The sequence below is a fragment of the Mauremys reevesii genome, linkage group 15, assembly GCF_016161935.1.
Source record: "Mauremys reevesii isolate NIE-2019 linkage group 15, ASM1616193v1, whole genome shotgun sequence".
Lineage (NCBI taxonomy): Eukaryota > Metazoa > Chordata > Testudines > Geoemydidae > Mauremys > Mauremys reevesii.
The window spans coordinates 7,426,094-7,497,459 of NC_052637.1; the positions used below are offsets into that span (position 1 = coordinate 7,426,094).

Sequence of the window (71,366 nt, forward strand, 5' to 3'; positions counted from 1 at the left end):
CTCTTTAAGAAAGGCACTCAGCCACTCACCACCATTCAGACCTCAGACTCTAGCAGCTCTGAGTCTTCCTGAGCCAGGCTGTCCCCTCTACCCTGCTCTGCAGAGATGGGGTACAGGGGGAGGGAGAGGGGGACACCCTGACATCAGCACCATCCCACCCCTGCTCTGCACAGCCAGCAGAAAGATCCCAGGAGCATCTGCAGGATGGAGCAACCTGTGGGGAGGGGCACCTGAACACATGCTGCCAGCTGTGCTCGCAGTGGAATCTCTCCTTCGCGGCAGCCTAAGCCCGCAGCTTACAGGGAACACAGGCAGGTGTCGTATCATCCAGGCAAATATCAGTCAGCGCTTCCCCCGCATCCTGTTAGCTGTTGGGAATTTCCTCCCTCACTTTCCTTCCCTGGGAGTGTTGGGGTGGGATGTGGAGGCAGAATCCAGTGTCTCCATCTCCCCAACAGTCACTGTGTTGTGTTTTCCCTCTTTGCTATTCCCCTTTCTGTCCTTTCCCCCCAGCACAGGCAGTGACTCCTGTCTGGATTCTCTCTCTCCCAGCAGGTGACAGGACAGTGAGTGAGAACAAGGAGGAGAATCAGCAGCAGGAAGGTCCTGAGAAAGTGGAACCGCATGAGAGGTTTTTGAGCAGAGCTGAAGGGAATTTTTCCCAGTGCTTGGAGCAGGGAAATGCCTGGGGAGATCAACACAGAACAGAGATGCAGCTGGGAAACTATCCCAGGAAGAAACTGGATGAATCTGTTCCATGTGGCGGAGAATGCAAGGATCTCAAGGAAGTCACAGACCAGCAGACAAGTAACAATAAAGAGAAACCCTACAAATGTGTTGACTGTGGGATAAGTTTTAGCAAAAGTTCATCCCTTATTCAACATGGGCGAATCCACACAGGAGAGAGACCCTATAAATGCATCGAGTGTGGGAAAGGTTTTATCGAAAGTTCATCCCTTACTAAACATGAAAGAATCCACAGAGGAAAAAGACCCTATACATGCCTTGAGTGTGGGAAAAGTTTCAGTGTGAAATCAACCCTTCATACACATGAGAAAACCCACACGGGAGAGAAACCCCATAAATGCCTGGACTGTGGGAAAACATTTGGGCAGAACTCATACCTTACTGAACATAGGAGAATCCACACGGGAGAGAGACCATATAAATGCCTTTACTGTGGGAAAACTTTTAGTCAGCGCTCACACATTATTAAGCATCAGAGAATCCACACAGGTGACAAACCCTATAAATGCCTCAATTGTGGGCAACGTTTTGTTGACAGAACGAAACTTAATAATCATCAGAGAATCCACACAGGAGAGAAACCCTATAAATGCTTGGACTGTGGGAAAAGCTTCATTCAGAAGTCTCAACTCATTATACACCAGAGAGTGCACACAGGAGAGAGACCGTATCAATGCCTTGAGTGTGGGAAAAGTTTTAGTCAGAGCTCAAAGCTTATTACACATCAGCGAACCCACACAGGAGAGAGACCTTATAAATGCCTTGAGTGTGGGAAAAGTTTTATTGAAAGTTCTTCTCTTATTCGACATGGGCGAATCCACACAGGAGAAAGAGCCTATAAATGCCCTGAGTGTGAGAAAAAATTTACAGAAAATCGATCCCTCATTAAACATAGGAGAATACACACGGGAGAAAGACCCTATACATGCCGTGAGTGTGGGAAAGGTTTTATTGAAAGTTCATCCCTTACTAAACATGGAAGAATCCACACAGGAGAAAGACCCTATAAATGTCTTGAATGTGGGAAAAGTTTCAGTGTGAAATCAGGCCTTAATATACATCAGAAAACCCACACAGGAGAGAAACCCCATAAATGCTTGGACTGTGGGAAAACTTTCAGTCAGATCTCGTACCTTATTAAACATGGGAGAACCCACACGGGGGAGAGACCCTATAAATGCCTGGACTGTGGGAAAACCTTTAGTCAGCGCTCATACCTTATTAAACATGGGAAAATCCACACAGGAGAAAGACCCTATAAATGCCTTGACTGCGAGAAAGTTTTCAATGAGCGATCAGCCCTTATTAGACATGAGAGAACTCACATGGAAGAGAAACCCCATAAATGCTTGGACTGTGGGAAAAGCTTCAGTCAGACATCACAACTTCTTATACACCAGAGAGTGCACACAGGAGAGAGACCCTTTAAATGCTGTGAGTGTGGGGAAAGTTTTATTCAGAACTCAAAGCTTATTACACATCAGCAAATCCACACAGGAGAGAGACCTTATAAATGCCTTGAGTGTGGGAAAGGTTTTAGTCAGAGTTCAACGCTTATTACACATCAGCGAACCCACACAGGGGAGAGACCCTATGGATGCCTTGAGTGTGGAAAAACTTTTATCGCAAGTTCAGCCCTTACTAAACATAGGAGAACTCACACAGGAGAAAGACCCTATAAATGCCTCGAGTGTGGGAAAAGTTTCAGTGTGAAATCAGCCCTTAATATGCATCAGAAAACCCACACAGGAGAGAAACCCCATACATGCTTGGACTGTGGGAAAAGTTTTAGTCAGCGCTCACACCTTACTAAACATGGGAAAATCCACACGGGAGAGAGACCTTATAAATGCCTTGACTGTGGGGAAAGCTTCAGTAAGAGCTCAGAGCTTACCAAACATGAGAGCATTCACAAGATTGAGAGACCCTAAAAACAGCTTGACTGCAGGAAAAGATTCAGTTTTACTTCACACATCCACACAACAGCGAGACCTTGAATCTGAGGAAAGTTTCATTTGGTGCTCCCGGAGTATCAGGCATTCACAAATCCACATAGGGTAGAAACCTCTGAGATGTCCTCAGTGTGGAAAAGATGCTAAGAGGAACTAACTCCATACTGTACATCAGAAACTCCTATGCACAGCAGAGAAACAGTGCCCTGATAAAGGGTGACCATAGTGAAAAATCCATTCTCTTGTTCCCACACACATCAGGGGCATTTGGCTCCCAGTTATCCAGCTGCCCGTTGGAGGAGTGAAGATAAAGCAGCAGCTGAGCATCTGCTGGTCAGTGACCCTCTGGCTCTGCCTGGTCTAAGCAAACCCCTGGCCGAGGAGGAGAAGCCCCCATCAGCCCCTCCTCCCTGCTGCAGCCCTGGCTGCTGAGCTGATGGGCCACAGGTGGGGGAAGGGAGAGAGAGAAACTCCTCCAGCCGCTCCCTCTGCCTGTCTAAAGCCCCCCCCCTTCCCCTCCCAGCCGGGATCCCCCTGCCATGGAGATGAGGAGAAGGACACTTGGGCCAGGCCCCACCTTCACTCTACACACCTGTCCCCATCCCCCATCTTCCACCAGCCCCTGGGCTGGGCTCCCCACTGACCTGGAGCTGTTCCCTGCAGGGGGAGTGTCCCTGGGGGCTGGTAACTCCTCCCCTCCCCAAATCCCCCAGGGCGCTGGGCTCTGGGGGATCAGCCGTTAAGGGACCAGGGTGGTGGGTTCTGGGGGTCAAATGGTAAGGCACCAGGACACTAGGTTCTGGGGAGGAAACTGGGGATTCAATGGCTGGGGCTGGAGTAGCTGGGAAGCAGGGGGAGCTGGGTGCTGGGCTATCGAGTGTTTGGGGATGATGGGATAAGAGGTGAGGGAGAGCACAGGGGTAGAGAGGTGCTGCCTCATCACTCACCCCCTCTGCCCCTTCTCCCTGCCCCCGCTGCATTCAGACAGCACCATTAGCAGAGACTGATTCCCACAGGGCCTTTTGTTGGAAGCCTGGATTTCCCACCTCTGCTACAGCAGCATCAGCCTCTGAGAGGGAAGCAGCGTTGCCTAGTGGATAGAGCATTGGCCTGGGACTCAGGAGACCTAAGCTCTGTTCCCAATGCTGGCAGTAGCTTGCGGGATGACCTGAGACAAATCTGTGCCTTTCAGAGAGGGAATAAGTGCGGAGTGATAATATCAGCCTCCGAGTGTCTGTTTAGGGCAGAAAAAATGGTTGGGATTAGCTAGTGTATCCTTTGTTCCTCCACCCTTTTTGCTAGCCTAGACTGACCCATAGGATTTTATTCCCACCTCTATTAGCAAAGTGATTGTTAGAGTCACTAAATCCCCCCGTTGGAGTGAGATTGTGTCACTCCCATATATTAAATTAGTTTGACGGAATCTAGCTCGGGTTTACTGAGGGCTTCAAAAGACAAATGATCACTTACCAGAATAGTCCTTTCTGATTTTCTTTTCACATTTCCCTAGCCTTTGTCATGAGTCTGTCTTGTTCTCTGAACTGGGAAAATGTCCAGTATCTATCCGAGAGTCAGAGACTGAAATGGGGAAGGAAGTTACTGCCTGATCCCTGCAGAGATGTGAGATATAATCAGGAGTGGGGAGAGAGTCGGTGGCCAAGGGCTTGAAAGGGCACTGTTTGATCTTGCGAGCCAGAGAGCTGAGGCTGAGAACTGTGAACTCACTGCACAAGTCCCAGAGAGAGAGGAAATGTCCTACGAGTGCTGGGTGAAGTCGTCCTTGAACGCTAAAGAACTGCCAATGATGTCCCAAGAGGATTGATGTGGAGAGTGGTCAGCGACTCCCCATTGCTGAGAGGAGGAGGCCGGGCAAATGCCTCTGTCATGGATTGTTAGCGCTTTTCTACCAGCTTTAACTTGTTCTTCTTTCCCTGGGGCGTGTGTGTGGCTGGAGCACCAGTGTGCTGGGATGGGGCTGAAATGCACCATGTGGGGCTGAGCATTGGCTTGGGGAGGGGAGGCGGAATTTAGCTTTTATTTCTTGCTTTGAAAAGAATAAAGTAGAATTTAGTTTCTCAAACTCCCAGTGTCCCTTGTCTTGAATAATGGGGGTGAGGGGGAATGGTCTTTAATGGACTCCACGGCTGTCTGGCTGTCACCCATTGACGCAGCTGGGGAAAAGGCTGGTATCATTCTGGGGTGTAGTAACGTGAGTGTTGTAGGAGGTCGCTGTCCTGCTCTGCTCGGCCCTGGGGAGGCCTCAGCTGGAGTCCTGTGTCCAGTACTGGGCACCGCACACTGTAGGAAAGATGAGGAGAAATGGGACTGAGTCCTGAGGAGAGCAACAAAAATGGTAAAAGGTTTATAAATCCTGACCTGTGGGGGGAGGTTAAAAAAAGTGGGTCTATTAGTCTTGAGCAAAGCAGGCTCGGGATGGTCTGCAGCCATGCTAAGGGCTGTTATAGAGACTGGGGAGCAGTTGTGCTCCATGGCCACTGAAGGGAGGACGAGAAGTAAAAGTGTTAAGCTGCATCAAGAGAGATTTAGGTTCGATATTAGGAAAACTTTCTAATCATACAGGTATTTGAGCTCTGGAATAGCTTCCAAGGGAGCTTGTAGTGTCCCCACCATCGGAGTTGGGTTTTCTTGTTTGTTTGTTTTGGGTTTTTTAAGCCCCTTGGAGCTGTTATTTCACCATCCCTGAGCTCCACACACTGTAGGTTCCGGCTGTGACATTTTCACAGGGTGCCCAGGACTGTGAATCTCCTTGTTACCCCCCTGCCTCAGTGCGAGGGGGACATGCTGCTGCTGAACGGGGTGTCAGCTCCCTGTCACCTCCAGCCTTTAGCTCCCCACACAAACTCCCCAGGGCTCTGCCAGTCCTTACTTTGCCTTGCAGGTTAACACTAGGTGCAACCTCGTCCTCCAGCTCCTCTGACGTGTCCTTGTGCAGTGTCCAACCCCTCTCCAGTAGACACTCAGAAATTCCCAGGTAAGCCGGCCCCAAAGGGACAATACCAGCTTGTTTGAGTCAGTTGAGGATCAGCGCCAATATAACATCACAGCACTGAGATATATTTGTAGTGAAACAGGAGTTTATTAACTAAGATTTAAGAGAGAGTGAGCGAAGAAATAAGACCAATAGATTGACACATCAAACATCAGGTATAACAGGATTCAGATAGTCTGAGTATAACTGTAACAAGCAAATTCATGGCTAAAGCATTCTCCCAGGGTCACCAGCCACCGTCACTGGGATCCTCCTTTCCATGAATACAAAGTGTGCTCTCCCGTTTGCTTCCTGCAGGATTGCAGGGTGCGGTTCTTGTCCCTCAGTTATAGTCCAGTAAACCGCTGACGTGCCTCTCTCCCATTGTTGGTTCTCCAGTGTGCTCTTTTCTTTTGGTCCTATGTGCCACTGGCTCTCAACCTGTCCCGACCACTGTACCCCATTGTCTTGCACACCCCCAAGTTTCACCTCACTTAAAAACAACTTGGTTACAAAATCAGACATAACAATACAAAAGTGTCACAGCCACTAGTACTGAACAATTGCTGACTTTCCCGTTTTTACCATATAATTTTATAAAATAAATCAACTGGAATATAAATATTGTTCTTACATTTCAGTGTATGGTACATAGAGCAGTATAAACAAGTCATTGTCTATACGAAATTTTAGTTTTTCCTGACTTCACTAGTGCTGCTTATGTAGCCTGTTGTAAAACTGAGTTAATGTACCCCTGGAAGACCTCTGCATACCCCTGGGGGGAGGGGGGGCACTTACCCCAGGTTGAGAACCATTCCTATATGCAAACAGGGCTTCAATTGTGTTCCTTACAATGCTTAATCTACACGTGAACTGTGGGAGAGAGATGACTAGATAGCCCTTGGTCTGGTAAAACGGGTTTCTTAACCCTGCATCTATTCAGACTTTAAAATAGTTTTTGGTATATAAGTGTAGCTGCTTAAAGATCATCTGCCCACACTTGATGAACAGTGTGACACATAGGCATGGGAACCAGAGGTGTGGGGGGTGCTGTAGCACCCCCGGGCTCCCAGCCCCGCACCCAGGGTCCCGGCTGCTGCCTTGCATGCTTAGGGATCTGCTGTTAGCCCCATGCCCAGAGCTTTGCTCCCGCCTCAGCTCTGGGAGGGGGTGTGTGGACAGGGGTAAGAGGGCTGGCTTCCAGCACCTCCACCATTAAAAATGTTCCAGCACCACTGGTGTCCATGAGCCTTTATGAGAGACCTCCCATGGCCTGTTGTGGATAAATACTATGAAAGCCATGCATGAGGCGTAGTGAGTTTGTCAGGCCTGATAGGCGTGGCTGTCATAGAACAATGCACCCTTTCCATTGAAGGGCTCTTAGTGTCATACCCATGGGTGGCGGGTTAAACCCCCCTTCGGTGGTGGGGAATGCATCAACCCAGTGTTCTCTCTAATTTTTCCCACATGTGCAGAATGAATTTTGTTATGTGCACTGATATGAAGGTGATATGTGACACATCACCTTCATATCGGTGCACATAACAAAATTCATGTTGTAGGGATGGGACCAAGAGGCTCAGAGTGTGGGAGGGGGCTACGGGCTGGGGCAGAGGGTTGGGGTTCAGGGTGTGGGGGTGCAGGCTCTGGGGTGGGATCGGGGATGAGAGGTTTGGGGTGCAGGAGGGTACTTGGGCTACGGCGGGGAGTGAGGACTCCCCCTAGTCCTCTCTTCCCACAGCAACACCTGGGCTGGCGGGGAGAGGCACCTCTCCCTGCCTCGGCAGCTCCGGGGCTGAGGCCACGGGATAGGCACCTTTTCCTCATCCATGGGCACCCCTCCCCTGGCCGTGGCAGGTCTGGGGCTGGGTTGGGACCGGAGGAGGAGCACCCCAGCTGCAGCAGGTTCAGGCTGTGGCTGAATTCATACCGCCCCTCCCCTGGCCGTGGCAGGTCCGGGGCTGGGTTGGGGCCAGGGGAGAGACGCCCCTCCCCCGGCCGTGCCAGGTCACGGCTGGGCGGGTTCCCTGAGCACCTGCATGGCACTTAAATGGCTGCTGCATGGCCGTACAGCTTACAAGGAACTTAGCCAACCACTGAGCGGTAGGATACTCTTCTATGAGTTTCTCTCAGTCTCTCTTGTAGAAGCCATTCCACTTCATTTAAATTAATAAATATCAATTGGGTCCGAGACCAAATGCAAATCATTGTATAGCCCAGAATACCCAATGGTCCGGTGCTTAGGGTGTTTTAAAGATGGGGAAAATGAGGAAAGCAACTTGCTCTCCATACACAGCAACACAGTAGCAGAACCAGGACTCAAACCCAGAAGTTCTCACTCCACAAACACGGCTCTCACTGCTAGATAATTCTGTAGACAGCAGGCTGTCCATCACTGCTGGGAGGAGATTTACACACTAGACAGAAAGGGTCAAATTTTCCTCTTATTTACAGCAGTGTAAATCTGAAGTAAATCCAGATCAGAAGTTACCCTCCTTGTTCCAGATTTGCGCTGGTGTAGCTGATAGAAGAATGCAGCCCATAAAACATAGCGGGAGAGCCCTTGTTCTACAGAGACAAACAATCTAAGGATTTGGATTGGTTATAACTCCTAGCCAATGGATGGAGAGAAAAACATACATTGCAGATGGATGGATAAATGACCAGAGAAATCCCAGCTGGACTTAGCCTGCAATCATCTGAGGGTAGCTATTGCATTGCCCTTGTGTTCGTACAGCACCAAACACACTGTCATAAAAATCATACTAAGAACATAAGAATAGCCATACTGGGTCAAACCAAAGATCCATCCAACCCAGTATTGGATCTTCTGACAGTGGCCAGTGCCAGGTGCCCCAGAAGGAAAGAACAGAACAGGTGATCATCCAGTGATCTATCCCCTGTTGCCCATTCCCAGCTTCTGGCAAACAGAGGCTAGGGACACTATCCCTGCCCATCCTGGCTAACAGCCATTGATGGACCTATCCTCCATGAACTTATCTAGTTCCTTTTTGAACCCTGTTATAGTCTTGGCCTGCACAACATCCTCTGGCAAAGAGTTCCACAGGCTGACTGCGTTGTGTGGAAAAATACTTCCTTTCTCCACACCAGTCATGATTTTATAGACCTCTATCATATCCCCCCTTAGTTGTCTCTTATCCAACCAGTTACCAATCCATGAGAGGACCTTCCCTTTTACCCCATGACAGCTTACTTTGCTTAAGAGCCTTTGGTGAGGAACTATTTTTTAAAAAATAAATTAAAAGGAGTGAAACTGCAGTTCCTGTGGGTGACAGGAGAGGGAGTCCGAAACAGGCAATCTAGCACAGCAGATAAGCCCATTTGAAGAGCTGCTCTGAGGCCCTGTGCGGAAGTTTGACACCTATGGAAACTGAGCAGGAATTTATTGAAGCATCAGAAACACACATGAAGAGTATCTGTTTGTTTTATGGCATGCGTGTAAAATATTTCCCTGAATCAAGGTTCCACCAGCAGATCAGTCTGTTATTGCAGACGGAGAGGAGCTGCTGTAGGCAGCCGTGGGGCTGTGCAGTGCTGGGGTTGGCGTCCTAGGCTGGACAAGCCAGGATCTCAAAGCCACCCATACCCTACTTTGGCAACCACAGCAGATGGCTCACCCCATTTGTGATAACTTTGATATCCTTGGCCTGGGATTTCACCCTGTGCTACTGTCTAGTCAGGCATCTCTCCTTTTCTGAACCTCATCTCCTGCACTCTGTCCCTGATTTTGCCCATCTGCTCCCTTCTTCCCCTGTTTCACCCTCCTCTGGACATGTTTTGACCCCCTGCAAAAATTCTGCCCATCCTTCCGACTTTGCCCCTTTGATTGCGGAACATAAGAACGGGCATACTGGGTCAGACCAAAGCTCCATCTAGCCCAGTGTCCTGTCTTCTGACAGTGGCCAGTGCCAGGTGCCCCAGAGGGAATGAACAGAAGAACAGGTGATCATCCAGTGGTCCATCCCCGATTCTCCTGTCACCGCAGGGCCGGCCTTGGGACTGGGGCGGGGGCCCAGGGAAGCTCGCCAAAGAGGGCACTGTACACAGGGTTTGCCTGATTCCCACCTGACCCACTGAGAGCCAGCTGGGCTGGAGGAGGGGGCAGGCAGGCAGGTGGAGCAGCAGCTTATGGGGGAAGAGGGACCTGAGCTGCAGGGGGCAGTTTGAGGAAAAATCAAGCCAGGTGATTCCTCCAGAGCAGAGGTGCCCCTCCCCCGCCCTGCTCCATGTGTGCAGCCCTTGCTGTTCCTGTCCCGTCCCCACCAACTCCCCTCAGTTCCTCCCTGGAGCTGCCCCTGGCCACTTCTGACTGGGAGTATTCTCCTGTCTGCTGTGAGTATGTGTGTGTGTGTGATGTCAGGGTGTCCCCCCCCCATGTACCCAATTTCCACTAAGCTGGGGTGACAGGACAGGGGGAATCTGTCTGTGCTGCTGCTTCTCTGGGTCCAGAGCTGCTGGCAGCTGCTTGTGTCTGAACAAACTTTCAGGCACCTGACCCCGAGTGCTTTCTTAAAGAGACAACGCGCTCACACACTCACTCAGCCACACACACACTCCCTTCAACACAACACACAGTCACATATGGGCTTTGCTGTGAGGCATCAGGAGCTGCTGCTCTCACATGCTCTCCTTATGCAGCCCAGGTGGGGAGAGTGACCTGGATACAGGGACCCCTGCCGTCATTCCCTGCTCCCCCCTCACAGCCCCCTAGGGGTGCACGGGGCAGGGGAGCAGCAGTCCAGTGGGGGAGCGAGTGCCAGCTGCTCCATCCCTGCATCCAGCTCAGTTTCCCCATGTGGGTGCTGGAAGGGGATGCAGAGTTTAGGGGCACAGAAGGGGGCAGGGGTTAGGGTGAAGGGAGTACAGTGCAGGGGTTAGGAACACAGGAAAGGGAAGGTGTTGGGGTGAAGGGGGCACAGTGCAGGGGTTAAGAGTGCAGGAAGGGGAGTGCACGGGTTGGAGAGCAGGGGTTAGGGGCACAGGGGTTGGGATGTAGGAGGGGGCAGGGGTTAGGGTGAAGAGGGCACAGTGCAGGGATTAGGGGTGCAGGAAGTACAAGGGTAGGAGTGAAGGAGGTGTAGGGATTGGGGCACAGGAGGGGAATGCAGGGATTAGGGACAAAGGGGGCATAGTGCAGGGATTAGGGTTGCAGGGATGGCGGGGAGCCCATGGGGACTAGGGGCAATGGGGAAAATGCCAGGCCCACACGGGCCAGGGGCACCAAAATGCAAGTTCACCCAGGCTTCCATTTTCCCTAGGCCAGCCCTGATTGCCCATACCCAATTTCTGGCTAACAGAGGCTAGGGATACCATCCCTGCCCATCCTGGCTAATAGCCATTGATGGACCGTTCCTCCATGAACTTATCCAGTTCTTTTTTGATCCAGCTATAGCCTTGGCCTTCACAACATCCTCTGGCAAGGAGTTCCACAGGTTGGCTGTGCGTTGTGTGAAGAAACACTTCCTTTTATTTGTTTTAAACCTGCTGCTTATTAATTTCATTGGGTGACCCCTAGCTCTTGTGTTATGAGAAGGCATAACTAACACTTCCTTATTTACTGTCTCCACACCCGTCATGACTTTATAGATCTCTATCAGATCCCCCCTTAGTCCTCCCTTTTCCATGCTGAAAAGTCCCGGGTTTATTAACCCCTCCTCACGTGGGAGCTGTGCAGGGCGCTGGCTGGGATGCAAGTGAGGGCAGCGGCTTCAGCGGACGTTACTGAGCATGTTCGGTCCCTGCAGCCAGGGCAGGAAACTGCTGCACTGCAGATACCGATCAGAGGGGAAAAATCTCAGAAATCACATGACCGCCGCACAGCTGTTTTCTGCTCACCCACAACTGCACGTAGCAGCCAGCTCAGCCCAGCCCAGCCTAGCCTCTGCTGCGTCCCGCAACGGGGAGAGGGGACCCCACTGCCCGCCCCAGGCCTGGGCTGGGGGGTGAAGAGCCCCAGGCGCTGCCGCAGGAGCAGAGGTGAGGCGGATGTGGGGGTGGAACTGGTGGGAGGTAGTGGTGCAAGTAAAATTATCCCCCCCGTGCTCGCCCCACCTCACGTTACCTGGGGCCGAGCTGGGGGGAGCTGGGAGCGGTAGGACAGACCGTGCCTGGAAGGGCAGGGGGCGGGTCCGGGGTTTTGCTCCTTTCCCCGCTAGGAGGGGCAGCAGCTGTACCGCTCCCAGTTCTCCCCCACCCCTTCTCCTGAGGGGCGGGTCGGTGTCTCTCCGGTGCGGGCTGGTGCAGCCTGACCGGACCGGCCAATCGCCCTGCTGTGGGGGGCTGGGGGAGGGGTAGAATCAAGGTGTCAGTTTTGGGGACAGAACTGCGGGGAGGGGGTTGATTTGAGGGTTGGGGGCGGGCAGGTTATTTGCTGGGCAGGGGGCCGGGCAGAGGAGGGGGTGGGAGCTTGTGCCCTGGGACAGAAATCACCTTGCTCGGTAAAGGTGTGTGTGGGGGGGCGCAGCTAACTGTGACCCACACACCCCAGGCCTGGCAGGGGGAGTTCAGACATTGACACGTGCTCTGGGGGGCTTATTACACGATCCTTGGTAGACGTGGGGCTGACTCGTTAGTTTTGAGCAGTGCGGGTTACCAATTCTGCACCTTTTATAGAAGCCTCCACTTCTCTATTCCCACCGGCTCAGCGTTTCAGGGAGGGAAACACCTATCTGCTCACAGCAGCCAAAGCATGTTCCTGAGCTTAGGGGAGTGAAACTGTGCAGGGGGAGCCAGGCAGGGCCTCAGGGAACCCTATGGGATGTCTCCAGGCTGAAGCTACTGGTGCCCTCGCTCTGGTGTATTGCGGAGAACCTGTCGCTCCGGAGTGTGGGCGCAATTTCTGCCCATCTGCATCCCCCTGTGGCGGGAGGGAGCCGTTACCTCCGTCCCTTGCCCTCAGCGCAGACCAGCTGTGCAACAGAGAAGCCTCAGGCCAACCAGACAGCTGGCAAATTCTAGGGCAGGGCCAGTGCTGGGTGTGGTACGCTGTCCCATGTAGTGGCACCTACACCACTTAGGCATTAATGAGTGTGCTACAGGGCTGGCTAAGAGCCCTGTGGCTTTTAGCTCATGCGGTGGAGGCTCAGGCATTTAGCTCCAGAGGTCCCAGGTTGGATCTGGCCCACCCACGGCCGGGGTCTGTGGGCGTTACTCCAGCTCCGCTGTTGTTAGAATTGAGAAGCCCTTTCTGTTTAAGTGATGGCGTTTTTTAGCACTTTAAACTCAGCATGTATGCTTGGATTGCGTTGAAATATGATGTGCCGTACGGGGGGCTGGGATAGGGCTGGAGATCCAAAATTGGGGTCATTTGACCAAGATACAGCCTAAGATACAGCCCCTGCTCCCCTGAAAAAATAAGCACTTTTCTTAAGGTTGACTGATTCTACCTACAGATTTCTGCACACACATGGGGATCACATCGTGGCTGTGAGCGGGCTCTAGAGGGTCTCTCTGACAGTCAGCCCCAGCTAGTGTGTGGCACCCATCAGGAAAAGCTATATTAAAAAATGTTACATTCAATAAAGAGTTAATTTCTCCTGATAGGCGGAGCCTAATGACCACACAGCAAATGAATTACTCTGCACACATGCAGAGTACCTATGAGAATTGCTCACCATCTAGTTTTCATACCCCAGGACAGTGGCTCTCAACCTTTTCAGACGACTGTCCCCCTTTCAGGAGGCGGATTTGTCCTGCGTACCCCCAAGTTCCACCTCATTTAAAAATGACTACAAAATCAGCCATAAAAATACAAGTGTCACAGCCACTAGCACTGAAAAAGTGCTTCCTTTCTCATTGTTACCATATAATTATAAAATCAATTGGAATTTAAATCTTGTACTTACATTTCAGCGTATAGTATATCGAACAGTATAAACAAGTTATTGTCTGTTTATTTTAGTTGGCACTGACTTTGCTAGTGCTTTTTATGTAGCCTGTTGTAAAACTAGGCAAATATCTAGATGAGTTTGATGTACCCCCTGGAAGGCCTTTGCATACCCTCAAGGGTATGTGTAACCTCAGTTGAGAACCACTGCCCTAGGTGGCTGAGCAGAACTTAAAAGTGGTTAGTAAATGGAAGTAACACTTGTGTATTATAAATTCAACACCTGCTGTTGGCAGATTTCTGCCAATGAAACCTAGGTGGGTTGTCTGTATAAAAAGGGGCTTTTTTATGGAGTACAGCAGAAGGTGCACATGCTATTTTAGAAAAGAAAAGAAATGACAGATGTGTCTCCTGACCGTTCTGTATATGTAGATGGGCTGTTCTATACGTATCGTGCGCACACGACATTCTGTCTCTTCCGAAGAGTAAAACTCCCCAGCCTGAAAAGCGTTCTTTCCCCTCATTGTTCTGCTTGTTGCCGTGTTGGGGAGCTGGTGGGTATTCCCACTGATTCAGTGTATTGTTTTCCCTGCATTGTGCCTGGTGATCAGTAGCCTTTATTTCAGAAGTTCCAAGACTGTGGGCACACACCCCTAGTGGGGCATGGAGGAAAGTTGGGAGGGGAGGGCATGGCAGGGCCTAGGCCAGCCCCCAGGGGACAGGGAGAGAGCACCACCTAGCCCCACTCTGCTCCCAACTCTGCCCCGGTCCTGTCCTTAGCTACATCCCTAGTTCCTGGTCCCACCCCGCCCCCCAGTCTCGGTGCGGCCCCACCCCATGCCTCAGCCGATGGCTGTGGTCCTGCTCCTGGAGGGTGCAGACAGAGGTAAGGGTGGGGCATGGCCCTCAAAAGTTTGGGGACCTCTGCTTTATTTGGAAGAATGCTGATGTTAGACTTGGGTTGTAGTTCATATGAACAGTAATTGTTCCAACCTGTGTTGTCTTATGCCAAGATCACTCTATAGCTGACTTTATAACTTTATAACTTTATAACTATAAAGTAACTTTATAACTTTATAACTATAAAGTAACCTCATGTTACTTTATAACTTCTCCTTTTGGTTACAGATTGACTCCTGCCTGAGAACAGATACGGGCTGGGCTTCGATCTTTAGACCTTTCAGTAATAAAAATATGTCCATAAATGCCAGATGAGGAACAAGATTATTTTTTTATTGGTTTGCTAAGGGAAGTTTCGTTCTGGGAGTGAGGTGAAAAAAGAGTTGAAAAACAAAAGAGTCAGTAAGGTTTTGAAGAAAAGCAAAAGAGGCTCCTCAAACCTGTTCCCTTCATCTGATGAGGGATATCTGGAAAAGAGCCTGGTGGATAATCAGCTGAACATGAGCTCCCTGGAAAATAAGCCTGCTGCCACCATGGAAACTTACCTTTCGGTAGGACTGTGCGTGCGTCTTCAAGGGCTGAATGACTGTCCTGTTCCTGTTACTTCTCCGCGTTTATTTTCTGAGTGGGTCAGAGCATCAAGAGAGACACTTCTGTTCAGTGGAAATCAAACCAAACCCTTCAATTCAATCCACGAGGAGAAGCGGCTCTAAATAACTAATTACGCAGGCTCATAAACGGAAATATTTGCTTGCAGTGGGAGAGAAGAGATGAGGATTTAAGAGAAGCTGTAAGAACCGATGAGATCATGAAAACGCTGGGAAACATCTGCCTGGGATCCATCAGATAGGTGAGCTTTGGTTACTTCTTAGTTGTTGTTGTTTATTTGTATTGTAGTAGCACTGGGGAACCCCAGTCATGGTCAGGACCTATAGTGCTAGGTGCAGTACTAACACCGAACAAAATGATTTCTTATTCTTTGGGGTTTGGCACCCCCGTTCTCCCTCTGGGGCGTCTGGACCCTGATTGTCATCGTACCATCTATTTTTTTTCTCTTTTTCAATCTCCCCTTTTTCTCTCCCCCACCCCAAAAGAAAACCTCAGTAGAAGTAGTTTGCAAAAAGACAGATGTTCAAGCAGAGTTGAAGTTCTCAGGGGAATAAACAAAGGCATGTATTGATTTATCGTTGTTGTTATATTATTGTGGACTAAGGTTTTCAGGGAGTTGAGGTGTGAAAATTCTAGGGTGTGTGGGGTTCCCCCCCCCCCCCCCCCGGTTGAATAGTGTTGGTAATTGTCTGCCTAGCGTTGGGATAGCTATTTTTAAAATATATTTTATACCTTGCCATTAAACACAAATAAACTTAAATACACACATCCCAGGGATTGTCACTCATAAATGTCTCTTCCTGTGAAGGCAAATCCGTTAGAAATGGCTGCCCCTCACCATGGCTATTGGAGAGACATGACCACTGGATTCTAATGGCTCCACCTTAGAAATTGATGCTTTCTCCTCTTTCATAGTTATTTTGGGGGGTCTGGAGTCCCTTTCCCTTTAGAGGAACTGGTATCTCAAGTCTGGGCAGCTTCTACAGTAGACAGTTTGGGTGGGAAGAGTGACAGTCACAGGCCCGAAGCTCTGTAACTGCTCTGTATGAAGCCAGCCAGGAGTCTGGGTAGTGTGACTCCCCTCGGGGCACGCTGCCCAGGGCAAGGAACCTCTTCGGCTATGGCCTTCCTGGGTCTGACCTCAGAGCATTCAACATTCCTGTTCACACCGTGCACTTCCCTTTGGCGGGTTCACCAGGACCCTGCACACCAACTCCGCAGTCAGCAGCGACTCTCAGCCAGCAAGTAAAACAGAAGGTTTATTAGTCGACAGGAAGACACCATAGAACAGATCTTGCGAGCACAGAAATCAGTGACTTTCAGCAAAGGCCATCTTGGGGGGACCCTAACCTGGATGCCTCAGACTCTTTCCCCCCCCCCATCCCCAACAGCAGACTGCTGTGACCTCCCACATGCCTGTTGCCCTCCTCCTGGTCTTTGTCTCTCTTCCTGGGCAAAGTGTCACCTGGTCACATCCCATTCCTGGTTTTCAGGTTAGGAAGGGCACCGTCCATCGCTTATGTGCAGGCAGCTGGAGCAGCTTCAGCTGCCGCTGAGGGCCTCAGGAAAAGTCACACACCCTTATTCCAACCACCTAGGCATTGGTGTAATACACAGGGAAACTGAGGTGCACACAATGTTCATGCAGAACAGCAAGACTCTCATACAATATAACAAGTTCCCCCACTTTGTCACAGGGAGTTTTGCTGGAACCGTTTACATTTTCTTTTGGCTGGGATAGGTGCTGGCACCTTAGAAAGGTCTGGCATTGGCATGGGCTTCCGTGGAGATTCTGGTTTTGGCTCTAAAGTGGCTTGGGCTATGGTGGGCATACCAGATTCAGGATCAGTTATGCCACTTGTTCTTTTCGTTATTGCTTCTGGCTCAGTTGACTTAAAGATATCAAAATTGCTTGCTGGAATTTCAGGTTGCAAAGACTTTTGGTCTGTCCTGAGAGATTGCCTCCTTACGGGCCTTCACAGCAACTTCGATAGTTCCCTGGGCTTCTTGTAATAAGCGGCACAATTGCGGATGGGTCTACGACATGTCCGGCTTACTTAATTTTTGGTGAACCATTTGTAACTGATTTTCCTTTTTCTTGCTCTCGTTCATTCCTTGTTTCAATCTTTTCAATATTTAATCCCTCATCAGACTTTTCACCAAGAGTGCCTGTGACTGTCTCTTTCCTTGCCTCACGGCTGACTGCTTTTTTTTCTTCTTTTTTTCACATTCCCCTTCCTCCCTTTGGCCCCGAATCTTCTGTGTCTGATTCTTCCTCTATTCCTAACTCTCCAGATTGTTCAATATTTCTTCTGCACTTCCTGTCTGATTTTCCCTCTGTCTGTAAGTCGGGGTGAGATTCTACCTCTGCTTATTGTGGGTTGTTTTTCCCCAGGCCTCACCACACCATAATTACTGGAATATCTGGAATTATATTCACAACATATACAGGTGGCAACTCCATCTTTATACAGGCATCCTCCTTATTTTCTTGGGGGTGTTGGCCCATTCTCACCTTCAGTATTTATTACCTGACGACGGTACATGTCCTCCAGAATGTCACAGGTTTGTTCTAATACCTGTGTTCTGTGAGCCAGGTCCACTCTTCTCACTTCTTGCCCCAAGGAATACTCTTGCCCCATTGCTTTCTCTCTCCAAATGATAATTTCATAACCAGCCTTTTGTAAGTCAGGTCTCTTGCAAGACCATCCCTCTGACAAAGGAGTATGGAATTTGCTTCCCTTGTCTGACAAAGCTGCTCTTTTAATGTTTTACTGGTTTCCTGCTCTTTGGATAAGGCTTGCCTCGCCTCCTCCAGTGCCTCTACTTTTCTCTTAAATCTTCTTCCCCAGATATGACATACCACATATACACAATCCATGGCTAGTCCTGTCACCTCTTGAGTGGTTTTTTTTATATATATATATAAAGAATTCCTTCTCAGAGGGAACACATTTAAATTCCATGGATCTGTGTGTGCCCAAAGAACTCCATTACTTGGTTTTCTCACTACCCCTCCCGCATGGGTTTTAATGTAGTCTCGCACAAAGGCCTCCAAGGGCGTTTGTGGGTCTGTCACAACAAATGCCTGAATGGGTATTTTATTCTGTTCTATGCTTCCCTTAGAAAAATAGTAGAAGGCGTCCCGTCCTTGCTCCTATTAAATATTTCATAGTGATTTCCTCTGCTGAGAAGGGCTGGTGGTACTGTCCTTACTTCTCCTTCAGCCATTTACAGCTGGAATATACTGAGACAGGATCATAGCCACAGGTGGGCCTGAGTGGGCCGCGGCCCACCCATTTAGCATCCAGGCCCACCCGCCCCCCACTCCCCCTCCCAGAATCTACAGCTGGGACTCCCGACCCAGCGTACATCAACCCGGCCATGTCCGCCTCCTGCCCGCTTCAGCACTAGCTCCGTGGGGCGTGTACCTCATGGGGGCAGGTGTGGGGGTAGGCTAGCACTGGAGCCAGAAACTGGGGCAGCAGTGCCTGGCCATCATCAGGAGAGGGACACAGCCCAGAGCTTGAGCTCCATGGGCGCCCCCCCACCCCCCGCCTGTGTGCCCCGGGTGACCAGATGAGAGGAAGAAAATATTGGCACACAGCAGCGGGGGGGGGGGGGTCGCTGGCAGAGAAGGGGGCGGGGGAAAAAAAAGACAAGTGCTGCCGTCAGAGCAAAATATCGGGACCAATTGCGTCCCGACCAAAGATCGGTCGGGACGTGGGACAAACACCTAAATATCGGGACGGTCCTGATTTTACAGGGACATCTGGTCCCCCTATGTGTGCCCCAGGCAGCTTCATCTTTGGGTGCCTGCTGAGCGGTAAGGGGGTTGAGGGAGGTGGGTCCCCCCTTCCCTCCTGCCCCTCCTCCCTAGGGCACCCGATCCCTCCTGCGCCCCAATCCTTCCTTACCCCTGTTCCCCGTCATTCCCCACCCATCCACTTTTCCTGTCCTTGCTACGCCACTGCACCAAGAGGAGTGGCAGTGACCAAGGTACCCCACAGAGTTTTCCTTGATCCGCCGTCGGTGGTGCAGTCCAAAGGAGTCCAAAATTTGGGCGCTTATTAACAAGTTTGAGGAGTTTATTAATGACGCCAAACCACCTGACTCACTCTGCCACGCCTGATAGGGTTTCTAGCCACATGTGAGTGCTGGGACCCTCCCACACAACTCCTATTTCCTTATTTTGGTACTATGCGCAAATTTTCCCTGAGCTCAGTGCTTACCACATCACATAGACAGACAAAACAACATAAAATGAAAGGCAGCATACAAGAAGTGTCCCTTTTTGTCCATTACAACTTTTGATCTATTTTCTCGGACTTCTCTTTCCGTTGGTTTTCTATATTCTTTATGGCCTCACTTGTTGCACACCAATTCTGTAGCCTTTTATTTAATTATACCACCGTGGGTTTGGCTCAGATGGCTACAGTCTCAGGTTCAACAGAGTTATCTCTGTTTGATGTAGAACTCATAGAAGCATGTGAAACCATAGGCAAGTAAGACCTACAATCACAAGTACAAGGTGCACTATCTTTTAGCAGTTGTCAACAAAGTTATGAATGTCACAGCATATACAATTCCTAAATGTATCCATGCACCAGTTATAACTACAGACATACTCACTGTAACATTGCACTCTATGTGATTTTTATGAAAGTATGCTAATGAGTGTGAATATAATGTAACTGGAATATGCTTCATGCAAAAGATTTCTTGTAAGGTATCATTACATAGCTTATAATCTACTGAGTGTGGTCATCCTATTTGTATGCATGTATCATTCCTGTATCTGAAACTAGCAATATGAAATGTAACTCTGAGGGCCTATTGTATTTATGCAAAGTGTGAGCCATTAATGGTCGTTTGGAATCTTGATGGCTCCCATTAGCCAGGACAATTGACTGTAGATGGCTCTGTTTACTTGTAAGTCTTCCAGCACACCTGTGTACTGGCAAGTGGGTAATGAAGTCTTACAGTGACATGTCACCTGAACTGGAATTCATCTTTAACCTGGTGCTTTTCCATTTAGAAGGAGAGGTGGGAACCCAGAGAGGGACAAAGGATTCCTGCCTTGTGCAAAAGCTATATAAGGGGGTGGAACAGAACAAAGGGGGCTGCAGTCATGAGAAATCCTCTAGCTACCACCTGAGCTGGAACAAGGGCTGTACCAGGGGAAAGGATTGTGCCCAGACTAGGAAGGTGTCCAGTCTGTGGTAGAAGTTTATTGAAACATTTCTGAGGGTGAGATTTTTATCTGTATTCAGTTTTCTTACTGTATTAGGCTTAGACTTCCATGTTTAATTTTATTTTGCCTGGTAATTTACTTTGTTCTGTCTGTTATTACTTGGAACCACTTAAATCCTACTTTTTGTGTTTAAAATCACTTTTTACTTATTAATTTAGCTAGAGTATGTATTAATACCTGCAGGGGTGGGGGGGGGGGGTAACAGCTATGCCTATCTCTCTATCAGTGTTATAGAGGGCAAACAGTTTATGAGCTTATCTTGTACAAGATTTATACAGGGTAAAAAGGATTTATTTGGGGTTTGGACCCCATTAGGAGGTGGGCATCTGAGTGTTGGAGACAATGTGGTTCAGACCTGGGTCTGTGTAGCAGGCTAGCGTGTCTGGCTCAAACCAGGCAGGGTACTGAAGTCCCAAGCTGCCAGGGAAAACAGGTTCGGATGTAGTCTTGGCACATCAGGTGGGAGTCCCAAAGGAGGGTTTTGAGATCCAACCCATCACACTCACATCCTCCTAGATGGTGTTACAGTCTGATGGCTCTCTCATGGATTGATCATCAGTACGGGGCTGGTCCCTGCTGGAGTTTTCCCATAGGAAGCTCAATTTTCCTACCCTGGGCACCCTTTTTTTTAGAATGTGATTCTGTCTATACCTACATTCTGCACATGTACATGAGTGTCAACTCTCTTTTCCTTATTGGTCTGTCTCTCCTAGAAACACAAGGGAACCCGAATTCTACAGGATGTGTAGGTTCTCTTTATTCGCATTCGCGCACCACCTGTATTCTGTGGTAAAGACACATGTTGGAGACAGATGTGCTTTTGTAGCATTTTTATAATTAATCTTCCAGTTATTACCACTTGGTACCTCTTTTCCCATAATCTTGGGGCATTGGGTTCATAGATTATTAGGGTTGGAAGGGACCGCGGGAGATCATCTAGTCCAACCCCCTGCTCAAAGCAGGACCAATCCCCAAATCCCTAAATGGCCCCCTCAAGGATTGAACTCTCAACCCTGGGTTTAGCAGGCCAATGCTCAAACCACTGAGCTATCCCCCCACCTTGGTCATTTATTTGTATTAGCATTTCTTATCTCTAAGGCCTAACATAGCTAAGATAAAATCTTGCAGGCCTCATCTTACAGGTTCTTGCATTTCAGTTTGTCTTACTTGTATCTAATACATGATTCCCTCCAAATACTGATCAATCTTATATTTTTATAATCCTACAAATTAACTCTATTTAATGAATATATAATATGATGTCGATTAATCATAGCATCTCACAATAAATGGATAATAAACTAAAATAATTGGCTGCACTGGGCTGCAGGGAGGTGCCTGTCTCTGCTTAACTCCATGACTGGGAACTCCTCTCCTGGAGTCGTGTGTCGTATGTGCCTATATCCGTTCTTCTGAAGAATGCATTAGGTGCCTGCCTCATTCCTCACAAAATGGCCGAAGGAGGAGTCCATTTTATAACTTTTAACCCAGTGGTTTGAGCACTCAGCTGGCCTGACGTAGAGCTCCCTCAACCTCAGCTAGTGAAGCTGTTCCACTTCTGATAAATAAATAGTCATTGGGCCATAGAAAAATGATTCTGTAGCCCAATGATTAGGGCACCTACCTGGGAGGTGGGAAACCAAGTCTGTTCCCCCTGGTCCAGGGACTCTAAACCTAAATCTGGGATTAATGCACCTAAGGACCTTTGTGGATGTGGGCCATAGTGCTTCACTAACTCCTGGTTCTACTGCATGGAGCATTGTTAAGGCTCCTTGCTAAGCAACTGTGGGGAGATGCAGATGATGACAGTACTATAAAAACATCAGGACATTTGAATCAGGATCTCTATATCAGTGTGTCCAATGAGCTGTTTACGTGCTGCACCAGATTTATTTAGTTATAACGTAATCCTTATTATGCACACTCTGTTTATTCTCATTTTGTCTTCATCAAGTTACAATGAAAATGAAATTATCGTCTCTCCACCATGGCTCCACAGCAAGAGTCTCTCTGCCTGGTTTCATCGTTTTCTTCATTAATTTACCGATTCACAACTTGGAGTCAGGTGGGCAATACCATTCATTCATTGTCTTCCCCCCCCCCCCTATTACTTATTCCATTGCTTAGCTGTTAAGGTGCATATAGGGACAAAATTATACAACAACATTACAAGTATCGGAAAAAGATCACTTTAGCCTACTTAATTCTACCACTTGATCAAAGCCTAGGAGAAATCATGTGCCAGATGCCATCCCATTTCCCTTTATGGTTTTCTGATCTTCACTGAAATCACCAGCCTTTTACTGAGGGATGCCTGGAACATTCCCTGATTTTTGTTTTTTGATTTTTTTTTAATTCATCAGCTGCAGCAAAATTATTACCAAAATTAAAACCAAAGTGCACAATTCAAAAAACCAAGAAACAAATAGTTATGTGCTGTTTCATGTCCATACAACATCATCACACAACCTGAAGACACTAACAGGGTTTAAAAAAAAAAGAACTAGATAAGTTCATGGAGGACAGGTCCTTCAATGGCTGTTAGCCAGAGGCTGGGAGTGGGTGGCAGGGCATGGATCACTTGATGATCACCTGTTCTGTTCATTCCCTCTGGGGCACCTGGCATTGGCCACTGTCAGAAGACAGGACACTGGGCTAGATGGACCGTTGGTTTGACCCAGTCTGGCCATTCTTATGTTGTTAAGTCTGCTCTGTTGCCCCTGCACCTGGGATGCTAGTATATGAAATTGAGTGGTAGCTCTGTAATGGTACTTGGGGAAGAATTTGGTGCTGAGTTATTCTGAACACACGAAATAGCAGTGCTTGTCAAAGAAGACTAAGGTGCACTGATTGAAAAGTTCCTCTTGTTTTCTCTCTGGTATGAGAAAATGTGAAATTTTGCTAGAGGAGGATTACATGCTGTGATGTGTCTGTAGCCACCTGCAGAGGGCAGAGAAAATTATATATGTTCAGATTGGATGAGTAATCTAGGGCATACATTTCTAGACAAATGCAATGGCAAATCTTCCGTTCTTCACCTCTTAAAAATATATACATGACTTAAATATTTGAAAAGCTGGTCGTTCTTTCTAGCAGAAATTTTTTAACCTGTACTGCATATTTTCCCTGTAAGTACAGCAGCTGCAAAAACAGAATCAAAATCATTCCAGCACAGAACAATTGGAGGTACAGCGATGAGAGTACCTAGGTCCCCCAATGGAACAAAGAAATTCCATCAGAAGGAAATATTTGCTAAATCAGTCTCTCAGAGCCTCTCTTTGCCCATTTGGAAGATGAGGACAGTACTACTTACCTAGCTGACAATTCATTCATGCTCCTCTGGAGTACAGATACCATCGCCTGGGGCAGGGGGGGAAATCTAAGTAGATGGACACCTGCCTCTTCCGCATCATCTGTTGCTGTCTCATGAGGGCAACTACCAACTAAGTTGAGGAATAGCCGCAGTGCATTCACCACCAGTTCCTGAGGGCCAGCTGAGTTTGCTGAGTCTGCTTGGTGCTGTCAGGTGACTGCAAACCACACTTGGCTCAGATTGCAGAGTCAAAACCAAACTAACAGCATTTTAATATTTTGGTTTCAACCAGGGGTGAAAGTAACTTACAGGACTTACCAGTACGCTGGAGTCCTGAGCAGGGACGGGGCCTCAACCGGAAGGGCTGTGGCCTTGACCAGAAGAGGCGGGGGCTCCAGCTGTAGTAGTGGCGGCTGGAAGCCCTGGGCCCTTTAAATTCCCAAAGGAGCCCAAGGGCTCCTGGCTTGCCACCACTACCCCGGGGCTCTGGCAGCGGTGCTTGGGTGGCCGTTTAAAGGGCCTGAGGCTCCGGCTGCCGCTACCACCCTGGGCTCTTTAAATCACTACCCAAGCCCCACTGACAGCCCTGGGGTAGTGGCAGCGGGGCTCTGGCAGTGATTTAAAGGGCCAGCCGCTGCTACTGCAGCGGAGCCCCCAGCACTTTAAATTGCCAACAGCTTGCTCCTGGCCACCTCCACTACCCGGGGGCTCCAGCAGCGAGGCTCTTGTGGCAATTTAAAGGGCCCATACAGGCTTACTTTCACCTCTGGTTTCAACTCTTGAAACCCAGTGATATAAGTTTTGGGTGGATCCTCCCTCCTATTTTTTGTCTCTGTCTCTGCAGAAAAGGCATTTTACAACTGGTTGAGATTTTAAGGACAGGTCATTGTGGGGGAAATGAAACTAGTAAACCACTTGAGAAAATGAGCACCAATTAGCACCAAGCCCCAAAGAGCTGTGGCCAGTTCCAAGTTGACTATGTACAGCAGAAGCTCAGAGTTGTGAACCCCTGGGGAACGGAGGTTGTTCGTAACTCTGAACAAAACGTTATGGTGGTTCTTTCAAAAGTTTGCAGCTGAACATTGACTTAACACAGCTTTGAAGAAAAATGGTGCTTTTAACCATCTTAATTGAAATGAAACAAGCACAGAAGCAGTTTCCTTACCTTGTCAAATCTTTTTTATAAATTTTCCCCTTGCTTTTGTAGTAGTTTACATTTAACACAGCACTGTACAGTATTTGCCTTTTTCTTTTCTTTGGGGAGGGGAGAAGGGGCGGGGGGGAAGGGGTTCTGCTGCCTGATTGTGTACTTCTGGTTCCAAATGAGGGGTGTGGTTGACAGGTCAGTTTGTAACTCTGGTGTTCATAACTCTGAGGTTCTACGATATGTAAATTTTAGAAAGGATTGAAAATTTAGCTTGAATCAGAAACCAAGTGGCTTCATAATAATAGGAGGCCAGCTCTGATCAAATGTAACCATTTATATGTTTTTTATCGCTCACCTTAAGAACATAAGAATGGCTATAATGGGTCAAACCAAAGGTCCATCTAGCCCAGTATCCTGTCTTCCAACAGCGGCCAAAGCCAAATGCCCCAGAGGGAATGAAGAGAACAGGCAATCACCAACTGATCCATCCCCTGTTGCCCATTCTTAGCTTCTGGCAAACAGAGACTAGGGACACCATCCCTGCCCATCCTGGCTAATAGCCACTGATGGACCTGTCCTCCATGAATTTATCTAGTTCTTTTTTGAACCCTGTTATAGTCTTGGCCTTCACAACATCCTCTGGCAAAGAGTTCCACAGGTTGACTGTGCGTTGTGTGAAGAAACACTTCCTTTTGTTTGTTTTAAGCCTGCTGCATATTATCTTCATTTGATGACCCCTAGTTTTTGTAAAAGCAGCAAAGAATCCTGTTGCACCTTATAGACTAAAAGACGTTTTGCAGCCTGAGCTTTCATGGGAAATACCCACTTCGTCGGATGCTTTTACAGAACCAGACTAACATGGCTACCCCTCTGATACTTGACACCTAGTTTTTGTGTTATGGGAAGGACTGAAGAACACTTCCTTATTTATGTTCTCCACGCTAGTCATGATTTTATAAACTCAATCATATGTCCCCTTAGTTGTCCCTTTTCCAAGCTGAAAAGGCCCAGTCATATTAATCTCTCCTCATACAGAAGCTGTTCCATACCCCTAATCATTGTTATTGACCTTTAATGTACCTTTTCCAATTTCAATATATCTCTTTTTGAGATGGGGCGTCCACATCTGCATGCAGTATTCAAGATGTGGGCGTGTCATGGATTTATATAGAGCAATGTGATAGTCTCAATTTGTTAAAGTTTATTTTCCTTGTGTCGTGGTACTTTTCATAGCCCAGTTCACAGTCATCGGACCGGGTCAACCAGTCATTGCTATTGTGGGTGAGGACATTGTGTTACCCTGTCACTTGTCTCCCCCGATGAGTGCTGAGACCATGGAGGTGAGATGGTTCTGGTCCGATTACTCTTTCCTTGTGCATCGCTATCGTGATGGAAAGGATCAGACTGAATCTCAGATGCCAGAATATAAAGGAAGGACAGAGTTTCTGAAAGACGGCATCAGAAATGGAAGCATTGCTTTGAGATTACATAATATCCGACCCACAGATGAGGGACGATACGTGTGCTATTTTGAATCAACTTCCTTTTATAAAGATGCCCATATGGAACTGAAGGTGGCAGGTCAGTAGCTTGTGCTTGTATTTCCTTTAGCGATAGCATTTGCGTGTTCTTTTTTCTCATTTGGAGCTCAGTACCAAATAAGCTGTAAGCTTTGGACATGTGTGTTTCTAAACTTAAGGTGTTCTTTCTACTCATTTTGGTTCACCTAAGAGAGGAAGAGGTACATCCTCCTGGGTGGCTAGCCATGAGAGAGTTGGTATATCTTGAGACCCCCACGGACAGCAAAGGAGCCTCACACCACAAGGCCCCATTCCTCTAAAGACTTCTCCTGGTCAATCAGCATTGTGTTAGCCTTTCACTTATTCAGCCAGACCCAGTTCTCTCTGTGTCCCAAATGCTGTCAGAAACTGAGGCAGCAGAGAGACAACCGAATAATTATTCAGTGAGAGGTGCAGACGAATATAAAAAGCAAAGTAATGGTGCATCTCAATCAAAATATCTCATATCACAGTGAAGTCCACTGCTTTTACGTACATGCTGAGGGCCTGATCTAAAGCCCTTAGAAATCAACGGGAGGCTTGCCAATGTCTTTCAAGCTGAGTGTAACATCTTCAGTAAGTTTTGGCTCAAGCCTTGAATCAGGCGAGGCAAAAAGTTTAATCATCTAGGTCAGTGGTTCTCGCCCAGGGCTCCCTGCAGGGGCCACGAGCAGGTTTCAGGGGGACCACCAAACAGGGCTGGCATTAGATTTGCTGGGGCCCGGGCAGAAAGCTGAAGTCCCACTGTATGAGTCTGAAGCTAAAGCCTGAGGAACTGAGTGTCGCGGGGCCCTGGGTAATTGCCCTGCTAAAACTGACCCTGGCTTTTATATGCAGAAAAACAGTTGATGTGGCAGAGATGGGCCGTGGAGTTTTTATACTGTGTTTGTAGGGGGGGGAGGCCTCAGAGAGAGAGATTGAGAACCCCGGGCATAGGTTGCTTTCATTAGGAAGGAAGAAAATGATTGAACTACACTGTAGGAATCAGGTTATCCATGAGAAGCAGCAGAGATGAGCCGTGGTCCCTGATCATAAAGGCCACTGAAAGATCTATTGAAATCTGCAGGACGCCTTCTTGAATACGTCATTAAAAGATATATTCAGCTGCAGATACTAACACTTTTTCCATCACCTGTCTCACGCTCTGCTGATACAGATCTTGGGAAATTGTGAAATCGCGGTGTGACGGTAGATGTCTCCTCAGCACTTTCTCAGCAATTTACTTTCTAAAATGGATTTGAAAATGGGCACTGATGGATAAGATTTTGAATATCCTAAGACTCCAATTATGAAGAGAGGTCTAATTTCTTTGTGGAAGAGGGACCAGCATCAGAGATGATGCTTGGGGGTGGGGCATGTGGGGGTCACATCCGCCCCCCCCCTTCATTTGCTACTTGGCTTGTACTGAGCATGCTCACACAGACTGAGCATGCTCACTAACACTGCTGAAGCCGGCTGCCCTCACTCTGCCCTCCCCCTATTGGCAGGCACAGGTCGTCTCTGCCTGGCACCCTACTCTTTCAAAAGAGTGGCCATCAATAAGTGGCCTAATGGCTCCCATTAGTTTGTCACCATCCAAGAGCAGGTGTTTGTTCACTGCTCTCTCAGCACATCCTGAGCATCTGTCAGCAACAGTGGATGAAACTAAGGGGCTGTCTGCATTGCAGCCAGGGGCGTTGATAGTTCCTCATGTAGATATACCCATGCTAACTGTCCTGTAGCTAGCTTGCTAAAACTAGAAGTGAGAATGCCAGGGCCCGGGCTTCAGAGCAGCTTTCACCACCTTGGGAACATACCCGCTGGAGCAGCTGGCAATGAAGCCCATGTTGTGGCATCCTCGCTTTTACTTTTAGCGAGCCCGTTAGTGCTGATCCAGCTACCTGTCCTGTTCTAACCCTGTCCCCCTAAGCCAAACAAGTGCCTTTTTATGGCTAACTTGACTTATGCACTTTATGCCATGTGGCACAGAGGGCCTTCACCGCTGCCTTGCATCTTTGTTGGTTTCTTGCTTCAGTCTGAGCTTCTTCCCAAGTCACTAGATGGCTTTCGATTCTGCTTCTGTTGAGCATTCCCATGCATTTGTTGTGCTGAAGGTTTAAATACTTACTCCTTATGCTGAATATTGATATAAGTTCTAATGTTAGAGACAAGTTGGGCCAGGTAATATCTCTTACTGGACCAACTTCTGTTGGGGAGAGAGCCAAGCTTTCTAGTTTGCACAGAGTTCTTCTTCAGGTCTGGGAACCTAACTCGGAGTGTTCCATCTTGTATTTACCTGGGACACTCTCGGTTAGTTTCCCAGACTTGAAGAAGAGCTCTGTGTAAGCTCAAAAGCTTGTCTCTCTCCACAATGGTAGTTGGTGCAATAAAAGTGTTACCTCGCCCGCCTTGTCTCTCTGATATCCTGCAGCCGACATGGCTACAACACCACAGCAGAATATAAAATTGAAACAGTTTTTTATTCCACTCTCCTCCAGCTCTAGGTGCTGCTCCTCTCCTCTCTGTTGAGGGTTATCAGGATGGAGGGATCCGAGTGGTGTGCCGATCGGCCGGGTGGTACCCAGAGCCTGAGGTTTTCTGGAGAGATCTCACTGGAGGAGATGTACCGTTGCTGTCTGAAAGAAAATTCCAAGAGGTTAATGGCCTGTTTGAAATAGAAGCTTCTATAATCATAACAGAAGCCTCAAACCAGAACATCTCCTGTTCCATTAGGAGCATTCTCCTCAAACAAGAAAAGGAATCAAGAATTTATGTAGCAGGTCAGTTACCGTCCAAGCCACAATGTGGGTAACAATGTTAAAATGTGTCTATACCAATGAAAACTACCTTAGAAACAGCCAGTAAGCATTATCATGTATGCAAATGAATAGTGATTGAATGGTACATAACTATTCAAATAGAGGATGTTGTGAAGGCCAAGACAGGGTTCAAAAAAGAACTAGATAAGTTCATGGAGGACAGGTCCATCAATGATAAGTCAGGATGGACAGGGATGGTGTCCCTAGCCTCTTTGCCAGAAGCTGGGAATGGGTGACAGGGGATGGATCATTTGATGATCACCTGTTCTGTTCATTCCCTCTGGGGCACCTGGCATTGGCCACTGTCGGAAGACAGGACACTGGGCTAGATGGACCTTTTGGTCTGACCCAGTCTGGCCATTCTTATGTTCTTATTGTGCCCAATTCCTTCTCAAGATATTGTCTCCCCACAGCTGAACAGTAGCAGATTTCACGGCCTCACAGGTTTGCTGCCCACTGGAGGAGAGATCACCCAGACTCTGCCTTGGTGATATTCTAAGTGCAGCATGTTTTATTTATGCTACATACATCAGTCCTTGAAATGAGATGGTCACAAACAGCATGCAGGTGAAACCCTCTGCCAGAAATTTCAGCTCAGACACCACGGCCTTGTTTCCTGGGAGCAGCTCTGCCCCAATAATTCACTCTCCTGAGAGAGATTAAGGCAGAGGGCGAACTCTCTGGCTCTTTGCCACAGCTCCCCGCCAAAGAAACTACAGCACAAAGCTAATGACTGAAGGAACGAAATGGACGCTGCCTAGAATCAAGCACATGAGATTATTACACACAGCGCCGGCAGCGTGTCACTTTGCTTATCAGGCTCAGGGACACTGCCAAACAATTGATTACAATGAATTAGATAGATTTTTTTTTTTCTCATGGGTGGAAGGAAGTGATAGGGTGGGTGGTCCCAAGCCCTGCGATAGATCTAGCAGCAAGACAAGATAAGCACAGTAGCCAGTCATCTAAAGATTACATAATGTTTCTGCCCATGGTTTCAGGTTAACAAGTAACATACAATTAGTACACAGGTGTTTTTCTTTAAACAATGTATAAAGTGTATTAATATAAAATATATATATTGTGGCAGAGCTCTGACCTTGCTCCTGTGGGTCCTGCGCTTCTAGGCGGTTTATGCTTAGCCTCAGTGGCTCACTGTGACCCTCCACGTAGCCCTTCTCTCTCTAGGGCCAGGGTTACAGTCTACTGAGCCCTGTTCATCATAGGCCAGCAAGGAGGTTGGTGAGAGAACTCCCACAGTCTCTGTTCAGCCTCCTGTCCTGACAGGGGCCTGACTTCCCCTCCCAGGAGCTGTTCCAGTAGTGGTGGGTTGGGGGGAACCCAGGCCCGCCCTCTACTCCGGGTTCCAGCCCAGGGACCCTAATGGTAGCAGTTGTTGGCAGCCAACCTTTCACTGCCAGAGTTGCTACATTTCCCTGGGCCACTTCCTCACAGCTCTCCTGCTTCTCCCTTCTTCACCCTTACCTTAGGGCTCCTTTAACAATGGTTTGAGGGTGTCTTCAGTAACCAGCCCTTCAGCCACACTTCCTCTCCTCTGGCTCCCTGGCTTCTCTGCCTGACTGGAGTGAGCCCTTTTTATAGTATCAGCAGGGCCTTAATTAGAGTCAGGTGGTCACATTAACTGAATGGCCTCACCTGACTCGTTACAGGTTAATTAGAGTCAGGTGTTCTCATTAGCCTGGAGCAGCCCCTGCTCTGGTCAGTCAGGGAACAGAAAACTGTTAATCCAGTGGCCAGTATATCTGCCTTCAGCTATTCTGCTTTACCCACCTGGCCTGGGTCTATCACAATATGTTGAATTCTGATTTGGGGTCATAGGAATGAAGTAGCTGTTCTGATTGTCCAACAGGTACATACCTGGGGCGTAAAGGAAAAAGACATTGAAAAGTACATGGCAATAGAAATTCTTTCATGTTGCTCATTTGTGTTTCTAAAGGCAGACACTGGTATCTGGGCGGGAGAAGGGAGGAGGTCATAACTCACACTGACATGCTTGAACCTCTTCCATGAACTCAAGGTTGGTGTGTGGGGAGAGCAATGCAACCTCCTCTTGCAGAGGAATATACACTGACCCAGACACAGGGCCCCTTTCATTCCTTTGGTCTGTTTGCAGCTTCAGATAAGAGTGCCAGTTACTGCTCCCCATCTGGTGTTCTGCTGACCATGCATATATTAGTAAAAGATAAGGTTGTCTCTTGTTTGTTCTGCTTCTCTTAGCTAATATTGTTCACTATTTTCTGGGCCTCTTGGCCAAACTCTGGACTTTGGCCTGTAAAAAGAGCTGATGTAGCCTGTATCATGTTTTTACATAAACAGCACATGGATTTTGGCCCTTCAATGACATTAAAGCATGTCTTGAAAGACTGAACAGGGTGTCAATCCAAGGAGAAGAACTTGTAAGACTATATTAATGGTGCATTCAGGTGCCTTCAGGTTTAATCCATGCAAACAGCCTACACAGATTGTGTGGTGTGGATTCACTAAGAGTGGATATGTGTCTGGCAGATGGGTGCCACTGACACACAGTGATTATGGCAGGTAGAGCAGCATTTCCAGTCTGTACAAGGAGCTGTAGGTGAGGCAGACTTTTTTTTTTTTTTTTTTTTGACAAAACAGAGTGAACGCTCACCACCACAGCGCCTCCTGCTGGTTACCTCAGGAATTAGCTCAATTCCAGCTCTTGGCGCACCCTCTGCTGGTTGGTGTCTCGCCTGCCACAGGCCCCGTGTCCCTCCTGGACCCCTGTGCCCCTTACCTTGGGGTGCTGCCCCACACTCTGGGTCTTCCTCCTAGGGGAACCCATTCCCTTGCCTCAGTGGCTACTGCCAGTCGTCATCTAGCCCCCTTTTCTCTGCAGTCTGTAATGGCCACTCATCATTGGCAAGGCGGTTGGACCCTCTGCCTATCCCCAGGCTGCCCCTCTGCAGCCCCAGTACCTGCTTAGGCCTTTACTAAGGCCTCAGCCTGGGGAGTTGCCAGGCTGAAGCTCCTTCAATTCTCTTGCCCTTCCCCAGCAGTGCTCTGCTCCAGGTACCCTGTGCTCCCAGGCAGCCAGGTCCTTCCCACTCCAAGGCTGGAGTTAGACTCCTCCAGCTCCTGCCCCCCAGCCCTCTTATCAGGGCCAGCTGGACCCTGATTGAGCTGGCCACACCTGTGGTCAGCTACTCCCTCAGCTGCTATCACTCCTTATCCCAGCTGCATCCTTCTCCAGGGCTGCCTTTAACCCCTATTCTGCTGGAGTGGGGCAGCCACTCCACTACAGGAGGATGGGGAGAGGTGTGGTTTCCCATCTCTGTGTACAGAATAAAACCAGTTTAACTGGTCAGAATAAATGTTCATTGCCAATTTAAACAGTCTAAGGGAATTGAATCTTTCATGAACTGTCCTGATTTCTAGGAATGTATTTGTTATTCTTAACTATTTGCTGGATAGTCTGGGTGAAACTGACTGCCAGCCCTCAATCCAAAGTCACGTTCCCCGGTGTATTATGATAATGTTGCTGTCTATTTGCCACACCTGTTTTCCAGCATCTAAAGTTACATTTTAAAAAACACCACTCTAACATGTATGGTTCTGAATTAAACCTTCCAAATGTGATTTCAGTGTAATGAATGCATTGGTGCCTGCCTGTGTCTGAAGAGAGCCTGAAACAATAGCTCCGAGAGGTGTGAACTGCCCCTGTTTATTTCAGTGGGACAGCCCTGCTGAAGTCTAATAAGCATACTTTGATGAGCAGATTACTCTAGAACAGGGATCCTTTCCAGTGTACCTTCAAACAAACTAAAACTAAGGAACTCTCTCCACTGGAATCTTTGAAAAGTAATGTTAAGGTTGTAAAGTTCTTTATCTGCCGATGAAAAGCGCTATGTTAGAGCAAAGTTATTTGTTATTATCCCTCAGTATTACATCACAGGGAATTTTTTTAAACAAAGATCCTTCACATCATACAAAATCTTTAAGCATAGAAAGAGGAAAGCTTTAATTTATCCCCATGAGTGTCCAGTAAATCATGACCCTGAACCATTAATATGTGTTAGCAAAGTTTTCTGTGTGGGTAATTTTTATCTCATGAGTTGTTTGTCAAAAACTATTCACTTCAACTATAATGAATTATTATATATGATATCACAGCATTGAACAATATCTCAGCAGTGAATCACGCCAAGCCAGCTTACTCACTGATACCATATATAATTTTTAAAATTATCTTGGCTAGAACCATTTCTAAGTCAGTTTCTGATCACTTTTATAGTTTAAACAGGGCCATCTGTGATTCCTCGTCTCACCCAAATTCTGCTGTACATGCATATATTTGTAATAAAAACCATTTGACCTTTGTCCTTGCTTCCAAAATAATGCCAATTCAATTTTTTTTTTCCAGAACTTTTTTTCCCGAAGAAATCTCCCTGGATCGCCATTTTGTGCACGATCCTGGTTATTCAGGGTTTTTTTATTGGCCTCTTAATTTATCACTTGAAAACAAAAGGTAATACATTCAATAAGGAGGTAAACTAAAAAGACCTGTTCTCTTAATAAATAAATAGATGTTTTAATGTTATATAGTGATGGTGATGACTCCATATTTAAGGGTTGTTACTTTATTTTCAAATTATTGCAAAGTCTGTTTTTGTCCCCCTCTCTAAAATCCCAAAACAGTGATATCAGCACAAAAAAATTATAGCCCTAGAGTGATTTTTGTTCTGCAAAATTGGAAATGATTTGAACAAAGGGTTCCCAATTTACAGCATCCTAAATATGGGGATGTTCATCCAAGCTCCATTTTTTTTTCTTTTACCATTTCTTAAGAACAAAACAAAGGAGAAACTTAAAATTTAGTCTATTGGATTTTACAGCTGAGATCTAGAATGCAGAACCAAAATACAGTTATATAAAGTGGAAATATGCAACATGGATAAGGCCCAAATTGTCATGTCATCACTGATTTGAATTGCCTCTATTTTTGTGTAATGAATGTAAGGGTATGTCTTGACTTCAGAATTAGCCCAGGCTTTCGCTCAGATGTTGCTCCTAGCCTCATCTTCCATTCACACACACAGCCCTCTGGCCTGAGTTCAGTGGTCCTTTCCACCCAGGCTAGTTCACACAGCTGGGGCTGTGCTTTCACTCAGGCTGGTATTACAGTGAGGGCTCAGGCTAAATCACTAGAATTCTTTTGGTCTTCCAGTTCCTTCCCATAATTCCCCTGGGTGCCCAGAAGGACAGACAAGTTCTCCCAAAAATCACTGGAAAAGAATCGTAGACTGGCTCAGCTTAGCGTAGCCCAAAGAACCCTGGGATATGTCCCCAGAAGTCCTAGTACTGCACAAGGGTGAATGTGACAGTAGTGAAGACACAGTAACTTTCTGAGTGTGTGTTTGCAGAGCAGCCACAGACCTGGCCTAGGCTAACCTAGATGCTCAGACCCAAGTGCCAATCATTCAAGTTAACTCTGCAATGAAGACGTACCCTGAGACTCCTGGAGCCTGGTTTTAAGATCTGAGGAATCTCAATTCCAGCTGAAGTCAAAGGTTACTGTAGATGCTGAGCTCTTCTGAAAATCAGGCACAGGGTGTGCCATGCTGGGCATGTTAAAACTCAGGAACCCAAACAATGACCATTTTCACTGTGCACCGGTTTTGTGGGGCCTGGAGCCAAGAGATCTGGGACCCCATTCTGGGTCTTTTGCACATGCCTATTTGCATTCAGAGCAGAGTCACTTTATCTTGCATATAGTGAACGCACAGACACCTTATTTGGCCACTCTGCCAGTGTACCCCAGTGCAGTCCCTGGGGGAGGTTTGAAAACTCATGGGTAAATTTTTGACCATAAAGGGCATAGTCTTTTTACTGCAGGGGTAGGCAACCTATGGCACGTGTGCCGAAGGTGGCACACAAGCTGATTTTCAGTGACACTCACACTGCCCAGGTCCTGGCCACTGGTCCGGAGGGCTCTGCATTTTAATTTAATTTTAAATGAGGCTTCTTAAACATTTTAAAAACCTTATTTACTTTACATACAACAATAGTTTAGTTACATATTATAGATTTAGAGAAAGAGACCTTCTAAAAACGCTAAAATGTATTACTGGCACACGAAACCTTTAATTAGAGTGAATAAATGAAGACTCGGCACAGCACTTCTGAAAGGTTGCAGAGCCTTGTTTTACTGTGTATCCCTGGGGAAAAGAAATGTAATAATAATAATAATGTATTTATTTCTGCTTTTTTTTTTTTTAGAGAAGAAGGCTGCAGAACGTAGTAAGTGTTATTCCTTCTCCTTTCACAGTCTTTTGCACACAGCTGTATCCTTGTTTGGGGGGATGTTGCTTGTTTTGGGGGGTTTTAATTTCATTTGGTTTTTAATTTAATTTTAAGGGGTGTTGCAGGGTGGGTTAATATTAAATATGTGGAATTTCACATTGAAAGAAAACTTACAACTTTTTTTTATGTGACTAAAACCATGAATATTGAATAGAAATGACCCATCAGCCTAATACAAGAACTAGGGGTCACCAAATGAAATTAATAGGCAGCAGGTTTAAAACAAATAAAAGGAAGTTCTTCTTCACGCAGCGCACAGTCAACTTGTGGAACTCCTTACCTGAGGAGGTTGTGAAGGCTAGGACTATAACAATGTTTAAAAGGGGACTGGATAAATTCATAGTGGCTAAGTCCATAAATGGCTATTAGCCAGAATGGGTAAGAATGGTGTCCCTAGTCTCTGTTTGTCAGAGGATGGAGATGGATGGCAGGAGAGAGATCACTTGATCATTGCCTGTTAGATTCACTCCCTCTGGGGCACCTGGCATTGGCCACTGTCGGTAGACAGATACTGGGCTAGATGGACCTTTGGTCTGACCCGGTACAGCCTTTCTTATGTTCTTATGTTATGTTAAACTTGGTACTGACAATCTAATAGAATAAAGGCATGAGATTTAACATATACAATGAAGGGAACATCTAAGGGCCTGATTCAGCAAAGTTTTATGCAAGTATTTAAGTGTCTCCCTATTTAGGGCCGCCCTTAACCCCATGCTTAACTTTAGGCAGGTGTTCTTGTCCCACTGAGGGCAATTGGGACGTAAGCGTATGCCAAAATTTTGCATGTGCTTGAACGTTTACCTTCTAAGGACATGAGGCACTGTAGATGGAAAGTTTATACTTCTAGAACTCAAAGATACAATAAATGCTTAAAGCATGTTATCAAAATAGTAATATTAGTAACTTTATTTCCTGTTATTTCAAATCTTTGGAAATAATCATAATGGATTTGGACCTGCTCCAACTGGGCTGGATACAAAGCCAGGGTCTTTTCCCTTCTTTCTCGTGAGATTTGGAATTGGATCCATAGGATACAATTGAGGATTTTCCATGGACATCAGTGAGCGAAGTATTAGACCTTTAATAAAAGGGGTTGTTTGTTTGTTTTTAAAGATACACTAAAGTTATCTCCCGGCTAAGTATGATGATAATATAGAAATAAATATTAGTTATTGGAAACTTCTGTAAACTAGTATTAAATGTGTAGCCTTTGAAAGAGAACTGCTCATGTACTGTATATGTATTTCTGACATTATTTCATGGTAACTTTTTTTACTAGAACTTATAACTAGAGATGTTTGGAAGATGTGCTGGACATTTTTGCTCTTTGAAAATTAGTTTCCAAAAAAAAATAAATTATAATGGAACCAAAAAGATTTAAAAAATGAAAATTGTCATTTTAAATTGACATTTCAGCGCAAAGGAAGGTTTTGTTTGTTTAAACGGAAAAATTATCTGAAAACTGATATTTTAATTTGAAATGGAAACACAAATTGTCTCATTTCTAAATGTTGATTTACATATTTTTGTAACATTTCCCCACAGAAAAAGTAGGGTTTTTTTTCACCATAACAATCATCATTTTTCCTCCACAAATTACCATTTCAATTCAATATTTATTTTTCGCAGGAAAAATGTTCAAACACATTTTTGACCAGATTTACTTATAACTGTTTCCCCCTTTCCACTCCCCACATTTCATTCTGTATAATATCGCTGCCTCCTAATTCAGTGTTCATTCAGAGGAGTTCTCATTTCTTCTTCTTGATTGCAGGGTGGAGAGACTGCCTTACAGAAGCAGGTAATAAATGTTCATATTTTATCAAAGCCCAAATCCCATCCCCTGAAGGGTTCCTAACATTTTTTTCGCTTTTTTGGCTGTTGCTGCACACCGAGCAGAAGTTTTTCAGAGTCCATTTTGGTTGGACGTATTTCTGGAGATTTCATCACATGACATAATCTTTAATTAAAGATGAAACTTTAATTCCTGGAGAATCCAGGGAAATCCTGGAGGGTTAGCAACCCTATGTCAGAGAATTATCCACAATGACTCCAAGGTCTCTATCTTGAGTGGCAACAGGTAATTTAGAACCCAACATTTCACTGGGATTACGTTTTCCCGTGTGCAGTACTTTGCATCTATCAGTATTGAATTTCATCAGCCATTTTGGTGCAGGCAGTTTCCTGGCTCAGAAATCCCTTGGTCTGGCACACCAGCAAGCTGCGTGCCCAGGGAGTTCTGGCCCAGATTCACAAACCCAGACTAAGGCACCTAATTCTCAGTTTAAGGCATCACTGGGATCCACAAAACCCCTGCCTGGCTGCCACCTGAATGGAGGTGTCTCAACTCAGGGACTTTCAGTGTAGAAATGTAGGCACCAAGGGCCTACGTTTCTGCCTCTGGGCAGGCACACCATTGCCTCCCTCTAGGCATCAGGTGCCTATCTCCCCCCCCAAACCTCCATGCGAGCCAGAAGCCAGGGACGACGGCCTATTTTGTCTGTGGGGCCCAGTCTGGTAGGCAGGCTCAGAGGCCACTGTACTCAGTGTAGCCAGTGCTTAGGGTACTCACCCACAGCGGCTCAGGCTCCATAGGGAGCTCTTATAATGGCCCATCTCTGGTGGCATGGGGGTGGGACTTTGGGGGAAGAGGAGAAACAGGGAGTGGGGGCAACAGAGAGGTGCGGGGCCACAGGGGGAAGAGAAGGAGCAGGGACTTGGGGCCACGGAGAGGGGTGGGGCCACAAGGGAAAGAGGAGAAGCAAGAGGCGCAGGGCCCGGGGAAGAGGTGGAGCAGGGGCAGGGCCATGGAGAGGGGTGGGGCCACAAGGGAAAGAGGAGGAGCAAGGGCGGGACCACAGAAAGAGGCGAGCTTGATGTCCTCCCATGCCCTCCACTCCCTGGGGTTCCTGCACGGTTGGCCGGAGCACTTACCTGAGAGACGGGAGATCCCTGTTTTATTCCCTTCTCTTGAGCAGGCAGAGTTAGGGGTCTCCTAGAGCCCAGGTGAACACCCTAATCACTGGACTAAAGGCTATAAGGGAATGTGCGTTTTTCCTCACCCCCACTGTTTTGTGTAGAACTAGTCAGCCTCCGAGCACATCTACCAGCTCAGGCAGGACAGGCATTCAGCTGCCTGCATCCCCCAGGTTCATGGATCACAAGCAGCTGTCCAGACTTAGGCATGAGCGGGGTGGGGCTTAGCACGTGCCCCTCCCACGAGTTAGTTTAGGCAGCTCCCTGTCTAGCGTGCTGGCTTTTGTGAATCCCCTCCTTAAAGTGCATCTACCCTGCACAGTATTCTTGTGGCCGTGCTTATGCTACACACACCCCTAGCACGGGTATAAATAGCAGATGTAGACGGTGAGGCGCAGCTTAGGCAAGTAAAGACACCCATGTGCCCTGCGGGCTGTGTACCCTACACGGCTCTCTACATGCCCAAGCAAAACCTTCCCCGCTGCCAGAGCCTTTCACCTCTGTAAGGAGCTGCTGGAGCCTTTCCCCACCACAAGGGAAGACTCAAGCAGTGGGGAAAGGCTCTGGTGGGGGAAGGAAGTGAGAAGTCGCCGACAGCTCTCCACTGCCAGAGCCTTTCCCCGTTGCTCCCACCCTGCCAGAGCCTTTCACTGAAATGTGTAGCTACACACCACAGGGTCGATACAGCCTGCTTTTCCCTGCAGCGTGTGGGTACACGTACCCTGCAATATCGATGTAGCTTTAGGGGCCTCTCTTTCCCCATTCACCTAGGAAGCCTGGGCGCCTCACTCAGAATTTGGGGTTCCCATTGTTTTCACAGTGATTTCCTATGTGCCTAAAAGTTCGGTGTTGTAATGCTGAGTGTCCCTTGGTGGAATGGGGGGCTCTGGTCTCTCTGCTTCCTCTCAGGGTCACTCTCACAACTGCATCTCTGGCTTTCTCCCTGTAATACACACACTGCAAACCCAAACCCCTAGCCCCTACATCTGCCACAAAGGAAACCCCTCACACCATGAAACTTAGCTCTGTCCTACATTTCTGGCCTTCCTTGTTTCCAGATGTTCTTACTACATAAAGGGGCTTGATTGCACCTCCCATGGATGGTAACAGTGAGCTCAGCCCACCCACTGGCTTTAAGGAGGTCTTTGGTTCTTTTTTCGTCTTAATTCAGGACCGACCACACACACACACCCCCTCTCTCTCTCTCTCTCTCTCTCTCTTTCCCTCCCCAGCATTATCTTATTGTTCTTTCCCCTGCTCTTACCTGAGGGGATCCAGCCATGATCCCTGAGCTCAGCTTCAGAGAAAGCAGAAGTGTGAACAGTGGCAGATCTATCCTGGTTGGAAAATGGAAGAGGGAAAAAAAGTTTTGCAAAATATGTTTTTAAAATGCTTTCCTTTTGAAGTATTTAACATTTTTCTTTTTAGGATTTTATGAGGATTTTTTTTCATGTTTTTTATTTTAAAAAATGCTCAAAATTGTTGTTTTTTTTTAATGTATCCAAAAATTGTTTTTTGGCAAATGAAAAGATTGGATAACATTTGTGATCATTTAAAAATATTAATTAAAATCTGTTCATCATCCAGCCATCCTTCCTCTCTCAGATATACAATCAAGAGAAAGGAGAGAAATTGATTCACTCTCCAGCTGGGACAGCTTCTGTAACTGACACGATCAAACCCTCTCCCCAGGACTGAGCTCTGTCTCTAACACTCTGATTCTCTTACTCTCTCCAGAGAGGGTGACCCTGGATCCAGACGCAGCAAATCCCTACCTCAGGTTGTCGGAGGATCGGAAAAGAGTCAGACTGGAAGGCACAGATGAGAAGCTGCTCGCCAACCATGAGGGATTTCATTATTCTCCCTGTGTGCTGGCCTCTGAGGGATTCACCTCTGGGAGACATTATTGGGGTGTGGATGTTGGGAGCAAAGGAGGCTGGGCTGTGGGGGTGGCCAGAGAGTCTGTGAGGAGGAAGGAAGGAGTAGTGAGCCTTAAACCTGAGGAGGGGATCTGGGCTGTAGAGCGACAGTGGTGGGGTCGGTTCTGGGCTCTCAGTAGCCCTATGACAGGCCTCTCCCTAAGTAGGAAACCTGAGAAGATTCGGGTTTCTTTGGACTACGACGAGGGGCTAGTGGAATTTTTTGATGCTGATAATGTGAAACCGTTCTATGCTTTCCACTCGGCCTCTTTCGCTGGTGAGAAAATCTTCCCTTTCTTCCGAGTTGGGGGTGCAGGAGCCCAGCTCAGACTGTGTCCATGAGAAAGGGTACGTTATTCCACTCGGACTCACTCAAACATGTTCTCATCAACTTAGGCGATCTTTCATTCAGTTTATAAAGATCACTCAGAGCTCCTCTTGAACTTCATACTAATTCCCTGTAAATGAAGAAATTTTGAAATACACCTCTACCCCTGTTAGGGGGCTTATTCCTTCACCACCTCACTTCCTTGGTCCTTCTCGCATGAACAGAGAGCAACAATACCCGAAATCCAAAGGCACAAACAATTCGATGTTTATTGGGGTGAACTTCCAGCAAGCATGATTCTAGTTTCCTTCCTTAGTGTCCCCCTTCCCAGCTCTGACACCACAGAGCCTTGCCTGTGTCCCTGTTCCCATCCCCTGTTCCCATTTCTCCCTTTAGCAAGACATGATCCCAATTCCCCCAACCCCACCCTTACTTCCTGAGTGACTGCAGACTATATAGTAAAAGTTGAGTTTTGCTTAGCGATACCTTAACCAATCATTTTACTGAAATTTAATTAACCAATCCTAACATATTGTAACATGGTTATTTAACCAATTATATCCCACCACCTTAATTGGTTTACAGCCAACAAAATTAATTATACAGCAGACAGAAACAATCACAGAACCAGACAGAGACCATGCAAATAAACATACAAAACACTACAGAAGTGAGGATTTCACAACTACATCTCTACAGACATAAGGGTTCTCCAGCTGTGTCTATTGATAAGTGAGTTCTTGCCAGACAGGATGCTATGAAACTTTAAGTTTCCTTTTACATCTTCTAGGCGCTTCCCTTTCTCTGAAGGTGATAGATCGGATCACCTTCCTAACAGCCCCAGATTGCCTTATTTCAATATGACTAAACAGGGCCTCAGACTGTCACAGTGAGAGAAGGCCCTTACAGAGATAGAATCAAAATTGTTGCCGGCACAAAGGCCCGAGGCGACAGCAACAGTGGTTCGTTGCCCGGTGTGCTTCGCTTCCAATAAACACACCAAGGTGGAGAAGCAAACAAAGGTTTATTTGAGATCTCAAAGCAGGATGCTCGGAGACACACAGGTCTCAAATCAAGCACACTCCATACAAGCAGCTCTCTCTTTATACATGATTTCAGCTAAGCATCTCTATTACCCCCACTGCCCAGCTCCCCCCTTCCCCCCCCCTTCCCTCCCTTCTAGTTCCCATATAGCAGATACATTATAAAGTAGCAATTACTCTAAACAGGTTAAATCATACTTGGCAGAAAATACATCATCTCGTTAGTGCCTACTTTTGAACCTTTATCTTGTCTCACTGTTTGAATTATTACTCTACCTCCTAAACCAGGTGCAAGCAGGGGCCCCCCTTATCTCCCGGTGGTACCAGGGTTGAACTAGCTGTTATACATTCCATTCTTCCCATCTGGCCTGTGGGGTTAATTACAGTTTAAACATGGCAGCGGTTTGGGCAAGCAAGCTTACTTTTCTTCACTCAGGCCTGATACAGGGATGCTTTGTTAGCACTGTCGTTTTCCATCCTTCTGTTAATGCCCGGTGTCACCAACAAAATCATTGTCTTTCTTTTGTACCTCTATAACTAGTGAAGTGATAAGAATACACAGGGCAGACAGGCTTGAATATCTATATCCCGATATGTGACCCGATATAACATGAATTTGGATATAACGTGTTAAAGCAGCGCTATGGGGTGGGGGGTGGCTGTGCACTCTGGCAGATCAAAGCACGTTCGCTATAAAACGGTTTCACCTATAACGCAGTAAGATTTTTTGGCTCCCAAGGACAGCGTTATAGCGGGATAGAGGTGTAATGGATGTATTTTCTGCTCTTCTCCTGTCTATTTTATTATTTCAGCTGCAATTTTTGGCGGGTAGGGTGGGGTGAGGAAGGGTCTGCTTCCCCATTAGGGTTGCAGATGCTCTCTTGACAGTCTGACAAGAGTCTGAGGCCTAGTCTACACTACAGAGTTAGGTTGATGCAAGGTAGCTGACGTCAACCTGACTAGGGAACTACAATAACTGTCCTGCCACAGCGATTTAATAACTCCACTTCCATGAGAGGTGTAGAGTGAAGGTCGATGTAGTTAGGCCAACACAGTGTCGGCGGAGACACGGAGTTACTTACACTGAGCGTTACTAGCTTTCAGAAGCTGGCTTACACTGCCCCCCATTGACAGTACAATCAGTACAAGCGCTCCCAGTGAGGACGCGCACCGCTGACACAAGAAGCAAAGTGTAGACATGCACAGGCGACGTAATTACTTAGGTTCTCCTCACACCTTCTATGGGCCATCTTAATTATCACTTCAAAAAGTTTTTTTTCCTCCTGCTGACGATAGCTCATCTCAATTGATTAGACTTTTCCTGTTGGTATGCATACTTCCACCTTTTCATGTTCCCTGTCTGTGTGTTCCATTCTATGCATCCGAAGAAGTGAGCTATAGCTCACGAAAGCTCATGCTAAAATAAATTTGTTAGCCTTTAAGGTGCCACAAGTACTCCTGTTCTTTTGGCGGATACAGACTAACACGGCTGCTACTCTGAAACCTGTAAGCTGCTAATTGGTTAATTGACTCAGCGCACAGGCAGGCAATTGACCCTATGCCTCAGGCAAAACTGTGTAATTACTACTTTGTAACCACCGTGGTAAGCCAAAACAGTGGCCATTATAGTATACAAATACAGACCCCCATCTTTGTAAATTAATTTTTATCTCACTTTGTTTTTTAATTGTTAAAAGACAGGGAGTCTCACACCCCAAAAGATAAAGAGACAGTAAAATAAATGTAATTAAGATAAAGAGTGTATGTGAATGAGTGCCTAGTTTAAATGATGAATGAATGGTTAGGGAGTTACCAGCCTGAAAAATTCAGTGTCGGCTGAAGAAAGTGTCAAGTGGAATCAACCAGATGACTCCAGGAGGGTGAACTGGAATCCACCCCAGGAAAAAAAACAAAACATCTGACAGAATGAAGCCAGCCACCTGCTGATTGATTTAGCAACAGCGGAATGAAGAACTAACATAGAGAAAAATCCCTATAAAACTGGACTCTGGAGACTAAGGACTTTGAGTCTATGGTTCTGCTGTCAGCCTCCAGGTGCACCTGACCTAGACTCGGCTCCACTCTTGTGTACAGGATACCTGGCCAGTATTCTGTCACAAGCAACTTTAGGCTGATAACTATAATATCTACACAAACTTGTATGAATGATTGTGTGAATGGAGATATATAAGTAATCATAGGAATAAGTAGCCAAACAACATTGTTTGCTGTTATCTTTTATTTTATTATGGTATTTACAATAAATGTGACAAATGTCTTGTCCCCTTTTAATAAGATCCTGCTAATTTTTATTGGTATAACAGGAGGAGTGAAAAGGCTTGAGGGTGCCCCATAGGGAGGAATTCCCAAGTGTGCCTTCCTGGGTCCAAAGGGGTTTTTTTTGCACTTGGGTAATGGCAGCATCTACCCATCCAAGGTCAGAGAGAAGCTGTAACCATGGGAGTTTAACATAAGCCTGGAGTGGCCAGTATTAATTTTAGTATTAACTTTTAGAATCCTCGAAGTGCCAGAGTGGGGAATCAGCCTTGACAGACATTGTTAACCCAACGTAAGTCCCAACGTGAACAGTGCTAGGTTGACAGAAGAATTCTTCCATTGATGTAGATATTGCCTTTTGGGGAGGTGGATTACCTACGCCAATGGGAGAATCCCACCCAACAGCATAGGTTGTGTCTACACTGAAGTGCTACAGCAGTGTGACGGTGCCACTGTAGCATTATTATAAGTATAGCCATACCCCATAAAAAACACCCATTAGCCACCCTTCCACAGCAATGGCCACAAAGATACCAGGCAACGGTGACTTGATCACAGGATAAAAAGGCAGTGTGTAATACAAATCACGCAGGTGTTACTGCAGATCATTTAGTGAACATACACAAAACCCATATCAGATTAGAAGCGGAGACATGCCTGCCTCGTTGGGTAATCTCATGGAGGATACTGACCACTTGGATTCAACAATTAATTCCATCCATATTCAGCAACACTCCATAACAGGTGCTTAACTGGGGGCACATATTTCATGACTGCTGATTTTAAAATGAGCACAGGATAATTCTGATTGATTCTCATTTTACTTAGACTCCTTCCTCCTCTCCCCTGTGAAAGTATCAGAAGCAAAAAGTTCAGTCAGAGGTAGAAAACTGCAGTGACAACAGACAGGAAACAATATGAATGGTGGTTGGGTTTGTAGCCGTATGTTTCTTCCTTTATTCCAACTATAAGGATTTATTTTGTTACAAATCTCCCTTTGACTTCACTGAGTGCAGAATGTAGCCCAGTGCTCATGAATAAAGCAAGACCAAAATAAATGAATAACTAATTCAATGAGCTGCAAAAACTGGTGTTACAGTGTTAGGAAAATCATCTGAAATGTATTTTGACTACTGTATATACAACGCAGTGTTTCATAAAGCGCAAAAACAACTCTCATGGCAGGAAGGAGTATCTATTACCTGTTATAAAAAGAATCATTTAGCTAAATGGTTTTCAGGCAAAGTTCACGTACCTCGCTGACTCTTCTGGGAAGTTTTGTGACCGTCAGCGTGTGAACAGACATTATAAATTCTTTATCTGGTGTGTTGCGTTAGTTTAGGGGAAGGATAGTTCAGTGGTTTGAGCATTGGCCTGCTAAACCCAGGGTTGTGAGTTCAATCCTTAAGAGGACCATCTGGGGCAAAAATCAGTACTTGGTCCTGCTAGTGGAGGTAGGGGGCTGGTCTCAATGACCTTTCAAGGTCCCTTCCAGTTCTAGAAGATAGGGTATCTCCATTAATTAATTCATTTATATTTTAAGGACTATTTCATGTTTTCAATTTGCAGTTAATTTTGGCTATCAAATAGCAGTGTGTGAACAATAATAGCTTTTCCTTTCCTTGCAGGTGTTTAAGAGGCCTTTTTTTTGTTCCGAACTGCTACATCTGCTTTCCTCTTGCAGCATTTGATGAGTTGGAAAGTAAAGTAACAGAGGAACTGAACAGTTGCAGTCATCTCAAATGCTGTCAGGTGGGGAGATGCAGATCTTCTCTTAAGACACAGCCACAGCTGAGCTGACTGTATCAGTACCAGCCGATTGAAATAGTCAGGTGCCACAAGATACCTGAATGCACGAATACCTGAATGACTTTTAAAAGTCTCGTATTCCTGCTTTTTTGTGAACTACAGTAAATATCACAAATAATGATTTCATTCTAAAGCGGAGCATCATCAGAATACAAATGCCCCAGGAGATAATTGGGAATACTGGGCCAGATCCACAAAGAAACTTAGGCACCTCAGTCCCAGATTTAGGCACCTAAAGCCGAGTTTGAGCACTACTGCAAGCCACAAAAATCTCTGCTCAGTTGCTGCCTTACCCTATAGGTGCCTAACCTAAGCACCTACGTTTTTCAGCAAAATGTCTCTAGGCACCTCCATTTTTGCCTCCCTCTACGTATCCAGTCACCTGTCTCCCACCTAAGTCCCGGGGCCAGGAGCAGTGAAAACATCCTAAAAGTGTGAGGGGGTCACCAGCACTCAAACCGTGGCCCCACCCCTCTGCACTGCCCTTCCCCTTCCCTCAAGCCCCCACTCACTCCTCTCCACCCCTGCCCCCTTCCCCTCATCACACATCCTTATGACTAGAAAAAAGTGGGAGGGCCATGGCCCTCTGGCTCCTTCCCCCATTCTGTTGCCCCTTCATGGATTGAGAACTGGTTAAAAGACAGGGAACAAAGGGTAGGAATTAATGGTAAATTTTCAGAATGGAGAGGGGTAACTAGTGGTGTTCACCAAGGGTCAGTCCTAGGACCAATCCTATTCAACATATTCATAAATGATTCTGGACAAACAGTGAGGTGGCAAAGTTTGCAGATGATACTAAACTGTTCAAGATAGTTAAGACCAAAGCAGACTATGAAGAACTTTGAAAAGATCTCACAAAACTAAGTGATTGGGCAACAAAATGGCAAATGAAATTTAATGTGGATAAATGTAAAGTAATGCACATTGGAAAAAATAACCCCAACTCTACATACAATATGATGGGGGCTAATTTAGCTACAACAAATCAGGAAAAAGATCTTGGAGTCATCGTGGATAGTTCTCTGAAGATGTCCACGCAGTGTGCAGAGGCGGTCAAAAAAGCAAACAGGATGTTAGGAATCATTAAAAAGGGGACAGAGAATAAGATGGAGAATATATTATTGCCCCTATTTAAATCAATGGTACACCCACATCTCGAATACTGCATACAGCTGTGGTCTCCTCATCTCAAAAAAGATATACTGGCACTAGAAAAGGTTCAGAGAAGGGCAACTAAAATGATTAGGGGTTTGGAGAGGGTCCCATATGAGGAAAGATTAAAGAGGTTAGGACTCTTCAGCTTGGAAAAGAGGATACTAAGGGGAGATATGATAGAGGTATATAAAATCATGAGTGATGTGGAGAAAGTAGATAAGGAAAAGTTATTTACTTATTCCCATAATATAAGAACTTGGGGCCACCAAATGAAATTAATGGGCAGCAGGTTTAAAACAAATACAAGTAAGTTCTTCTTCACACAGCGCACAGTCAACTTGTGGAACTCCTTGCCTGACGAGGTTGTGAAGGCTAGGACTATAACAGCGTTTAAAAGAGAACTGGATAAATTCATGGAGGTTAAGTCCATTAATGGGGCTATTAGCCAGGATGGGTAAGGAATGGTGTCCCTAGTCTCTGTTTGTCAGAGGATGGAGATGGATGGCAGGAGAGAGATCACTTGATCATTACCTGTTAGGTTCATTCCCTCTGGGGCACCTGGCATTGGCCACTGTCGGCAGACAGGATACTGGGCTAGATGGACCTTTGGTCTGACCCAGTATGCCCATTCTTATGTTCTTACTGAACATCGGAGAAGCCACATGGGTGAGCAGCCCTAGATGGTCCAAGCATGTATGGGGATATTCTCCTGTGTGGGTTCTCTGATGCGTACTATGGTTTGCTCTCTTAATGTAACTTTTTCCACAATCCAAGCATTTATGTTTCCTGTCTCTTGTGCATTGTCTGATGTTGCGTAAGGTCCAATCTCTGGATGAAACTTTCCCCGCATTCCAAGCAGATATGGGATCTGTCTCTTGTGTGAGTTCCCTGGTGTCTGGTAAGATTTGACTTCCAAATGAAACATTTCCCACAATCAAAGCATTTATAAGGTCTCTCACCAGTGTGGATTTTCCCATGTTTACGAAGGTTTGAGTTGTTATTGAAACTTTTCCCACAGTTCAAGCATTTGTAGGGTCTCTCTCCTGTGTGGGTTCTGTGATGCTTCGCGAGGTCTGAGGTGCTACTGAAGCTTTTCCCACAGTCCAAACATTTATGGGGTTTCTCTCCTGTATGGATCTTCTGATGCGTAATAAATGACGACTGCCAATTGAAACATTTCCCACAGTCGAGGCATTTATAGGTTCTCTCTCCAGTGTGGATTTGCTGATGTGAAGTAAGATATGAACTCTGGCTGAAGCATTTCCCACAGTCCAAACATTTAAAGGGTTTCTCTCCTGTGTGCATTCTCTGATGTGCAACAAGGGTTGATCTCTGTGTGAACTTTTTCCCGCAATCCAAGCACTTATGGGGTTTCTCTCTTGTGTGGGTTTTCTGATGTCTAATAAGGTCAGATCTGTGCATGAAACTTTTCCCACAGTCGGAGCATTTATGGGGCTTCTCTCCTGTATGGGTTCTCTGATGTGTAATAAGGCTTGACTTCCAATTGAAACACTTCCCACACTCAAGGCATTTATAGGGTCTGAATCCCGTGTGGATTCTCTGATGTATTGCGAGGTATGAGCATCTACTGAAGCTTTTCCCACACTCCGAGCATTTATGGAGTTTCTCTCCTGTATGGACTGCCTGATGCCTAACAAGGGTTGACTTCTGATTGAAACATTTCCCACAATCAAGACATTTATAGGGTCTCTCTCCAGTGTGGTTTCTCCAATGAGAAATAAGGTTTGTACTCATATGAGATCTAGTCTCAATATTGGGGCTTTTATAGGGTTTTTCTTCCTTGTGACTTGTCTGCTGGGCTGTGGTTTCCTTGGGATCCTTGCATCCTGCACCACAGTCAATGGATTCATCCACTTTTGTCACTTTTCCCAGCTGTTTTTCTGACTTGCCCCGATCTCCCCAGGCTTCTCCCTGTTCCAAGCACTGGGAGAAATTCCCTTCAGCTCTTCTCAAAAAGGTCCCCCGTGGTTCCACTTCCCCGGGAACTTCCCGCTGTTGATTGTTCTCCTCATTCACACTCACTCTCTCACCACCTGCTGGGAGAGAGAATCCAGACAGGAGTCACTGCCTGTGCCGGGGAAATAGTAAAAAGGGAAAACTCAACACAGTAAAGGTGGGGAGATGGAGAAATTGGATTCTCTCTCCACATCCCCATCCAAACACTCACTGGGAAGTAAAATCAGGAAGGAAACTCCTGATAGCGAACAGGATGGATGGGAGATGGTGAGGGATATCTGACTACAGCCTGACCTGGGGGAGATGAGGAAGACCTCACAGCACATTTTTGGGAGTCTGAGTTTTTTCCTTCAGATGGTTTTCGTGTCAGTCTCACCAACTCCTCACCTGTGCAGCTGCCTCTCGGGCTCTCCCTTTCCTCGGCGGCCTGGAGATCCGGGACCCACGGCTCTTCCCCTCGTTCCAGCCGGGCAATCAGCTCAGGTTTGGGAATGGCGAATCCTGTGCAGGGGGTGAAATCGGGCAAGCTCAGGGCACATCAGATATTGGAGGAATATTTGTCACAAAGAACATTCCTGAGTTTAACCGGACCCCATGCTATGCCGGGGGGACGTGAGATCTGAAGGAAGGGGGAGCATGATCCCTGATCCCCCTTGGGAAAGGCAAATATCTGGGGGTGGTGTTGGTGGTGATGGTTCTGAAGCCATCTCTAGGGCTTTCCAGGATCTGGGGGGACTTGCTGAGGCAGACTCAGATCAGGAGTTAAAACCCTGCATACCGCGAACTCTCCAGAGCGCGCCCCCATGGCTAGAGCTAATCCCAGGAAGGGAGGGGAACTGGGATTCTGTGTGAGAGTGAGAGTTAAACCAGACAGAACAATACAGTGCTTCTGCCCCCTTGAAAGTTGGAGAGATGGGGATGAATCAGCATGTGCATTAGGTTTATGACACCCTGATCCCACAGGAGGCGGTATGGAGATGAAAGCCTCTCTCCCATACTGGAGCTGGGGACTACGTGACCATGGAAAAAACAGATTCAGAAATGCAGAACCAACGGTTTCCAATAACCAAGGGGTCAGGAATCCCTTACCCAGCGAGGTCACTGTCTCATAGTTCTCCTGCATGACGTCCCTGTAGAGGGCTCTCTGAGCGGGGTCCAGCAGAGCCCCCTGCCCCTGGGTGAAATACACAGCCACCTCCTCGAAGGTCACCGGCATCTGAAACAACAAGAGTCCCTCACTCAGCACCTGCTGCCCCAACCACAATCCCCCTAGTCATGGGGGAGAAAGATCAATAAAACGGAAGCTCTGGGAGGACCAGGGTAACAGAATCCCACCCCCACCCTGCTCAGAGCAGCCAGGAGGCTTCAAGGGGTGGGGAGAAGGTGAGAGCTCCTTGTCCCCCCAGCACACGGCGCAGGGCAGGGTCTCCTCATTTCCCACACGCCTGCCAGCCACAGGCTGATACGGGAAGCAGAGCTCTGAGCCCGGGACAGGGATAGGAATCCCAACAGCTTCCCTGCGTATTTCACAGCCGCCTCTGGCCAGTGGGGTCAGGCTCCAGCACTGGGAGTCTGGTCAGTTTTCCCAGACCTGCCCTGGGAGGGGCAGGGGGGGTTTCCTGTATCAGAAATGGTGGAATGTCTCCCCCTCTCCCCACCCACGTGTCCCAGCAGGTTTTTCATACCCTGTCCCCTCCCTCTCTCACCCTGTGTGTTTTCTGCTCCTCCCCATCTACAGCAAACCCCCCTGCAGCTCCCTGAAAATCCCCTACCTGAGCTGGCTCCATCACAGCCATTTCCCTTCCCTGTCCCCTGGAAGATGGGAGGATCTGGAGCAAAATGCAGACGTGATTCCTCAGCCTGTCAGGGCGAGAGAGGCGATAGGGGAGGTTTCAGAAGGGCCTTGAGTCCATTTCACACCCTGATTCCCCCCAGGCTCTCTCCCTGCAGACAGACGCTCTGGACTCTGCCAGGGTGGGAAAATCCTCAGTCACTTTATTACAACACAGACCCGGCCCCTCCCCCCAGCACTGAAGCCTCTGAGCCACTTTTAAACCCTCCCAAGGACAGAGTCCCTAAATCGAATGCTAGAAAAGAGCAGAATCAAAGGAGCCACTTTGGGGGATTCCCTCTAACATTGGCCCCGAGGGCAGCACATCCCCCCCAGCAGCGCAGGGACTCATCCATGGCAAGAACTGGTTTTTCCTCTGTCAGCTCCTCCCCTTGTTCCCAGGAGTCAGTCAGCCCAGAGGGTGCAGGGAATGGATCCGGGCAGAGCTGGGAACCTCCCTCCCCACTTCTTGCTCCTGCTGCCCCTTTCGGTCTCACCCCTCCCCTTCCTGTCTCCTTCCCTCCCCCTCTGCCTGGGAGAACTGGGGACTGTCCCGTTCCCAGGGCGTTGGCTCTCCAGGGTGAGCCTGGCTGTGTCACTGCAGGCTGCGGCTCAGGGGCTGGTGTGGGCAGAGCCCGGGGCTGCCCCAGGGGCTGGTTCCAGGCACAGTGAAAGTCCCCACCAGTGCTGGGCACAGAGGGGTGTGTGTGTTAATGAAGGTCTGTCCCTGGCACAGCCCCAGCTGGGGAGCAGCAGTTTCACAGTCTGGGCTCTCAGGCAGAGGAGGCAGCAGCACCTGACCCAGGCAGCTCAATTCAAGGGCTCTAATATCAGCAGAAGAGAGAGACACACACCAGCCTCCTCCTCTCCCTGAGCAACAGCCAGCAGCTAAAGTGGGGGTAGCAGCAGCTAATGACTTGGGTGCAAGTTTTAGCCAGGGCTCCACTGCCAGCCTCCCATGCCCGGGTCCTGCCCCCGCGCCCCGGCACCTGGCCCACCATGTCCCCCAGCTCCTGGCCCATCATCCCCTCCAGATCCCAGGCCCCCTGCACCCTGGCTGCCAGCTTGGGCGGGGGGGACAGACAGGGGGAAGGGGGTTGGCTTTCAGCACCCCCACTATTCAAAGTGTTCCCATGCCACAGGCCATGTCTCTCCCTAAGCTCCTAGCTCTGTGAACTGCCAGCCCCGTAGGTCCCACTGGCCAGGAACCACAGTCTATGGGAGGTGTGGAGGTGGTGCCTGCAGGTGAAGGCAGCGCGTGGAGCTAGGAGCCGACGGAGGGACCTATTGCCACTTCCGGGGAGCCCCCCAAAGGTAAGTGTCACCCAGAGCCCTCACCCCCTCCCACACTCCAACCTCTAGCCCTGAGCCCCCTCCCACATGCAAACTCCTCCTGCTGTTGTTGGCGGCACAGGGGTGCTGGCCCGGGACTGCCCCAGCAGTGGCTGGTGCGACTGGCCCAGGAACCTGAGCTGCTTGGGTATTCCCGGAGCCAGCCGCACCGGCCACTGCAGAGTCACCAAATCCGTGAGTTCTGTGACCAACTCACAGCCTTAATCATGAGCAGACAGAGAAAGACACTTGCCTCCTCTGCCTTAGCAATAACCAGCCCAGCTTATGAGGGCAGTTCAGCAGCTGTGGATTTCATTTGCCCACCTGGACTCACACCAGAACAGAACCAGAGAACCAGGTTGAACCGATCTGCTTAACTGAACTGGAACCAGACTTAAAACATCATTTTTCCTCTTCCTCAGTGAACCTGAATCGAACTCAGGGAAAAATGGCTGCCAGTTAAAATAAAGTTTCAGCAATTTTTCAGCTCAATATTTGACTTCATAAAATAAAACCTACTCTGATCTCACTCATTATAAAACAAGACACCAAAAACAACCCCCAGGCATGTGATCGCTGTCCCAGTAGGAGAAGAGAAGGGGGCAGCCCACAGGAGCAGGGAGGGAGGGAAGAAGGGAAGGGGGAGGGAAGTGGGGGCTCCCTGTCCCAGAAGTTAACATTAACTCTTCAAGGCTAAGGAAAAAGCTGCTGATTTCTTCTTCCCCTTAGACAGGCCTCCTCTCACCCATCCCCACTCCTTAGGGCAGCTCCTCCCTCCCATTGCTCCACCTGAGGCAGGCCCCATGCCCAAATTCAGTTCCCCACTGAAGGAAGCCACAGGGCTCACACACCCCTTCTGGGCCACTGCCTGGTAACTGAATGGGAACCAAACACACTGACTGCCACTGAACCCGAACCAAACCCCAATTCCACCCCTTGCAGCTCACAATGACTCTGGTTGGACACCGAATCCGGTGCAAAAATCAGACCAGCCCATTCAGTGCTATCAGCCCAGGAGTCAGACCCCCTAAAATAAGGAGATTGTCTTTAAACGCAAATATTAAAATTGGGAGCAGGGTGTGTGTGTGGGGGGGACGTGTTCTGGGTGGACATTCGCCTTGTAAATTCTCAGCCCTTCAGAGGAAGTCTCCAGGATGGGGTCACCCTGCCCACCCCCCACTGCTGGTTTGGCCATTTGTAGGGGAACAAATCCCTGCTGGCTGCTGGGCAGGGCAGCCCCCTCACCCTCCTTTACCCCATGGGGTGGGGAAGCTGCCTTGTATCTCTCCCACCCTCCACCTTGTCCCTCCCCCTCCCCGGCTCTCCCTTCCCCAGCCAGTTTCCTCACAGCCTCCCCTCCACACATCCTCCCTTTCCATCGCAGTGCCCCCCACTCACATCTTCCCTCTATTCCAGCCTTGTTCCCCATAATCCCCCTATTCCCCTGCATCACCCCATCCTCCCTTCAGTGCAACCACTAGCCCCTGCCACCAACCCCTCCTGCTCCCTGCATCCCCCTCCTGCCCCCGGCCTCACACACCTCTGTTCCCCCGTAAATCTGCCCTTACTTACACCCCCTCTTCACCCCTTCCGCCTCCCCCTCTCGTGTTGCTGTCCTGCCTTCTATCTTTCAGCACTTACCTGGGATGTGGGAGACCCCTGTTCAACCCTGCTTTCCTCCTCTGCTTGAGGGGGGCATTGAACCTGGGTCTCCTACATCCCAGCAGAACGGTTCCCATTCATGGATCCCTAGGCAGACCAAGAGCCTTCCTGCACCAGTGAAGCATTATGCAGAGATAGCGACTGATCAGGGATTCCTTTAAACACTAAAACTTTGGGTGGGGAGGGGGGTATGTGAAATATTGCACAGAATCAGGGTTCTTTTAGCAGCTCCAAGCCTCTGGGCCTTGGGGTGCAGCTGTGTGAGAACCCAGCCCTGGGAGCGGGTGCTGAGGTGTAACATCCCCCGTGAGGGCGGGGGGGAGCCCCTTGACCCCTCAACATCCTTTTTCGCAACCACTGCAGATTGCTCAGCCCCACCGCTGTCGCTTTTAACCCGTCTGCCCTTACTTATCCTGGGGTTTCCCCACTGACAGGGTCTGGCCGGGCCTTAGCCACATTGTTAACCCTGGTTCCTACCCCCGTCTCTGATTGTCCCCATCTCCTCCCCCGCCTCCAGCGCTTGGACCCTCTGCCCGCTCCTACCCCTGGGGCCAGCAGAGCCCCTCGGCCTGGTCAGCGCGCGGCACCGTCACCCGAGCACCTACATCGGCAGCAACAGAGCACGTGGGGGGGGAGCGGATGGCGGCACCTCCCGTGTGTCTGTCCCACCCCCAGCACGGCCCGGCCGGGCTTCCCCCCGCCCCGCACCCACCGGGGCTGGCGGCAGCTTTCCGGGGCCCGGGCGGGAATCGCAGCCAGCTCCGCGGGGAGCAGCCCGGGGCCAAACCTCCCCCTGCAGCCCGGGGGTGCCGGGGGGGGGCGGGTCTCTCTCACCTTCCCTCCGAGCGGGGCCCCCCGGGGCAGGGGCCGGGCCGGGCTGGGGGCTCTGCCCTGGGAGAGGCTCCTGGGGGGGAGCAGCGGGAAGGGCCCTGCTGGAGATTCCCCTCTCCCGGCTGCAGCCAGGGCTCCGGGCTCCCAGCACCAGCCGCCCCCCGGGGCTCGGGGATCTCGCCAGGAGCCTGGGAGCCAGAGTCACCGCAGCGGCTGCGAGTCACTTCCTGCTGCCGGGACGCAGCGAGCCCGGCCATTGCTCCCAGCCAGCGGCTCCTGGGTCCTAGCGATCAACCCAGCGCTTTGCAGCCGCCTGCTCCAAACCCTGCCCCCTGGGGACTCACCTCCCCTGGGCTCCAGCAGCTTCTCCCAGCGCTATGCAGGTCCTGCCTAGAAGCCTCAGGATCAATGTGGGGGCAGAAGGGAGCCGGGCAGATCCCGGGGCTGGGGGAGAAGGGGGGTTTCTAGGGAGACTCGGGTTGTTCCAGAGGATCCAGGGGTGAGGGGGGCCGGGACACGCTGTGTGTGATCCGCTCTGGTAGCAGACGGGCACAGGGAGCAGGTGGGCAGAGCTGGGCTCTTGTCTCCACACCACAGTCACTGGCTACCAGCCCTGGGCCGGAGCTCCCGGCTCTGCTCCCCTCGCTCCGGTCATGGAGCTGTCAGAGCTTTGCCACTGGGCTCTTCCCGTTACTTGTGGGTCCAGATGAACCTGACCTGCCCTGGGCTCTATTTAACCCTTTCATGCCCCCCTCCCAGGGATCCCCTGTGCCTACATCCCGGCTGGCTCCCCCATGTGGGCACTGACTGCAGCTGCACTTCATGCACCTGGATGAGAGAAGCTCCTGTTGCTCTGGGTCAGGGACTGGTGCTCTGCCCACTCAGGATTGTGCCCTTTCCCCCCCTTCTCATTTTCCAATTTTCACCAAAATCACCCACCTTCCCCTGATGACCTCCTAGAAAATCCCCCGAAATGTTGGAATTGATCAGATGCAGCCATCGAAACAGACCAGTGCCACCGAGTTAAGTGCAGGGCATCATTTTGCTAGGCCAAAACCAGATCTAGATATTAGAAGTACTCTTAGGCTATGGCTACTGATGCAGCTGCAACACTGCAAGCTCTCTAGTGCAGGGGTTCTCACAATAAATTATCTGGTGGCCTCAAAACTCGGCCACCAATTCTTGTCTTGCTTGTGGCCACTCTGACAGGTGGGCAGGCCAGCAGTGGGGGCCAGTGGCAATGGGGATGGTGTTGATGCCCAAAGCCCTGCAGCCAAAGTCTGGATCCTGCTGCCACATGGCCAGAGTCCGGGGCTAGACGAGGCAGCAGGGGTCAGGGCTGATGGGGATGGGGTTGAGCCTGGGGTAGGGACTGGAGCCTGCCACCTGCCACCCCAGAGCTGAAGCTGGAAACCTGAGCCCACCGCCCTCGACAACATGGGAATTCACACTGGCTGCCTGCTCCTGAGTTTGTGGCTCCAGAAGGGGGAAGGGCCCAATCCCAGCTGGCAGCCCAGGGGAGGGGGCTGCTGCTTCTCGCCCCAGGAGGCTGTGGCCACAAGAAAAGCCCCTGGTTGCCACATTTGAGAAATGCTGCCCTTGTGTACCTGCTCTAAGCCGGTGGGAGAGCTAATTAATCCACCCCCAATTAGGGTTGCCAATGCTCTAATTCCATAAAACCAAATACCCTTGCCCCGCCCACTCCTGTGCCACTTCCCAAGACCTCGTCCCTTCCCGAGCACCCCCCCTCACCTTCCCCCTCCCTCGCTCACAGGCTCATTTTCACTGCAAGGCCCAACAAGGCACATGTATTGTTTTGACAGGTGTATTATGCTACATTCTGGTTTTATTTGTTACAAGATGCTAGAGCTGGCAGCAAAATAGTCCAAAAGGGTCATTTTTAAAAAAAGGAAATTTCACAAAGGTTTTCATGATTCTTTCCCTCCTCTCTTCCCATTTTTCATAACCAGCTCCATGTTTTTTGTTCACTAAAGTTATTGCAATTTTATGTGTAGAATTAGGACCACACATTAGCACAGCTGCAATGGGTCACTCCTGAAGCCCAAATACACATCCATAGAGCACAGCCACAGAAATGCACCTGTCCAGATACCTATAAAAATAAATCTGTAGAAATGGACTCCCACACCCACATGCAGACACACACATGTATTCCTGGGTACACATTTAGCATGTGCTAAAACAGATACTTCCACATTACTTATTATTACAATTGTTGTTTAGTGCCTACAGACCCCAAATAAGATCAGGGCTCCAGGATGGTAGGTGCTGGACATACACATAAGAAGAGAGAGTCTGCAACAAAGAGTTTATAATGTAGCTTGACAAAGGTGGGGAGGAATGTCTGATACACTGGCTCTGCTGCAATTACTAGTCAACGACAGTCACTTTTTAAGAAAAAAATACATTTCTCTTAGAGTTCCCTCCTCTTTTAAACGAATACGCACATATTTTATGTCATCCGTTTTTTTTTGTGCGCAAGCCAGCAAAAAGAATAAAAGTCAGAGTTAGGCTGCACATTGTATTCACACAGGTATACACACATGTGGCAATATACGCACCTCCCTACACAAAGACACAGTCTCTTACACACATACAATGCATGCATGCACACACTTGCCTACACAGAGACATTCAGCTGGGAAGGGAGGAGGGTGGATTGGAGGGAAATAGATGCGGGGGTGGACGAGAGAGGATGGGGAGGGAAAGAGGCCAAGGACAAGAGCAGGGTGGGAGTGAGAGGGGGCAGTGGAGAGGAGGGGGTGTGGGGTGGATGGGGATGCAGGGGGAGGCAGAAGAAGGCTACAGGTGCATGAGGATGTACAAATTTGGGTACATTACTCATGAAAAGTTACGCAGAGAGTTGGTTGTGGAAAGCACAATATATCAATGAGTGAAGACTGTCCCTCAGTAATTGAGAATTTTGGATAGGTTGTCCATTTAGAAAAAAACAGTCTATCAGGAAAGTATTTGAGTTACTTTCCCGACTGTGCTTCTCACTGGCACTCCAACTCACTCCTCCTGGTATTGCTTATGTCCCATGATGTGTTCTATGTAGATGTCCCTTGACCACCTGATGGCATCCGACACCATGAGTTGCCACATCAGCCGAGCGTAGCATTGACCAACTCCACATTCTCTCAGCACTTGCTTGTTACCAGGGTCCCATGAGCCCCAGGGTCCGACAATTAGCATCTGAGTTTGAACCTCGTAGCCCCTAGCTCTCAAGGTGTCGGCCAGAGAGGCGTAGTTCTCCACCTTTTGAGCTCGGGCATCGTGGAAGGCCAGGGTCCTGTTCTCAAAGGGCATTGTGATGTCCACCATGATGATCTTCTTCCAGTCCTCGTTGGTGATGATGATGTCCGGTCGCAGTTGGCTGTCGGTTCCAGGGATGGTGGAGTTCACAATCACCTTTCCCACAGGTGGCAGGATGGCTCTGACCAGGCAAACTTGGATGGTGTTGTGTGGCAGATGCCAGACTCTGGAATGGGGCTTGCAGCTACACAGGACATGGAGTAGTTTCTTGTTGGCATAACTGCACTTCCTGCATCGCTTGTCCCAATTTCTGTGGCAGACGGCTCCATTCAGTGGGACACAGTTGTGCCGGTCCCTGAGGATGAACCTCCAGTCAGCAAATGGGGTGAGGCTGCCCCCTGGGAGGAAGTGGTTGCTGGCATCCCACTTGCACGTCACCTCGAACGCCTTGCCCTGGTCCAGCTTTCGCTTCAGGTTTTCCACATACTGGCAGCAGGTGGCATCCTTCAGGGTTCTCTCCAGGATGGTTCTGGCTCTCAAAATGATGGTGTGCTCCGTGTTCTTCACCTGTGGCACTAGGACTCCCAGCTCCCAGCATTCCTTGCACCACGTCCAGTGGCAGCCGATACATTTCTCCAGTCGTCGCGTACCGTTGTGAGCACATACTGAAGTGATTTGTAACCCAACACAAGCTAAAACTGATCACTTGGGCAGATACCTGGGCAGAGTAGGTGAGTTCATGTAAATACAGTCTGGTCCTAAAGCCTTTCTAGCCACCCCTGGCTCATCACTAGCTCTCATTCAGACCTTGCTTACAAATCAGAATTTGAAATTATTAGGTAGGGCAATATAACCGAAACGAATGCGCTGACATTGTCCTAAATAACAGCTCTATGAGGAAGCCAGTCTTCGTTCAGACTTTTCAAACCCATTGTGCTTTCCCAGGTACAAGTACTTTCCCATACACCTTCCCCATTTCAGTCTCTGATTCTCAGAGCGCGTATCCAGCACTCGCCCTCAGTGTTTTTGCGAATAGATACTGGTCATTTTCATTGTCCAAGGGACAAGAAAATCTCATGACAAAGACTAGGGAAATGTGAAAAGAAAAATCAGAAAGGGCTATTTTGGCAAATGATCATTTGTCTTTTGCAGTCCCCAAGAAATCTGAGCTCCCTCCTGTCAAATTAATTTAATATCAAAATACATCAGAGAACAGCCTTCACCAAAAAGAGAAAACCCACAACGCAGGGTGAGCTACAAACCACTTTCCCGTTCATGAAGTGAAATCCCAGAGAATCTTAAGACTCGAAATCTGGAGAACAAATTTACCTATTTCCTTCTGAACAGGCTGTAGCTGCTTTCCTCAGCACTGCCGCATTATTTGGCTGGGTTATTGACCAAAGTTTTAGCAGCACCAGCATAAAAGAAAAAAAAAGAAAAAAAAGACAAACCTAACCAAAAACTTCCTATCTACAAATGATCTGGCTTAGGCTCCAGATGCGACTTTACCAATAGCTGGAGGCTGGGATTTAAGCTCAAACTGTGCTTTGGGGTTCATTTGAATTCCCCCTTCAGGAATGGGACATTTTCTTCTCCAGCCCTCAGGGGCCTGATTGAGGATCAAAGGAATCAAAGCCTGGTTCCTAAGCATGGTGGGAAAGGACACTGTGGTAAATGACACACATGAAGGTGGAGGGGTAGAAAGGGAAAAGGATAAACTCTGCACGGCTTGGGCAGAGGCTGCTCTGTGAGAGAAGATGTGTGAGGTTGACGGGGGAAGGAGGAGGAGTACTTGTGGCACCTTAGACACTAACAAATTTATTTGAGCATAAGCTTTCGTGGGCTACAGCCCACTTCATCAGATGCAATAGAATGGAACATATAGTAGGAAGATATAATATACATACAGAGAACATGAAAAGGTGGAAGTAGCCATACCAACTCTGAGAGGCTAATTCATTAAGATGAGCTATCTTAAGCAGGAGGAAAAAAAACTTTTGTAGTGATAATCAAGATGGCCCATTTCAGACAGTTGACAAGAAGGTGTGAGGATACTTAACATGGGGAAATAGATTCAATTTGTGTAATGACCCAGCCACTCCCAGTCTCTATTCAAGCCCAAGTTAATGGTATCTAGTTTGCAAATTAATTCCAGTTCAGCAGTTTCTCATTGGAGTCTATTTTTGAAGCTTTTCTGTTGCAAAATTGCCACCTTTAAGTCTGTTACTGAGTGACCAGAGAGGTTGAAGTGCTCCTACTGGTTTTTGAATGTTATGATTCCTGATGTCAGATTTGTGTCCATTTATTCTTTTGCGTAGAGACTGTCCAGTTTGGCCAATGTACATGGCAGAGGCACATTGCTGGCACATGGTGGCATAGGGAATCCCCCGGACTCATCCCATCCCTCTCAAAGAACACAGAAGGTAAAACACCACATTCTTTTACTACCTTCTCCAACTTGTAAGACTCAATTGTATAAACCTTCTATGAAGCACTACATCTACATCCTTGATTTCTTGTTATAATTTTGCACAACTCTGTTAATGTTCTTGAATGCAATGTGTTCATCTTTGCTGGCTTCTCATGTGTCCGGTCCTTCCATTCCTTCAGTTGATATGCTCATTAGTTCATTCACATGATCAGGCAGAAGGCGACTTCTTTCAGAACACAAAATTCTATTCAATGAGGAAAAAGAACCCTCAACTGTAGCTGTTGTGACTGGGACTAGCAAGAGATTAATTCCTACATCTTTCATCCCAGGAAACAGAACACAAAGATCGGGTCGAGCCACTAGTGATGATAAAAAAGAAGTTGAAGTCAAATTTTCATTCATTCATCGTATGACATTCCACTCTATTCAAATTCTCTATTCTGTCCTGAGCACATAGCAGCCCCCTTGCTGGTAGTGTCTCACTCCACTCAATTGTCAGTGTTTTATAGGACAGGGATCTGTAAAAGCTACGTTGAGGTTGAGTAGAATCCAGAAGTTGCTGTTGCGGATTTTTAAGAATCAAGTCTGTGTACTTTTTCAGTTGTCTTAACACTTGTTGTTCTCTTCACTGAAGGATTCAATATAAATGCCTTCATTAGTCAACGTCCGGACTGAAGTCTTTGCTTCTTCCAGTACTTTTTCAATGGATCTCTCTGATTGATCCAAATGTAGCTTCTATTGCTGGACAAAGATCTACTACTGTTGTAGAAGATGCCTGGATGGCATTGTATAATGACCCAAGTGGTTTCAACAGTAGACTTACATGAGAGAGAATGGCAATAGTCTTCTCTGACCGTAGTAGCAAAAGTAATGCACCAGTCTCACTACTTAGATCCATCCCATCCTGGTAGATACTTTCCAAAGCCAGTAATAACGGCTGGAGTAATTTTAAGACAACAGCCAAGGATCATGCATGAGAAAGCCAGAGGGTTTTCCCTGGTTGGACTAATTTGAACTTCAGTCCCAGTGTATCTTCTATATTTTCCAAGATAGTCAGTCTTTTTGGACTCTTGCTGAAAAAAGAATATAATGAAGACATTATATTTATAGCTTTTTAAATGTCTTTTGAAGAGTCTGCAGCTTGTACTAGTGCTCGTTAGAGTAGATGGCCTCTGCAGTGTGTATTGGAGAGATTAGGTTTACTTTTCTCTGAGCAAAGCTTGTACTCCACCATTTTTTCCAGAGAAGTTTGTAGCTCCATCAAATGCACAAACAGCCATCTGTTTGGGGTCCAATTGACAAGCATTTAACTCTTCTAAGATGTGGGTTGTCACAGATGCAGCCAATGTGTCTTCTATAACTTGAACATCTAGAAATGCATCTACTGGCCTACCACTACATCAAGATAACGTACACAATAACTTAATACTTGATGCCCATTTGCATCGGTGCATTCATCAGCCATGCATACAATTTGTTTGAATGTGGTGAGAGAGTTCTTCACTTTTTCCACTGTTGAGTCTTTCACTGTTGCACCACATGCGTCTACCCAGTCAGCTGAGTTTCTTGCAGAAAGATAGTGACAATTTGCTGGTCTTGTGTGGAACCAGTGTTCAACTTCAGGATGAACAAGTGACAATGCGCTTAACATTGGCCTCCAGTTTGTAATATCTCTTGCTTAAATAGAAAGTGTGATGCCACAGCCATGTTTGTTCGCATAAACTGTGTTGTGTTTCCAGCATTCTTAACAGCCTCATTAACACTCACTGGTGTTGTCCTTGGTCAATGGAGACTCAGAGTTCAGAGGTGCTTTCACATGAGTTCACCTCCCAGGTGGGGAGCAAGAAGGCTCGTTCCTCCAGCTGCTCAATGTTCACTCTGGCCACTGTTGTTCATTCTACCACCGTTCACTCCACTGGTCTGTTGCCAATGGCCCTGAGCCATCACCTTCTGCTGCCACCTGCTACTGTGACCTCTGCGAGTTGGTCTCTTGAGGTTCCACCAGCTCTCAGTGATTTCAGCTGAGCTCTCAGTGGGGGAACCTTGCAGCTAGTGCAGGCTGGGCCGTCTCTTCCACAGAAACACTGTCCCACAGCAGGTCTAAGCACTTAGACCTGATTATCAGTGATTTCAGCTGCAGTGGTCACTTAACAAAAGACTCTCTATGGAGCCTAATCAGCTCTGTCTTTAAACAGTGGAGAGGGGCAAGTCAAATAGTACTTGTGACTCACACAGACCATCAAGCAAGACACCTGTCCCCTCTCTCTCTCTTGATGCCCTCAATCATAGAATCATAGACATTAAGGTCAGAAGGGACCGTTACGATCATCTAGTCTGACCTCCTGCACAATGCAGGCCACAGAATCTCACCCACCCACTCCTGTATCAATCCTGTGTTTGAGCCATTGAAGTCCTCAAATTACGGTTTAAAGACTTCAAGGTGCAGAGAATCTTCCTGTAAGTGACCCATGTCCCACGCTGCAGAGGAAGGCGAAAAACCCCCAGGGGTTCTGCCAATCTGTCCAGGAGGAAAATGCCTTCCTGACCCCAAATATGGTGATGAGCTAAACCCTGAGCATGTGGGCAAGACTCAGCAGCCAGAAACCCAGGAAAGAATTCTCTGTAGTAGCTCAGATCCCACCCCATCTAACATCCCATCACAAGCCATTGGGCATATTTACCACTAGTAGTCAAAGACGAATTAATTGCCCAAATTAGGCTATCCCATTATACCTTCCCTTCCATAAACTTATCAAGCTTAGTCTTGAAGCCAGATATGTCTTTTGCCCCCACTACTCCCCTTGAAGGGCTGTTCCAGAACTTCACTCCTCTGATGGTAAGAAACCTTCATCTAATTTCAAGTCTAAACTTCCTGATAGCCAGTTTATATCCATTTGTTCTTGTGTCCACATTGGTACTGAGCTTAAATAATTCCTCTCCCTCCCTGGTATTTATTCCTCTGATATATTTCTAGAGAGCAATCATAGCTCCCCTCAGCACAGGCTAAGTACAGTTCTACTGCCCTTTACTCATACAATAAGAATAACAACATTTCATTACACCCCCGTGTGATTTGTAACCCATCCCCAGCCAAAATCTATCCCTTGGGCAACACAGCTCTGTTTGCTAGATACCTAGGTAGATTAGGTGTGAATGTAAATACAATCTGGTCCTGAAGCCTTTTCCCCCCAGACTAAGCTCATCACTAGCTGTTAGGGAGAGCTCATTTAGACTTTGCTTATAAATCATAATTTGAAATTATTAGGTTGGCCAACATCACCTCCCACAACTTACTTACAACACTCATGTTAATACACCCCAGAGTGATACCAGCCTTTTCCCCAGCTGCATCAATGGGTGACAGCCAGACAATGTCTGAATGAGTCCATTAAAGACCATTCACCCACCCCACCATTATTTAAAACAATTCAACTTTATTCTTTTCAAAACAAGAAATAAAAGCTAAATTCCCTCCCCTCCCCACCCCGCATCCAACACCCAGCTCGGCACAGCGCATTTCGGACTCATTCCAGGACACTGATGCTCCAACCACACACACGCCCCAGGGAAAGAGGAACAAGTTAAATCTGGTAGAAAAACACTCACAATCCATGAGAGAGGCATTTGCCTGGCCTCTTCTTCTCAGCAATGGGAAGACACTGACCCCTCTCCCCATCAGTCCTCTTGGGGCATCATTGGTAGTTCTTCGGAGTTCAAGGATGACTTCACCCAGCACTCGTAGGACATTTCCTCTCTCTCTCTGGGACTTGTGCAGTGAGTTCTCAGCCTCAGCTCTCTGGCTTGCAAGAGCAAACAGTGCCCTTTCAAAGTGTGACAGGTTAGACCCCCTTTTCGGGTGCCACGGGATGTGCTGGGGTCCCACTAAGTCCGCCTGTCTCACCAGCCTGGGTTTCCCTCACTCTGTGTTGCTGAGACCGGCTCTTAAGCCCCTTTCCAGCACACACACAAGTAGGGACACACCCAACTGTAGAATCACAGAGTCTGCAGTCAGCTCTCAGTGGGAGAACTCAGCTTGGGCAATGGCCACCACTCCTGTGCACACCCCCCTGGAGTGTAAACCAAAAATTATATTATCTTACGCTGAACAGAAATCCATATAGCATAAGCCATGAAAGTCGCCCGCTCCCATAAGGTGGAGGTAGATATGCACAGCTTTCTCCCTCCCCATGCCCCCAGTTATGAATTGAACAATCTGGGTTTTTGTATAAACAAGAAATACGTTTATTAACTACAAAAGGTAAATTTTAAGTGATTTTAAGGGCTAGCAAACAGACCAAAGCAGATTACTGAGCAAATAAAACAAAACACGCAAACTAAGCTTAGGTTTCAGAGTGGTAGCCGTGTTAGTCTGCGTCTTAACGTTTGTTCCCCCAGAGACCAGCACCCTGGAGGATTTGGGGAGGGGAGGAGTTACCAGCCCAAAGTAAGTGAGGAGACCAGCCCAGGGGCTGGTGGAAGATGTGGGGATGGAGACAGGCATCTAGAGTGAAGGTGGGGCCTGGCCTTAGTGTCCTTCTCCTCATCTCCATGGCAGGGGGATCCCGGCTGGGAGGGGAAGGGCAGGGGGATGGGGACTTCAACCAGGCAGAGGGAGCATCTGGAGGAATTTCTCTTTCTCCCTTCCCCAACCTGTGGCCCACCAGCTCAGCAGCCAGGGCTGCTGCAGGGAGGAGGGGTTCATGGCGGCTTTGCCACTTCTGCCTGGGATTTGCTTAGACCAGGCAGAGCCAGAGGGTCACGGACCAGCAGTTGTTCGGCTGCTGCTGTGTCCTCACCACAGTGATGGGCAGCTGGAACCTTGGGAGTCAAACACCCCTGATGTGTGTGGGAACGAGGAAATGGGTTTGTGACCATGGCTGGCTCCAGTCAGGGCACTCAAAGAATTTCCCGTCTCTGATGTTCAACATGTTAGCTCCACTTGGACTACATCCCACACTGAGAACCTCTCAGGTTTCTTCCCTGTGTGGATTTGTGGATGCCTGATATTCCAGGAGCACCAAATGAAGCTTCCCTGACATTCAAGGTCTCTCTGTTGTGTGGGTCACTGAAGTGTGAAGTCAAATTGAATCTTTTCCTGCAGTCAAGCTATTCCTAGGGTCTCTCACCCTTGTGGATTCTCTCATGTTTGGTCAGCGCTGAGCTCTTACTGAAGTTTTTCCCAAAGTCAAGGCATTTATAATGCATCTCTCCGATATGGATTCTCCCATGTTTAGTAAGGTATAAGCACCGACTGAATGTTTTCCCACACTCAAGGCATTTATAGGGTCTCTCTCCTATGTGCACTCCCTGGTGTACAAAAAGTTTTGATTTGTGTATGAAGCTTTTCCCACAGTTCAAGCATTTATGGGGTCTCTCATGTGGATTCTCTGATGACTAGTAAATTTTAATCTGTCAATGAACCTTTTCCGAGAGTCGAGGCATTTATAGGGTTTATCGCTTGTGTGAATTCTCTGATGCTTAATTAAATGTGAGTGCTTCATGAAAGTTTTCTGAGTGTCAAGGCATTAATACGGTCTCTCTCCAGTGTGCACTCTCTGGTGTATACTAAGTTTTGACTTCTGAAGGAAGCTTTTCCCACACTCCAGGCATTCATGAGGTTTCTCTCCTGTGTGGGTTTTCTGATGTGTATTAAGAGTTGATTTCACACTGAAACTTTTCCCACACTCCAGGCATTTATAGGGTTTTTCTCCTGTGTGAATTCTTCCATGTTTAGTAAGGGATGAACTTTTGCTGAAGCTTTTCCCACACTCAGGGCACGTATAGGGTCTCTCTCCCGTGTGCAGTCTCTGGTGTATAATAAGGCATGGTTTCCAGCTGAAGCTTTTCCCACAGTCTAAGCATGTATAGGGCTTCTCTCCTGTGTGGGTTCTGTGATGTGACATAAGATGTGACCTCTGACTAAAACTTTTCCCACACTCAAGGCATTTATGGGGTTTCTCTCCTGTGTGCACTCTCTGGTGTACAATAAGAACTAGCTTCCTACTGAAACTTTTCCCACAGTCTGAGCATTTATAGGGCTTCTCTCCTGTGTGGGTTCTGTGATGTGCCATAAGCTGTGAGCTCTGACTAAATCTTTTCCCACACTCACGGCATTCATAGGGTCTCTCTCCTGTGTGGGTTCTCTGATGTACAATAAAATTTGAGCTCTGACTAAAACTTTTGCCACATTCAAGGCATTTATAGGGTCTCTCGCCTGTGTGCAGTCTCTGGTGTGTAATAAAGTTTGACCTCTCATGGAAGCTCTTCCCACAGTCCAAGCATTCGTAGGGCTTCTCTCCTGTGTGGGTTCTCCAGTGCGTAAGAAGGTTTGCACTGAAATTAAATCTTTTCCCACACTCAAGGCATTTGTAGGGTTTCTCTTCATTGTGACTTGTCTGCAGGTCTGTGGTTTCCTTGGGATCCTTCCATCCTCCGCCACATTCAGTGGATTCATCCAGTTTCTTCCCAGGATAGTTTCCCAGTTGCATCTCTGATCTGTGTCGATCTCCCCAGGCATTTCCCTGCTCCAAGCACTGGGAAAAATTCCCTTCAGCTCTTCTCAAAAACCTCTCCTGTGCTTCCACTTGCTCAGGACCTTCCTGCTGCTGATTCTCCTCCTTGTTCTCACTCACTGTCCTATCACCTGCTGGGAGAGAGAGAATCCAGACAGGAGTCACTGCCTGTGCCGGGGGGAAAGGACAGAAAGGGGAATAGCAGAGGGAAAACACAACACAGTGACTGTTGGGGAGCTGGAGACATTGGATTCTGCCTCCACATCCCACCCCAACACTCCCAGGGAAGGAAAATGAGGTAGGAAATTCCCGACAGCTAACAGGATGGGTGGGAAGCCGTGACTGATCTTTGCTTTGATGCTACAACACCTGCTGACTGCAGCCCTGACATAGGTGAAATGGGGCAGAACTGAGGGCTCTCGCTCACAGCACATTTTGGGAGTCCCAGCTTTTTCCTTCACTGTCTGAATTTCCCTGACTCCTCACCTGTGTGGGTGCCTCTTGGGCTCCCCCTTTCCTTAGAGGCTTGACGATCCGGGACCCACGGCTCTTCCCCTCGTTCCAGCCGGGTGATCAGGTCAGGTTTGGGAATGGAAAATCCTGCTCAGGGAATGAAATCAGGCAAGCTCAGGACACATGGAGCATTGGTAGAGTATCTGTCACAAGGAACATTCCCTGAGATTAACCTGACACTACATGGGACTGTGGTAACTCAGACCCTGTGGGAGCAGCAGATATCTGAGGCCGCAGATTTATTGTTACCCCCTCATTAGGAAGTCTCAGATGCTCTGGGGGACTTGCTGACACACAAACAGCTCGGGTGTTAAACTCCTGCCTATTTCCCAGCCTGCAGAACCTAGAGCCCTCCCCACGGATGGAGCTAGTCCCAAGAGGGCAGGTGAACGGTGGTGAAGGAGAAGTAATACAGGCAGGACAATACTCTGGTTCTGACCCCTTAATAGCTGGAGAGATGGGGATGAATTACCCTGTCCATTAGGTTTCTCACTCCCCGATTCCCTTGAATGTGGCCACAGGACTCCCTTACCCAGCGAGGTCACCGTCTCGTAGTTCTCCCGCATGACGTCCCTGTAGAGGGCTCTCTGAGCGGGGTCCAGCAGAGCCCCCTGCCCCTGGGTGAAATACACAGCCACCTCCTCGAAGGTCACTGGCATCTGAAACAACAAGAGTCCCCCACTCAGCACCTGCTGCCCCAGCCACAGTCCCACCAATCATGGCAGAGGAGGCCCAGAGAAGCAGAATCCCACCCCCACCCTGCTCAGAGCAGCCAGGCGGCTTCAGGGGCTGAGAAGAAGGTGAGAGCTCCTTGTCCCCCCAGCACACGGAGCAGGGCAGGGTCTTCTCATTTCCCACACGCCTGCCAGCTACAGGCTGATCCGGGAAGCAGAGCTCTGAGCCGGGGACAGGGACAGGAATCCCAACAGCTTCCCTGCGTATTTCACAGCAGCCTCTGGCCAGTGGGGTCAGGCTCCAGCCCTGGGAGTCTGCTCAGTTTTCCCAGCCCTGCCCAGGGGGGTGTTTCCTGTATGAGAAATGGGGGAATGTTCCCTCCTTCCCACATGCCAATGGGCCTGTTCAGAAAATCAGGCTCCAAACTGAATGTGTCCCAGAAGATTTATCACACCCTGTCCCCTCCCTGCCTCCACCTGTGTGTTTCCTGCCCTTCCCCCTCTACAGCAAACCCCCCTGCAGCTCCCTGAAAATCCCCTACCTGAGCTGGCTCCATCACGGCCATTTCCCTTCCCTGTCCCCTGGAAGATGATCTGGAGCGAAACATGGCTCTGATTCCTCAGCCTGTCGGGGCAAGGAGGACAGGGAGGTTTCAGAAGGGGCTTGAGTCCATTTCACACCCCGATTCCCCCCAGGCTCTCTCCCTGCAGACAGATGCTCTGAACTCTGCCACGCTGGGAAAACCCTCAGTCACTTTATTACAACACAGACCCGGCCCCTCCCACCAGCACTGAACCCTCTGAGACACTTTTAAACCCCCGCAGGGACAGAGTCACTAAGACAAATGCTAGAAAAGAGCAGAATCAAAGGAGCCACTTTGTGGGATTCCTCTTGATATTGGCCCCAAGGGCAGCGCCTCCCCCCAGCAGCTGAGGCAGAACCTGGGTTTTCCTCTGTCAGCTCCTCCCCTTGTTCCCAGGAGAGTCAGTCGGCCCAGGGGGTGCAGGGAATGGATCCGGGCAGGGCTGGGAGCTGGGAACCTCCCTCCCCACTTCTTGCTCCTGCTGCCCCTTTCGGTCTCACCCCTCCCCTTCCTGTCTCCTTCCCTCCCCCTCTGCCTGGGAGAACTGGGGACTGTCCCGTTCCCAGGGCGTTGGCTCTTCAGTGTGAGCCTGGCTGTGTCACTGGGGGCAGCAGTTCGGGGAGGCAGGCACAGGGGGAGCCCCTCCCCCCCGGTACAAACTCACCAGCAGGTCCTTGAACGGGGCCCTTTGTGCAGAGTCACTGTCCTGCCCGGCCCCACCCCTTCCCCCCGGGTCTCCCCATCCCCTGCAGAGCCTGGGCTGCCCCAGGACTGTCAAAAGTCCCCACCTGGGCTGGGCACGGAGTGGGGTAATGAAGGTCTGTCCCTGGCACAGACCCCGTTGAGGGAGCAGCAGTTGCTCAGTCTGGGCACCAGATCACACTGCAGGAGGCAGCATCAACTGACCCAGGGAGCTCAATTAACTCCCAAGCGCTAATATCATGGGTAAGTCTCCCTTAGAGTCACGGATATTTTTTTTAAAACACATGGACACATCACAGGCTGTAAACAAAACTTCGTGGCTCGCGACCTGTCCATGACTTGTACTATACCCTGGAAAAACCTTGGGGGTGCCAGAGGTGCTTGTGGGGGAGGCCATGGATGCTGCAGGGGATGCAGGTGGTCATAGGGTGGCCCGGGGGCTCTGTGGGTGCTCAGGAGGTTGATCTGGGGGGTGCTCAGGTGGGAGCAGCCCAGGACGCCCACTGGTGCTGTGGGGCAGGACTGGCAAGGCTCCCAGGCTTCCTACCCAGCTTCTCAGAAGCGGCAACATCTCCCTCCCTAAACTTCTAGCTTCCATGAGCTCCTGTGACAAACTCGCAGCCTTAATCATGAGCAGACAGAGACAGTCACCAACCTCCTCTGCCTTAGCAATAACCTGCCACCCAACCCCTTATGAGGACAATTCAGCAGCTGCGGATTTCATTTGCCCACCTGGACTCACACCAGAACAGAACCAGAGAACCAGGTCGAACCGATCTGCTTAACTGAACTGGAACCAGACTTAAAACATCATTTTTCCTCTTTCTCAGTGAACCTGAATCTGAATCGAACTCAGGGAAAAACGGCTGCCAGTTGAAATAAAGTTTCAGCAATTTTTCAGCTTAATATTTGACAAAATAAAATAAAACCTACTCTGATCTCACTCATTATAAAACAAGACACCAAAACAACCCCCAGGCGTGTGATCGCTACCGGAAAGGCCTGTCCCAGTAGGAGAAGAGAAGGGGGCAGCCCACAGGAGCAGGGAGGGCGGGGAGAGAAGTGGGGGCTCCCTGTCCCAGAAGTTAACATGAACTCTTCAAGGCCAAGGAAAAAGGCTGCTCAATTCTTCTTCCCCTTAGACAGGCCTCCTCTCACCCACCCCCACCCATGGGGGCAGCTCCTCCCTGCAACTGTCACAACCTGAGGCAGACCCCATGCCTCAAATTCAGTTCCCCACTGAAGCAAGCCGCAGGGCTCACTCCCAAACCCCTCTCCCCTTCTGGGGACTGCCTGGTAACTGAACCAGAACCGAACATGCCGACTGCCACTGAACCCGAACCAAACCCCAGTTCCACTCCTTGCAGCTCACAGTGACTCTGGCTGGACACGGAATCCTGTGCAGAAATCAGACCAGCCCCTGTTCAGTGCTGTCAGCCCAGGAATCAGACCCCGCCCCAAATAAGGAAATTGTCTTTGAACACAAATATGAAATCGGAAGCAGGGTGTGTGTGTGTGTGTGTGTGGATTTTGGGTGGACATTTGCCTGGTAAATTCTCAGCCCTTTGGGGTAAATCTCCTGCCCGCCCCTATCTCTGGGTGACCACCTTTTCTAAAGGCAAAAGTGGGACACATACAGGAGCCCCACCCCTCCTCTCCCCAAGGCCCCCCTGCTCCGCCTCTTCTCCCCGAGGCTCTGCCCCCTGGCCAGACCAAAAGCCGGGCCGTGATAACACCTGCACAGGGAGCCCAGGCCACTGCAGGGAGCTCCGGACCCTCCACTTGCCCTTGGCAGGAGGTTAGATTGCTGATTAGGGTGACCAGGTCTCTGATTTTGGACTGGACTGGAGCACCACTGACCGGGCCGTAGACTGTTCGGCTGGCAGGCTCCCAGTGGGAGAGCGAGCAGCAATGCCAGCTGCTCCATCCCTGCATCCAGGTCAGTTTCCCCATGTGGGTGCCAGAAGGGGATGCAGAGGGGGGTAGGAGTTGGGGTGAAGGGGGCACAATGTAGGGGTTAGCATGCAGGAGGGGACAAGGATTACGGACAAAGAGGGCTCAGCTCAGGGGTCGGGGTG

General features: G+C 48.4%; 2 protein-coding genes and 1 pseudogene across 2 annotated transcripts in view; 2 read left to right on the forward strand and 1 right to left on the reverse strand.

Moving 5' to 3' along the window:
- Positions 1-4,704, forward strand: part of LOC120383882 (zinc finger protein 271-like) — a 7,169-nt gene extending 2,465 nt beyond the window's left edge. Inside the window, exon 3 of the mRNA XM_039502184.1 lies at positions 556-4,704. Within this exon, the coding sequence (XP_039358118.1) occupies positions 556-2,678 (2,123 nt within the window). The 3' untranslated portion in view covers positions 2,679-4,704. The remainder of the gene's footprint in view (positions 1-555) is intronic.
- A 6,873-nt stretch (positions 4,705-11,577) lies between these two features.
- LOC120383987 (butyrophilin subfamily 1 member A1-like) lies at positions 11,578-40,932 on the forward strand. The gene is made up of 9 exons (XM_039502322.1): positions 11,578-11,685; positions 14,663-15,284; positions 22,252-22,362; positions 25,991-26,338; positions 28,794-29,075; positions 33,517-33,621; positions 35,373-35,393; positions 37,231-37,257; positions 40,170-40,932. The coding sequence occupies exons 3-9, from the start codon at positions 22,257-22,259 to the stop codon at positions 40,691-40,693; spliced, it is 1,413 nt and encodes a 470-aa protein (XP_039358256.1). The 5' UTR covers positions 11,578-11,685; positions 14,663-15,284; positions 22,252-22,256; the 3' UTR covers positions 40,694-40,932.
- A 23,656-nt stretch (positions 40,933-64,588) lies between these two features.
- On the reverse strand, positions 64,589-67,913 carry LOC120383894 (annotated as a pseudogene).
- Positions 67,914-71,366: the final 3,453 nt, after the last annotated feature.

Bases quoted from the DNA above. Each gene is read 5' to 3' on its own strand.
- LOC120383987 (XM_039502322.1), top strand. From the start codon at position 22,257: ATGAAAATGAAATTATCGTCTCTCCACCATGGCTCCACAGCAAGAGTC. The intron at 29,076-33,516 runs GTCAGTTACCGT...TTTTTTTTCCAG, and splicing joins ATCAAGAATTTATGTAGCAG to AACTTTTTTTCCCGAAGAAA. The intron at 33,622-35,372 runs GTAATACATTCA...TTTTTTTTTTAG, and splicing joins TTATCACTTGAAAACAAAAG to AGAAGAAGGCTGCAGAACGT.